We start from the raw sequence: 67144 nt of genomic DNA, 5'->3' as shown, positions 1-67144 counted from the left end.
ATGTTTCAATACCAACCCAAGCTCAGTTCTCATCTGGGCCATCTCTTCACAAATCTCATCTGTGGCTGGGTTGTGAGTGGATTGTACTGTGAAGGTATTTCTCCAGTATTTGACTTCCTAGTACTCCAAGCTTTATTGTTCTGGGAGATTTTCTCTAAATTTTCAGCAATCTCGCCATAAGGACACTCCCCATAGGAACCACCCGCTATAGTGTCCCGCACCGCTTTATTATTATCATCCTGTCCCCGATAAAAGTATTCCTTCAGTGACTCATCATCTATACGGTGATTTGGGACGCTTCTAAAAAAACAGGTGAATCTATCCCAAGAACTACTAACTGACTCTCCTGGTAGTGCCACAAAGTTGTTCACTCTGTCTTTCTTGTTTAGTTTCTTGGAGACCGGGTAGTAACGTGCTAAGAAAATGTTCCTTAGATGGTTCCAACTGAAAATTGAGTTATAAGGGAGCTCAGTGAACCAAATAGAAGCCTCTCCCGTCAGTGAGAGAGGAAAGACTCTTAGCCCTATTACATCCAAATCCAAATCAGGCCTCCCTACACAACTTTTACACACTGCCCTTACCTTAGCTATATGTGCATGTGGATCCTCAGAAAGTAGACCTGAAAACAAACCTCTGGCAGTGAGAATTTTCATCAGGCTACTAGTTACCACAAAGGTGTGGCCTGGTGGTAGAGGGGGAAAGACAAGTGGCCCATCGGAGTCTGCTATATTGTCATAGCCTTTGTAGTATTCTTGAGGACATGGAGCAGGATTTTGTCCCCTCTATTGATTTTCACCCGGAGCATCGGGTAATAACTGACCATGAACATCAACCGGAGCTGGGATGTTCTGGTTTGGATCATCATCATTAATACCCAAGTTTCAATTCATGTTGCATAGTGTACACTCTAATTCGTGATCGTAGGGAAACAAGGGTTCTCTTCCTCTTTGTGTATTTGGCATACAAGGAAGATAGTTTTGCAAGAATCAAAGACATTAAACAGAGTAAAATTAAGAAAATATCGACTAAACTATAGTAATAAGTTTAAGTTAATCTAAAAAATACTTTCCCCGGCAGCGGCGCCAAAACTTGATACGCTCAAACTTACTTCTCAAATAAGAAGTAAAGTAGTTGTATCAAGTAAAGAACCCAACTAATGAGGTTAGGATCGTTCCCACGAGGAAAATAGTTCAGACTTAACTTCAATATATTATTACTATTATTTAGTCAATTATTTCCTTAGAAAACAAAGACAATAAAAAGGCGTTTTTTTATTTCTAAATGAATGAAAATAACTTGCTAAATTAAAGTAGACAACTAGCATATTCAAATGTTGAAGGTTGATCAATTAATAAAAGTAACTATGGTTTACGTGTTCTCTACAGGTTCCTAATTTGATAATTTTAACTATAACAATTCTTTCCTAGTATCTTGCATGCAAAGTGATAAGTTATGTATTTCTAAATCCTTGGTCCGGTATCTAGAAAATTTCACTCGCACCTTGGTCCGGCTACATGTATTGCTATACTAACCCTTACCTTTACCTCATATTAAGCATTGTATTCGATATTTGACTAAGTTATTACCTCGTACCAATCAATACAAGCCTATTAGATAATATACACTAAATCTATGTTGATAATTCTTTTCCTATTATCTACCTCCTTGCTCCGACAAGTAGCATTAAGGCGAGTTCTAACGTTGGCTATCCATTAAAAAGACTTCTAAGCGAAAGAATTATCAATACATGCAAGACACTATGCTAGAATTGGTATTTTAGTTAGATTTTACCTCATTATTCACCCATGGTTCCCACAGCCCTAGTTATGGAGTTTAGTTACCCATAATCATAATCACAATATTCATGTATGTAGTATAAGAATTCATGCACTTACTTCAATGAGAAAGAATAAAATCCAGAAATTTACTTGATTAATCGACAAAATCACCAACAATCAACTTCAGAGAAAAGTGTAACAATCCAAGTCTAATATCCAATATAATTTACTAACAAAGAATCTAACATAAAAGTGTTTAACAACCGAGAGTCTAACCATATGAGAGTTTAACTATGTGAGAGTCTAACAACAATAAGAGAGTCTAACCCCAAAAACGAGGTTTTTACAACTATTTATAAAAAACAAAAACCTAATAAAAGGACTCTAATTGCTGAAAATCTGTCAAACGCGGCTGGGTCGACGAACCTCGTGATGGGCTGTCGTGGTCATGACAGGCCGTCATGGACTTTGTCGTCCCATACTTTGTGAAATCTTTTGCTGCTCTCTTCATTACCCTCGACGGCAGGTATGATGAACCGTTTCAAGCACGATAGTCCGTCGAGGGTCTTCGTTCCATAACACTTAAACTCTTGGAATTTGGGTACGAGGACTACTTCTCTGATCATCATGACGAACCAGCAGGACGGACCGTCATGGATATGTGGTCCGTCATGCACTTCGTAACCCCACACTTGGTCAGACTTCCCCATCTTCCTTCAGCAGCTTCACTACGATGCCACCTACGAACTGTCACAGGCACGACGGACCGTCACAAGCTCCGTAGGTGGTAACTTTTCTGCATTTCTTGCTCAAATACTTCCGCGTTCATCTTTAGACAGATTTCCTACAAATAAAGGGAAACTTACATAAATCAATACACAAAGGCTTTTGGACACACACTAAACTTAAGGAAAAAACATTAAAAATACCATGAAACCACGGTATATCAGCCTCCTCCTTCCACTGCGCCTCCCCCATCTACTTTTACTGTGCCTTCTCCTTCCTATGTACCTTCATCTGATTATCCTATAATTAATAATGATCCAATGTATGATAAAGTGGAAGATGAATCAGGATCTGAAGGGGATACTAGTGAAGATACTGAGGTTGACAGTTATGTTCATCAAGAGTATGTAGATATAAGGGCTACCAAGAGGCATTTCAAAAGGTCAAAAAGGAGAAGTAGGGGAACTACTTCAGATCAGATTAATGTTAACGAGAAAGGTTCAGATATAGGGTATTATGAGACAAATAATGTATTAGGGAAAGCTTAGTTGGTAATCTAGGAGGTGATGAACCTTATTATCTAAGTGATGAAGTTCCTAGCTTTGAAATAGATGATGAAACAGGTTGGGGAGATGGTAAAGAGGTTGATCAAGTGGTGCGTAAACCTGTTAGGAGGAAGAAAACCCAAACAGAGTTGTGTTTGATACAACTGCTGAAAAGATTGTTTGGGAATTAGGACTGGTTTTTGGAACTGTTGAAGAGTTTAGAGTGGCAGTGACAAGATATGCAATCCAAGAACATATTTAGATTGAAAAATATGTAAATGAGCCTGGCAGAGTTAGAGTGAGATGTTGTAAAGAGAGTTGTCCTTGGTTGTTGTGTGCAGGTAAGGATAGAACTACTGGAGATTTCATTGTTAAAACATACAACCCTATCCATATATGTTTGACATCAACTCATAACTACCTATGCAACTCAATGTTTTTGGCCACCAAATACAAAGAAAGACTAACTTAACAGCCAAACATCAACATTGTCTTATTGCAGAACATTATTAGAATGGAGTTGTGTAGTGAAGGTTGGAGAAGATTCTGAAACTGGGCAGAATTTTTTTGAAGGATTTTATGTTTGCTTCAATGCTTTAAAGAAAACAGTTTTTGGAGGTGCTAGGAGGTTGATTGGTTTTGGTGGTTGTTTTCTCAAAGGTGTGTGTAAAGGCCAATTGTTAGTGGCAGTTTGTAGAGATGGAAACAACCAAATGCTCCCTATTGCTTGGGCAGTTGTTGAGGTTGAGAATCAGTATACATGGACATGGTTTCTTGAACTAGTGAAGAATGATCTTGAACTTGGAAAAGGGAATCAACTATCCATCATTAGTGATATGCAAAAGGTAATTACTGTTATCCATCTTACTATTTTATTATTATTGAGTTTTGCATTTTAATTTATTCTTTTTCGTTATGTTGGTTTGTTAGGGACTAGAAATTGACGTGGATACTTATTGCCACTTGTTTAACATAGAAAATGTGCAAGACATATTCTTGCAAATTGGTCAAAAAGTTGGAAAGGAGTTGAAAGAAGAAGAGTGTTTTGGAGGATTGCTAAATCCACATTTGAAGCCGAGTGAAGGACAATATAGAGAAAATGAGGCAATTAGGACAAAAAGGTTTGGATAATCTTTTATGGTACAATTTGAATACATGGTGCAAGAAGGATTTTGAAGAATATAGCAAATGTGATGTTGTGGACAACAATATGGCAGAAAGCTTTAATGTTTGGACAGTTCCTGCAAGGTATAAAACCATCATTACAATGCTTGAGGAGATAAGGGTGAAGATGATGAAAAGAATTAGTGACTTGAGAGAGAGTTCTCAAACACTTGGATCACTAATATATGTCCTATGTATTTGAAGATTTTGCAAGAAAACATTCAAAAGTCTATGTAATATAATTTGACTTGGAATGGAGAAAGAGGTTTTGAGATTAAACACCATGGATTTACACACACTGTGGACATTATTAATAGGAGGTGTAGTTGCAGATCCTGGCAGCTCAGGGAATTCCTTGTCCTCATGGTGTTGCTGCCCTTCATTACAAAAACTTAGAACCAATCCATTATGTGGCTAGCTGTTATAGCAAGGAAACCTACCTCAACACATATGCCCATTTTATTCAGCCAATGAATACCATAAAAATGTGTCCAACCTCAAATAATCCAATTGTAAAGCCACAAAGATCAGAAAGTTTGCTAGAAGACCAGCTAAGGTTAGAAGAAAGGAAGCAAATGAAAGCATTAAAATTGAAAAGTTGGGCAAAAGAGGTGCTGTAATGACTAGTAGCAAATGTGTCACACAAGGACACAATAAAAGAGGATTTCCTACAAGAAACCTAGCTGGTCCAAGTGAATCAACTGAACGATGTTCTCAAGCAAGAAGTACTGGTCCAAGTCAGTCAGTTGAACCATATTCTCAGACACAGGTACTTTAATTTGTTACTCTCAAATGTATGTTATATGTAGATGTATATGTATTGATATATTAATATACATGCTACTGAAAGTGGTAGAGGAAAAGGCACAAGAAGAGCAACAAGAGGAAGAGCAAGTGGCAGAGGTGTTCTAGCTCAATCACATGGAAATGCTACAAACATAGAGGTAATATATCTAATTATTATATCATTGTTAGATAATATAGATATGATTTAATATTTTGATTTCAAAGTACAAATTGTAAATGGTAGAGGGAGAGGTAGAGGTACAGGTAGAGGAGAAGGATCAGGGAGAGAAATGACTCAAGAAAGAAATGTGAATAAAGGACTAAGTAGAGGAAGATGAATGACTCAACATAGTCAAACTAGTTCTGAAACAAACTGAAGTGGAGGAGGCCTAGGAAGAGGGAAGAGACCAGCAGAACATGAGGACACCAGTGGAGGACAAACAAGACCTTTTAAAAGGCCAAGAATGGTAGGTGTTGGCATAAACCAAGCTGAAGATGGATTTACAACTATCATTGTAAGTTTACAACTATCAATGCAAGTTTACAATTGTCATTGCAAACCTAATTGTCTAATATTTGAGTGTGTATTTATTTGACTAAGCAGCTGGGATTTCCAAGTAGAAGAGTCATCAATATACAAGAGTTACAAAAAGGGCTGATGTTGTCACTGGTGATATTGCCTACACACCAGTACGTGGATTCAAATGGAAGGGGAAGACAACTATTACCACTAGCAACCTGGAAAGAATGAGGGATGAAAAGGTTATCCAAACTAGGTCTGTAGCTGCTAATGCTGCTAATAGCCAAGGCCAGACAACTTCAAGTAGGAAGACTTCTGTGCCATGGAAGTAGGGCATTTTGATGTTGTCTTGTTCATTTTTACAAACAAAATTTAACTATGCATATTTTTGTGTTGTTTTTTTGTTGGAAACAAACTCAGTTTTATGCGTAATCAAACAAACTTGAAAGGTTGGAATCAAACTTGGTTATGAAGTCTTCTTTTTAGTCAATTTTGTTATTGCCTTTTTAATTGTAATTGACATATTTGTGAAGTTTCTCAAATGGTTGCCACGATAATATACATAAGAGAACCAAATACATTAAAAAATCATTCAAATCATAACAATTCGACAACAAAGAACAACAATAATTTGAACATTCAACAACTTCTATCCTTCAAGTTACACACACCTACAACTAGCAAGATCAAGATAATAGCTTCTAGGTACACACACCTACAATTTCAAAAATTTGAATGTAACTAAAGATTCTATGGCAATTTTGATTGCACACACCTACAACTTCCATCCTTTACATTCTTGGTTAGACTTAAACATAGAAAACACACAATAATGATCGAGACGATTAGCTTCAAATTACAACATTTGCCCTTCTTTTTCTCCTTCATCATGACTTGGTTACTTTGAACACGACTTTCATAAGATGTCAATACTTCTTCAAACTCCTTAATTCTCTTTGCTAATCTCTGAATAATGTACTTGGATCGTATATCAACTTATTCTCGATCCCTCCATCTAAAGAAGTTACATGCATCCTCCTAAAATATGCAAAACAAAAATTAAAGAAAAATGCATAAAGAAAAGATCTCCATAAAAGAATTAGTAAACATACACGATAGCGTGAACAAGACCAAAATCTTCGAGCTGGGTTATGCTCCGACCATGAAATTTGCATTGATTGTAAGTCAACATGTTTGCATCGCAGTTTCACTCGCAACATCAGATCATTCTCATCATTACAAATACGATTCAACATCGCATTTGACATTTTCAATCAAAAACTAATCAAAAAATTGAGAATAAATTCAACAATAAAAAACTTCAAATTAACGTTTCTACTGGAAATTGAAAGAGAAAAGACGAATTCCTACTTTATTTTCTTGAGGAAGATGATGAAATCGTCAAAAAGAGAGCACCAATATTGTTCTTGCCATGGAAATCAAAATATAAAGGCTACCAACGGCTATTTTTGAGTTTAAATTTGGGAAGATAACAAAAATTGATTAAATAATTAATATTAAAGAAAGAAAATGACATGTGGCTGTTTTAAACTGGTAAATAAAAATGAAAAATGGCCCATGAAAACGCCGCCTAACGTGCGTGTAAACAACCCAAATGAGTTAATGGGTAAAAATAACCAATTTACAACGATATATAGTTGTTTAGTGGGGTGATAGGACACTTTGAAAGTTTAGGTATCTGTATGCAAATATGGGACAACTTCGATGGTGCTTTATGTCTTTTCTCTAATTTATATTATAATTAATAGTGATGATAAAATAGACAGGTCAAAGCTTACATTCTTTGAATATAATTTAATCATGGATGGATTCAGTTGAACTCATAAATAGTTCAAAAAAGAGTAAATCAAAATATTATAAGGATAGCAAATTAATAAAGAAAGAGAAAACAAATGAAATTAGCTTATGTAAAGAATACATACTGGAAAAAAAATCATTAGCATACTCAAGAAAAACATACAAAAAATCTGGAGGTAAAATTACTTAACTATGATTTCCTAATTTTCTTTTAAACTATGCTTGCAGTCTACTATGCTTATAGAATATGATTGCTACAATTTGTTTGTTAATTTTATTTGTGTGATACCTTATATTTCAGTGAACTTTGAACTAACTCAAAAGTGAACACTTGAGATTTTTCAAAAAGAGGAAGAGTACAAAATTTAGAAAGTTTATAGTTCAAAAATGAAATAAAATTCCTCATTTTATAAGCAACAACCTATAGTAGGAACATGTGTATATTTGCCCTATCAAAAAATATACAACCCTTCAATAAATTCACAACTCATAAAAGAAGTCATAAACTTTTAAAAAAGTCGTGTAATGAGCATTTAAGTCATATTTTGAGAACTAGTCATTTCATAAGAAACCTTTCCATAAATTTTTAAATGAGAATTTTGAATTACTCGTTTAACTGTTGCAATTCTTTAATTAGCAAATAAATTTTAAATATTTTATTTTAATTGATTAATGAGTTATTCATACTTTATTCAATACCGTATACAACCTGATTCATAAACAAGAGTAAACTAATAGTAAATTGAGTTTATTATGTTTGAGTCTAAACTCAAAAAGACTTCTACGATGGGATCACAAATATGCAAAGAGAAAACACTAGTGATAGACCTTATTTATAGTTATGTTACATCTCTTGTCATTGTTTATAATAATAAATTATTTGTCACTAGTGTTAATATCATAATTTATCATATATGTAGATATCCATTTAGGACTAGGAGAAAAGAAGATGCGGAATTCATTATTCAATAATGACAAATTATTAAAGAGGGAATATCATGTTTCGCAGCCATTTTTTGGTCAACTTTTTCTATTCAATTGTTACAAACAATTGTTAAAAAGGAATAGTAATTAGAGTTGAAAAAAAAAGATTTGGTGGTTGACAAATTGGTAAGATTTGGAACCATTTTTTGACTTTTCTATATTTTTCTATTTCATTAGTAACATAGACATGGTTTTATTCTTCTATAAATAGAGCATTCTTACTCATTTGTGAAATACACCAAAGCTAGAGAGAAAAACCACTTTGAGCAAAGTGAGGCATTGATACGCTCAAACTTACTTCTCAAATAAAAAGTAAAGCGGTCGTGTCAAGTAAATAACCCAACTAGTGAGGTTGGGATCGTTCCCACGAGAAAAATAGTTTAGAGTTAACTTCAATCTATTATTACTATTGTTCTGTCAATTACTTCCTTGGAAAGTAAAAACAATAAAAGGGGGGTTTCTATTTCTAAATGAATGAAAATAACTAACGAAATTGAAAGAGACACTTAACAGCTTTGAATGTTGGAGTTTAATCAATTAATCAAAGTAACTAGGGTTACTTGTTCCCCACAGGTTCATAACTTGATAATTCTAACTATAACAATTCTTTTCTAGTATCTTGCATGCAAAGTGATAAGTTATGTATTTCTAAATATTTGGTCCGACACCTAGAAAATCTCACTCCGCACCTTGGTCCGGCTACGTGTGTTGCTATACTAACCCTTATCTTTACCTCATATTAAGCATCATATTCGATATTTGACTAAGTTATTACCTCGTACCAATCAATACTAGCCTATTAGATAGTATACACTAAATCTATGTTGATAATTCTTTTCCTATTATCTACCTCCTTGGTCCGGCAAGTAGCATTAAGGCGAGTTCTAACGTTGGCCTTCCGTTAAAAAGACTTCTAAGCAAAAGAATTATTAATACATGCAAGACACTATTCTAGAATTGTTATTTTAGTTAGGTTTTACCTCATTATTTGCCTATGGTTCCCACAACCCTAGTTATGGAGATTAGTTACCCATAGTCATAATCACAATATTAAAATATATTATATAAGAATTCATGTACTTACTTCAATGAGAAAGAGAGTAAAATCCGAAAGTTTGCTTGATTAATCAACAAAAATCACCAACAATCACTTGCAAGAATCTCAAAGTAATTAAGAATCTCACAAAAAGTCTAATGATAATCAAAAGCCTAACCAAATAATCCAGAGTCTAACTAATAATACTGTGTCTAACCCCAAAAATGAGGTTTTTTTCAAACTATTTATAGAAAATAAAAACCTAAATAAACAAGGATTCTATTTGCTGGAAATCTGTCAAAACGCGGCTGGGTCGACGGACCTCGCGACGGATCTTCGTGGTCACGATGGACCGTCAAAGACTCCATCGTCCCATACTTGTTCAATTTCTTCTGCTGCTCTCTTCATTACCCTCGACGGTAAGTATGACGGATCGTCACAGGCACAACGGTCCGTCGAGGGTCTTCGTTCCAAAACACTTAAACTCTTGGAATATGGGTACTGGGACTACTTCTCTGAACTTCATGACGAACCTGCAGGACGGACCATCATAGACACGACAGACCGTCATGGACTCCGTAACCCCACACTTGGTCAGACTTCCCCATCTTCCTTCAGCAGCTGCACTACGCTACCACCTACGGACCGTCACAAGCATGACAGACCGTCACAAGCTCCGTAGGTGGTCTCTTTTGCATTTCTTCGCTAGAAAACCTCTGCATTCATGTTTGGAGAGCTTTCCTGCAAATAAGGAGAAACTTATATAAAAATTAGCGCAAAAAGGATTTTGGATACACTAAACTTAAGGAAAAAGTATTAATAATACCGTGAAACCACGGTATATCAACACCCTCAACTTAAATTCGTTGTTTGTCCTCAAGCGACGCACTATGACTCACTACACAATCTTTGTACAATAGTATCCATGTTTTATCCTTTTCAATAATTTGGCTATCAATCCCGGTTAATCTCATCATATTTATGCATGCTATCACTATTAGGCTTGAATTATGTTGAATCAGACCATGACACAGACTCACTAACACCTATCCTCTTCAATTTCTCACCGAAGAGCTCATATTTCCGGTAATGCAACTAGTGTCCTCACTTCAAAACAAAATCCTCATTTTTCACACAATGATTTCAGTTTGAGTATAAGGATTACTTTTCAAAACTCACTCTCAGAACATATTCACACTCATTCATACCTATTGCCATAAGCTTGCCCTTATTTTCACTGCTTTAAGTTCGCTATACAATCCTTAGGATCACGATAAGACTTTCTTAGGTTGTAACATAGGCTCAGGGTCAGGTAGGGTATATTTAGGTATACTTTAGTGACTTTTTGCCCTGCTTGACATATCGGCTAAACATACCATTTTCTATCATTTTATCTCGCCCAGTTTCTCATATTCTTTCACCTTTCTATTTTATCTTCTTTCTTCATTTGTGTAAGTGACTCTCTTCTTTTCTTGCTTGTATTTGTTGTATATTTTTCTTTTTCTTTACTTTTCTTTCAACTAATTCTTGAGTCACTTTACTTTTGTTCTTTCTCTCTCTTTGTTCTTTTAACCCCACTTTCCAGAGCATTCCTCATAATAGCCACCCTCAACTAATGGCTTTGCCATGAGTCAAAGTACACAATACCCAAAGTTGGGTCAGGGCCATAACGAAGGTTGTTTACTGCATTAGACACCCTCAACTTATGGTTTTTGCATAAGCTGAGGTGCACATGTCCAAGGAGGGACCAGGGCCAACACATTATTCCCTGAAAAGATCAGTTGGGGTGAAAAAGAAAGGTCTAATTTAAGCTCAGATCATTTGGATCAAAGAAGGATAAATTTCATTTGGTTTTCTTTTATTTAGGCTAAAAATGGGCTATATTGAATAACGGCCTATGATCCTTTCCTAATTGTCTATTACAGCTTACTTTTAGCACGACTAACCAGGCAAGTTCTAGCTCATTACAAATAGTGGACAATTCAAATCTTCCTCACATTCACTTGACATCTCATCACTCTACCAGATTATTAGACACCTAGTTCGAATTTTAGACTTAGGGTAATGCAGTGGTGTACCTCTATGTCATGCTTAGAGCCACACATTTATCAATTACTATGCCTAGTCATGCATCATTTTCCAATATATCAGGATATCATTTTAGCCATCATGCTCCAGAATTAAACTATGTACACAAGACATAGACATGCTAGTTTAACTAAAAAAGTAATCAGTCTCTTAGGGAAAAAGAACACAGGAAAGAAAACCCCAAAAGAGGATAATGAATTGGGCTATTCAGACTTCACCCTAGCAATCACTTTCCATTTACCCCACCCCCAACGAAAAGACATGCAACTGTCCCCAATTCATAAAAAAAATTGAAATACAAGAGTGGTAGGTGAAGTGAACCTGGGGCGCAAAGCGCCGATAATCAGTACGAACCGTTGTGATTATGACGGTCCGTCCTCGACGTCTGTTGTGGGACACTTAAAAAAATGGAGACCCTTAAGAGAGGGTCTCCAACCGTCATGACGGTTATGCAGGATGGACCGTCGAGAGTATGACGGTCCGTCGCAGATGTCCGTTGGAGGACACTTAGAAAATATGAGAGACCCTTAGGAATAGGGTCTATGACAACCAGAACGGTTGTGCAGGATGGACCGTCGAGAGAACGATGGTCCGTCGCATGTGTCCGTTGGTGACTGTTGCATAGTGATTTTCTGCAGAATTTCCTAGTGATGTGCCTGTAAATTTAAAACCCATTAGTAGAAAATGCTACCATTACTAGAAAGAAAAAAAACACTATAAGTATTGGGTTGCCTCCCAACAAGCGCCTGATTTAACGTCGCGGCACGACTGAGGACACTTGATTACTCAGCCTTCATCAAGATGGTATGCCTCTATAACTTCATTCACCGATGCAGTATGCCCAAAATAGAGTTTTATTCGTTCTCTATTCACCTTAAACCACACTCCATCCTTGGTTTTTAACTCAACTGCTCCATGAGGGAATACTTGAGTGATCAAGTAAGGGCCAGTCCGTTTGGACTTGAGCTTGTGCGGAAGACAAGGCAACCCAGATCTGTCTAAAAGCACCAAATCCCTAACCATAAACTCTTGTTTTTCACTTTTTTGTTCATTCTCCTTCTTCATCTTTTCTTTGTGGGATATGGCGGATATCGATTGGAGCTCACCACTTTGCCTCATGGTCCTACAAACATTGAAGGTCGCTTCTTCATTGTTCAACCGAAATTTCATCTGCCCCTTTTCCATATAAACTAAGGCTCTACCTGTAGTAAGGAATGGCCTCCCAAGAATAATAGGCACTTGAAAATTGACTTCACAATCAAGAATAACAAAATCTGCCGGAAATATGAATGACTCCACTTTTACTAGCACATCATGGAGTATCCCTATAGGCCTTTTCACTGTCCGATCAGCCATCAGTAGCCGCATCGCAGTGGGTTTTGGATCACCCAAACCCAACTTCTTGTAAATTGAGAGGGGCATGAGATTTATGCTTGCACCCAGATCACATAATGCTTTCGCAAAATGTAATGACCCGACTGTACAAGGAATAGTGAATGTACCCGGATCTTCTTTCTTTTGTATGAGAGATCTTGTAGCAATAGCACTACAATGCTGCAGTCTATCATCATCTTCGAAAGTGACTGATCTTTTCATTGTAACCAGATCTTTCATAAACTTGGCATAACCGGACATTTGTTCAAGAGCTTCTACCAAAGGGACATTGATAGAAAGTTTCTTCAGCATTGTTATAAATTGCCGATATTTACCATCCTCGATCTTTTTCACTAATAACTGAGGGAAGGGTGGTGGTGGTCTAGGCATGGGAATTACCTTCATAGGGACTTCTGCATCTTTTCCAGTGCTCTCTTCTGCTTCAACACTACCCCTTACCACCTTATCATCATCCTTTCTCACTTTTCCCTCATTAGATGGCATAGGTGGGTCAATGGTTTGCTTGCCACCATGAGTGGTGATTTCCATACAGTGTGCATCATTTTTCAGATTTTGGACAGTGTTGCTAGGAAGAGTGCTCGGTTGCCGTGTGTTCACAGTCGCAGATAATTGGGCCATTTGCAACTCGATTTGCTTAATAAATATTGCATGTGTATCGACTTTTTGCACAATACCTGCTAGATCACACCTTAACTCTTTAATGTGCTCATCACTAGCATCGAACCTCCTCATCATTTCGTGCAACATATCCTCTACTTGCGTCATACTTTCTCCACCATCCCTAGGAGTAACTTCACAATTTTGAGGAGGGACATAGGGCCCATTCCTATCATTTCTGTTACCATAGTTACCCCTGTTGAAGTTGTTGTCGCAGTTGTAGTTTCCATCTCAGACATAATGAACCTCACGGTTATAGTTACCATAGATCTGACCTTGGTTCCCTTGACCTTGGTGCCAATTATCCTGATTTGAGCCTTGGGCGCTCGGTCGGAAACCCCCCTTCTACTCATTTACTGCATAGGTGTCCTCTGCATAGTAGCATTCATCATTAGGTGGCGGTGGTTTTGACAAGTAGTTGACTGCATTTATCTTTTCTGCACCCCAGTGACATGTTTTAGTACCAACCCAAGCTCAGCTTAGTTCTCATCTGAGCCATTTCTTCACGAATCTCATCTGTGGCTGGGTTGTGAGTGGACTGTACTGCGAAGGTATTTCTCCCGGTATCTGTTTTCCTATTACTCCAAGCTTTATTGTTCCGGGAGATTTTCTCTAATTTTTCAGCAATCTCAGCATAAGGACACTCCCCATAAGATCCACCTGCTATAGTGTCTAACACAGCTTTATTATTATCATCCTGTCCCTGATAGAAGTATTCCTTCAGTGACTCATCATCTATACGGTGATTTGGGACACTTCTCAAGAACGAGGTGAATCTATCCCAAAAACTACTAACTGACTCTCCTGGTAGTGCCACAAAGTTGTTCACTCTATCTTTGTGGTTTAGTTTTTTCGAGACCGGATAGTAGCGTACTAAGAATACATCCCTTAGTTGGTCCCAAGTGAAAATTGAGTTGTATGGGAGATCAGTGAACCATATAGCAACGTCTCCCGTTAGTGAGAGAGGAAACACTCTAAGCCCTATTACATCTAAGTCCAAGTCAGGCCTCCCTACACAACTTTTACACACTGCCCTTACCTTAGCTATATGGGCATGTGGATCCTCAGAAGGTAGCCCTGAAAACAAACCTCGAGCAGTGAGCATTTGCATCAGGCTACTAGTTACCCCAAAATTATGGCCTGGTGGTAAAGAAGGCAAGACAAGTGGACCATCAGAGTCTGCTATGTTGTCATAGCCTCTGTAGTATGCTTGGGGCCGTGGAGCGAAATTTTGTCCTCTCTGTTGGTGTTCACCCGGAGCATCGGGTAACAACTGACATGAACATCAACCGGAGCTGGGATGTTCTGGTTTGGATCATCATCATTGATTCCCAAGTTTCGATTCATGTTGCATAGTGTATGCTCTAATTCGTGATTGTAGGGAAACAAGGGTTCTCTTCCTCTCCGTGTATTTGGCATACAAGGAGGTAGGTTTTGCACAAATAAAAAACAATAAAACAAAGTAAAATCAAGAAACTATAAACTAAACTATAGTAATAGGTTTAAGTTAATCTAAAAGATACTTTCCCGGAACCGGCGCCAAAATTTGATACGCTCAAACTTACTTCTCAAATAAGAAGTAAAGCGGTCGTGTCATGTAAATAACCCAACTAGTGTGGTTGAGATCGTTCTCACGAGGAAAATAGTTTAGACTTAACTTCAATCCATTATTACTATTGTTCAGTCAATTACTTCCTTGGAAAGTAAAAACAATAAAAGGGGGCTTTCTATTTCTAAATGAATGAAAATAACTAATGAAATTGAAAGAGACACTTAACAACTTTGAATGTTGGAGTTTAATCAATTAATCAAAGTAACTAGGGTTACGTGTTCCCCACAGGTTCATAACTTGTTAATTCTAACTATAACAATTCTTTTCTAGTATCTTGCATGCAAATTGATAAGCTATGTATTTCTAAATCCTTGGTTCGGCATATAGAAAATTTCACTCTGTACCTTGGTCCATCTACGTGTGTTGCTATCCTAACCATTATCTTTACCTCATATTAAGCATTGTATTCGATATTTGACTAAGTTATTACCTCGTACCAATCAATACTAGCCTATTAGATAGTATACACTAAATATATGTTGATAATTCTTTTCCTATTATCTACCTCCTTGGTCCTGAAAGTAGCATTAAGGCGAGTTCTAACGTTGTCCATCCGTTAAAAAGTCTTCTAAGCGAAAGAATTATTAATACATGCAAGACACTATTCTAGAATTGTTATTTTGGTTAGGTTTTACCTCATTATTTGCCTATGGTTCCCACAACCCTAGTTATGGAGTTTATTTACCCATAGTCATAATCACAATATTAAAATATATTATATAAGAATTCATGTACTTACTTCAATGAGAAAGAGTAAAATCTTAAAGTTTGCTTGATTAATCAACAAAAATCACCAACAATCACTTGGAAGAATCTCAAAGTAATCAAGAATCTCACAAAAAGTCTAATGATAATCAAAAGCCTAACCAAATAATCCAGAATCTAACTAATAATACCGTGTCTAACCCTAAAAATGAGGTTTTTTCAAAACTATTTATAAAAAATAAAAACCTAAGTAAAGAAGGATTCTATTTGCTGGAAATCTATCAAACGCGGCTGGGTCAACGGACCTCGCGATGGATCATCGGACCTCGCGATGGATCGTCGTGATCATGATGGACCGTCACAGACTCTGTCGTCCCATACTTGTGCAATTTCTTCCGCTGCTCTCTTCATTACCCTCGACGGCAAGTATGACGGATTGTCACAGGCACAACGGTCCGTCGAGGGTCTTCGTTCCAAAACACTTAAACTCTTGGAATATGGGTACTGGGACTACTTCTCTGAACTTCATGATGAACTTGCAGTACGGACCGTCATAGACACGACGGACCATCATGGACTCCGTAATCCCACACTTTGTCAGACTTCCCCATCTTCCTTCAGCAGCTGCACTACGCTGCCACCTACGCACCGTCACAAGCATGACAGACCATCACAAGCTCTGTAGGTGGTCTCTTCTGCATTTCTTCGCTGAAAAACCTCTGCATTCATCTTTGGACAGATTTCCTGCAAATAAGGAGAAACTTATATAAAAATTAGTGCAAAAAGGCTTTTGGATACACTAAACTTAAGGAAAAAATATTAATAATACCGTGAAACCACGGTATATCAGGTATTCCATAGACTATACAAAACAAATAGTCTGTGAAAAAAAATAGAGTGTGAGATATTTTAGTAAGGTGGAAACCAAAAGAGTGTTGTTCCTTTTGAGTGTATAGTGTCACTTTGAGTATTGTATTCGTGACTACATAGTGTAAAAGTCCTTACTATAGTAATATCAGTTGCTCCTCTTGGCCCTTGGTTTTTTCCCTTATTTAGAAGGGTTTCCACGTAAAATTCTTGGTGTCATTATTTTCCCCTTTTATTTCCATTACTTTTACCATATATATTTTTGTGTTTGTCCGTGTTTTCCCAAAAAACTGGTATCAGAGTCAAGGTTATATCTGAGTATGCTCTGTGGTTGCAGCACAGTCTAAACTTCCATATCATAAAAGACTTACTTTGACTTGCGATAACTATATTTTTTGGGAAAAACAATGAAAGCCAACACAAGTAGAATGGTTACTTTGAATGGTGTTAATTATGCCATTTGGAAGGTAAAAATGGAAGATCAGCTTTTTGTTAAGAATTTTCACAAACCAGTATTTACCATTGTAAATCCTGATAATAAAACAGATGAAGAGTGAAATATGTTGCGCAGACAAGTTTGTGGATTCATTAGGCAATGGGTTGACGATAATGTGTTGAACCATATTTCTAGGGAGACACATGCTCGAACCCTATGGGAGCATCTTGAAAGTTTATGCTCGGAAGACTGGCAAAAACAAAATGTTCTTAATAGAGCAGATGTTGAGTTTAAAGTATCATGATGGTTCTCAGATGACAGACCATCTAAATAATTTTTAGGTGATCATGAATCAGTTTTCTGCTAGGGGCATCAAATTTGATGAAGAAATTCAAGGCTTGATTCTACTTGGTTCCCTACAAGACTCTTGGGAAATATTTAAAACTTTATCGTCAAATTCTACTCTGGATGGTGTGATCTTTATGAATTCCGCCAAGAGTAGTGTCTTGAGCGAAGAGATGAGAAGAAACACTCAAGGTTCTTCTTCATCGGATGTCATGATAATTGACCCCAAGGGAATAAACAAAACTCCTAGTTCTCAGTATATAGAACAAAATAGTATCAAATCTAGAGGCAGACTTAAGGATATTGAGTGCTATAATTGTGGTATGAAAGGGCACACAAAGAAGTTCTATAGGAAGTTGAAGAGGGAGAACAAAAACAAAGAAGAAACTAAAGAAGATGGCAATGAAAATTGTCTAACCACCATCACCACCAAAGATCTTGTTACCGTTCTTGATGCAAACATGATAAATATTGCTTGTGATGAGTCAAGCTGGGTTGTGGACACTGGTGCCGCATCTCATGTGACATCAAGGAAGAATTTTTTCTTTTCCTAAACTCCTGGTGATTTTGGAACCTTAAGTATGGGTAATGAGACTATTTCTAGGGTGGTTGGTATTGGTACAATTTATTTGAAAACTAGCATCGGAACTAAAGTAGTTTTGAACAATGTGAAACATGCTCCTGATGTTCGTCTGTACCTAATTTCTATTGGTGTTTTAGATGATGAAGGATATGTTAGTACCATTCCTTTGTTGTGGCTCGTGGTGACAAACGTCGTGGTCTATGCTGGACTATGGCCTTTGCTTATGTTGATATAGTGAATGCGGTTGAGAGTGATAACTCTTCAACGTTATGACACAAGAGACTTAGCCACATCAGTGAGAAAGGACTTAATGTTCTAGCCTAGAAGAAGTTTTTGTCAAATTTCAAAAGTGCTAAATTAGAATAGTGTGAGCACTGCTTGTCTGGTAAACAAAATAGAGTTTCCTTTAAGTCCTACCCTACTTCGATAAAGACAGAGTTGCTTGAGTTGGTGCACTCTGATTTATGTGGTCCAATGAAGACAAAGACATTGGGTGGTGCACTCTAGTTTGTTACTTTCATTGATTATTGCTCGAGAAAACTTTGGGTCTATGTCTTGAAGACTAAAGACCAAGTGTTAGGTGTCTTCAAGCAGTTTCAGGCTTCAGTTGAAAGAGAAACTGGAAAGAAACTGAAATGTATTCGTACTGATAATGGTGGTGAATATTGTGGACCATTTGACGAATACTGCAAGCATCAAGGTATTAGACACCATAATACTCATCCCAAGACTCCTCAGCTTAATGGTTTGGATGATAGAATGAACAGGACCTTGATGGAAAGAGTTATATATTTGCTTTCTGAAGTAAAGTTGCCGAACTCATTTTGGGGTGAGGCTTTATTGACCGCTGCACATGTTATTAATTTATCTCCTGCTGTTGCTTTGCAAAGTGATGTACCAAATAGTGTTTGGTATGGAAAGGATGTTTCCTACGACCATTTGAGAGTATTTGGTTGCAAAGATTCTGTACATGTGCCAAAAGATGAGAGGTCAAAGTTAGATGCCAAGACAAGGCAATGCATCTTCATTGGATATGGCCTAGATGAATTTGGTTACAGGCTATCTGATCTAATTGAAAAGAAACTTGTGAGAAGCCGTGATATTATTTTCATGGAGAATCAAACAATTGAAGATATTGACAAAGCAGAGAAGGTAGAATCTTCAAGTTTTGATGGTATAGTCCATCATGATGATGTTGCTCACACAAGTGTGCATGATATTGTTGGGATTGATAATCATGGTGATGCCCAAAATCATGTATAGAGTAAACATGTTGATGTTGATAATTACAATGATATTGTTATTGATGATCCTATTGCACATGATGTTGTGGACGAATCAAATATTCCGCTTCAGAGGTCCACAAGACAGCGGTCCTTCCTCCCGTTATTCACCTAATGAGTATGTGTTACTCATAGACGGGGAAGAACCTGAATGTTATGAGGAGTCCATGGAAGATGAGTACAAGGATCAATGGACTGAAGCTATGCAAGATGAGATGAAGTCTCTGCATGAGAACCACACTTATGAGTTGGTTAAATTGCCCAAAAGCATGAGAGATTTGAAGAACAAGTGGGTGTTCAAAGTAAAAGTTGAAGAACACAACTTGAAACCCAGGTACAAAGCTATATTGGGTTTTAAGGGATTTGGTCAAAGGAAGGGTATTGACTTTGACAAAATATTTTCTCCTGTTGTGAAAATGTCCTCGATTCGCACAGTTCTAGGTTTTGCTGATAGTCTTAATTTAGAGATTGAGAAAATAGATGTGAATACGGCTTTCCTTCACGGTGATATAGAAGAAGAGATTTATATGAAACAAACTAAGGGATTCAAAGTAGAAGGTAAAGAAAATTTTGTGTGCAAACTCAAAAAGATTCTATATGGCCTAAAACAAGATCCTAGACAGTGGTACAAGAAGTTTGAATCTATTATGGGGAGCAAGACTATTAGAAGACTTCTTCAGATCATTGAGTATTTGTACAAAAATTTTCTGACAATGATTTTATTATCCTTTATTGTATTGGATGATATGCTGATTGTGGGCAAGAATACTTCCAAGATTGATGAGTTGAAGAAAGAGTTGTGCAAGTCTTTTTCTATGAAAGACTTGGGTCATGCCAAACAAATTTGGGCATAAGAATTACTCGTCTCAGAGATGAAAGGAAGATTTATTTGTCCCTGAAGAAGTACACTGAACGTGTACTGGAGCGCTTTAATATGAAGAATGTTAATCCTATTAGTTCAACTCTTGCTGGCCATATGAAGTTGAGCAAGCAGATGTGTCCTACAACTATACAGGAAAAAGAGAACAATGCCAAAGTTCCATTTTACTCTGTCTTCGGAAGTCTAATGTATGCAATGGTGTGCACTAGACTTGATATTGCTCACGCAGTTGGTGTTGTCAGCAATTTTCTCGATAATCTGGGAGTGAAGCATTGGGATGTTGTGAAGTGGATACTCAGGGTTCTTAGAGGAAGCTCAGATGAATGCTTGTATTTTGGAGTATCAAATTCAATCTTGAAAGGCTATACCGATTCTGATATGGCAGGTGACCTTGATAAAAGAAAATCCACTACTGGATATTTGTTTACTTTTTCAGGGGGAGCTATATCATGGCAGTCAAAGTTGCAGAAGTGTGTTTCACTATCTACAACTGAAGCTGAGTGTTGACACCCAATTTTGACCCGCGTCGGTATAAATTAATTATCGAGCTTCGTGAGTTCTTCAAATTATTTAAAGTTAATTAGTTTTATAAATCTTGCGAAAATAAAATATATGTATATGAGTGTATCTTAAGTATTCCTAATTTCCAGGCCCACTCCACCATCAGCCCACTCTTATTCCCAACCCAATTCCTTTCAACCAAATTACACCTCAGGCCCATCTCCCTTTAACTCAAGCCCAACGTTTCACTCCGCCCCAAGCCCAAACATTCGCTCCAGCCCAAGCCCCTTTCTTTTATTTTCACTTTAACCCGACCCAGCCCAGTTCCTCGATCCAAACCCGACCCAGTACCCCTTTCCTTCTTCCCCTCACCCACGCCATTTTCCCAGAACTCAGAAAAAAGAAACCCAGCGAAAATTCCCAGAAAGAGACGCGACCTCTCCCATTGCGTCTCTCCCCACACTCTCTCACTCTCTCCTCTCCTTCCCTCTTTCCCGCGTCTCTCCCACACGAGCTTCCCCTCTCGACAGTACGCGAACCCAGAAAAATAGATGAATTTCCAGACACAAACCCAGAAAAAAACGCCAACAACCCCACATTCTTCTCCCTTCCCCCTTTATTTCGCATGAACGAGACGGAATGATAGACCCATACCCTGTCGCTGTCATGTAGGTCTGCGAGACGTCGCTGTCACCCTCGCCAACACGCAATTGCCTTGTGGGTTTGACCCAAAGGGGATTTCAAATTTCGAATTCAAAGGGGGGCTAATTCTTCTCCTCTATAAAAACCCCTTTTCTTCTTCAGAAAAGGGGGGGGGGGACATTTTTTCGAAAATTTGGTCAAAAGTTAAGGCTGAATCTTTGGTTGGAACTTTTGTTAGCATTTAGGTTGGAATTTTCGGAGTTGAAAAATCATTAGATATTTGGAGATTTTTATCGAAAATTTAGTTGGAACTTTGTCGAAAACTTTGTTTGTTCGCCTGTTCTGGGTTGAACGTTTTTGGTTGAAAAATTTTGAGGTTTAAAATTCCTTTCGCCTCACTGTTGGTTTCTGAAGAACAGAGGGAACGGATAAAATCGAGATAAACATTCTGTTGCGTCGTAGTGTGCTCGACTACGGATTCTTCTTGAAACGTCTAGCCGTGGTTCGCGTGTGGAAGTCGTCGTCGTCTGCTGCTCGTCAGTTCCATTCGCTGCTCCGAAACAGGTATATTTTCCATTTTTACCAACCTTCTTTATGAAGTTCGAATCGTGGTTCGTGTTGCTGTTGATCGATTCTGCTGGTCTCTCGTCTGTGTTGGCCAATCTGTTAAGTATTTGAGTGTTAAGTATGTGATTTGTTTGTTGTAATGGTAAGATGTCGTATGTGTTGGGTCTAGTTCGAGTTCAGAAGGTATCGTATGGTATGATTCTGCTCTATTATGTTTGCTCGTCTGATGCTGCTCATATGTCGGTTGTGAAGTTTGTCATAGTGTAAATCTTATCGTATTAGTCTTAAGTTGGTTCTGTTCCATGGAGTCGTCGTCAGGCATTGTTATTACTTGCTGAATGTGAATGAAACTTTCCCTCCTCCTCCACTAGCTTTAGGGTAGTTGAGTTTAGATTTTGTTTATGCCAATCTTGACAGATTTTTCTGAAAAATCGACTGAAAGGAATGAGTTGTCTAATTTCTATGGGATTTGATGACCTTGTTGATCGAATCCATTTGAGTTTATGCTGACTAATGACTTTACATATATATTTTGTCGATTTTGCTCAGTTTTCTTTTATGAACCTCTTGTGTTTGAACTTGTTATTCGAATTTGTGAAATTCTGATTAGAGGTTTTCTGTTATTCGTCTTAATAAGGCCTAGGTAATGTTTTGCTATTTTTCTTTGTTCTAAGTTTAGGATTATATGTTGTTCATCTAGATAGGTATTCTTTTCTCTTCCTTCTTTTTGGACTTGTACAGCTTAAGGAAATGCATAGCTCTTTTTTGTGTGGAGCTGTCTTGTTGCTATCCTTTGCGTTGTTATCGCTGTTTCAAATCTTATTTCCTGCATGTCTTTTGTAATGTGAATTCTCCGAAAATGTGTAGAGTAGGACTCGATTAAATACATATGGTGTTTGCTTTTCATGTTTATTGGGCAGGGGCGGCGTGCATCCTTAAGTCGGACGGATGCACTAGTGTATGTACATGCATTCCATGTCACAGTTATCGTTTATTTGTTATAAGTTCTGAAATTGGTTTAAAGTCTTTTGTTTTTCCCAAATTTCGATTTCATGTTATTTTACTATATCTCTGTTTTGGTCAAAATGTTTGTTAGTAGTTCATCTTTTATCTCCGTCTTGTTCAAGACACTTTCTATTAGTTTTTTCGCTTTAAGTGTTAATCTTTTTGTATGTTTTATTGCATGAGAAACCCTTCTCGAGTCCTCATGAATTCTATTCCGTCTCACTGCACTTCCTCATCGAGCCATAAAGGCTCAGAATATCTTCTTCGAGTCATAGACCCTTCTCAAAAGGTGTACAGGTCGGAAGAATAGCAGAAAATGCACTGCTGGAGTTTGATTCTGGTTCATCAGAACTTGGAAAATTGCTGGAAATTATAGTAGCAGATGTTGAGAAGCTGTATACCAACCATATACACAGTTTATACTGTGATATACAGGTCAAAATGTGCACAGGAGGCCTAATCCGAAATCTGGGTCGATGGCAGTGAAAATACGCTGCTGACAATGAATTTTCAACTCTCGAAAGTCGAAAAAAGGCTGATATATAGCCTGTATATACTGATATACAGAAACGTTATACCTTAAATAGGTGTAAAAATATGAATTGGCAGCAGGCGTGCAAAAATTCGAACTCCATGAAGATCGAAGGAGCTCGAGGAAGGAATATTAGAAGATTTTTTTATTTATTAAGTTGTATTTATTTTGGGCATAAGCCCTTGTCATTTTTACTTTCCTTGCATTTATTCTTGTATGTTTAGACTAGGACAGGTACGAAAGAAAGAAATGGGTTAAAAACCCAAAAGCAGGTGGGTCCAAGTTTTGGTCAAGGCGAACAGAACCCGAAAACTTGGACCCAAATCCCTCTCTCTATCTCTCTTTGCTACTTTTTTACCTTTTATTTTGAATGTCGTTAGCTTAGGATCAGATAACTCCAAACCCCGTCGAAACGCCTTTCAATTTTATCAAACTTAAAACTTAAAACTAAATCTTAAAGCGATAGACGTTTCAAATTCACTAGTTTGCTTAGAGTTAAAAGTTTAAGAGGTTTAACTTTAAATGAAATCTTAAAACAACAATATTTTGTAAGCTTATTTGAGAAATCAAACTTCAAAAATCCACAAATAAAAAAATAAAAATAGTCAAATAGTTAATCGCCGGAAAACCGTAAGTTAGCGGAGCGTCTTAGGTGCCTTCAACACCTTCCTAAGACGCTAATATGAATCCCGAACCTTTTAAAATATTTTCAAACAATTTTCTTGTTTTAAGTTGTTTAGAAAATAAGTTTTCTTGATTTTTCTTTAAAAATTAAGTGGCGACTCCTAAAGTCAAAAATACCTTTAAAATAAAACAACTCTTTTCGAAAATCACCTTTTTTCGATAAAACAGAAATGGCGACTCCGCTGGGGACTTGGAGGATTCTAACCTTAAGATTAACGTAGTTGATTATTTGTGATTTATTGTTTAAGTGTTTAAATTATTCAGATTTTAGACTTTTGCATGCATAACATACATACTTCCGTCAAACGACACTTTTTACATTTCCACTAAAGGACAATTATGCGGGTTCGCAGTCGTTCGTTAACCAAAAATCTTCTCGGGGCACCCTGACGAGTGTAGTTGATTACTTGATAGTCAACGATCGTTAATTGTCCCAGCCCAAGTAGTCCACTTGGGTTACCCATTCCACTTTAAATACAACCCACTCTTAGTCAAACTAGGATAGAGCGAAACTGAATCCCGAAAATAGCGCATTCTAAGATGACCCGACACCCAAGGAGTGTCAGGCCCATTAGAAAAGTCCACCTTGAGTCCAAAGAGCCTACGGCTCGATAGGACGCTCATGTTTGTTGTTTAAATTTGAAGGATGTATTGCGTGTTTAACTAGTTGTTGTATCGGGGGGATTGAAAATTAACTAGTTGTATGTTTTTGTAGATGTCAAATCAATTCCTCCACTTCAAAATGGTCACCCAGGCGCCCGACATTCTTCGAGTATGGTGGGGCAACCTTAAGGAGTGTCAGAAGAGAGAAATCTCGATTTACTTGGGTCACCTACCTTCGATAATGGACTTCAAGGTATGTTTATCGAGGTCATCACCCGATTTTGGGACGATGATAAAATGGTCTTTCGATTTGGAGATGTCGAAATAACGCCCACACTAGAAGAGATCAAAGATTGCCTTGACTCGATTGGGACGTGTGGCAAAAGAAAAAAGCGTCCCGATCATCACATTCTCTTACCAGATAGGCCAACCAAGAACGAATTGAGAGACATGTTATTCCTAGTGAATGCAGATTGGTTAGAGACCAACGACATTCCACTAATGAGGTTTTTCGAGAGGTGGGGGCACGACAATTATTTCAGACTGTTCCCGGACGAATTCCATGATTACAGTACTTGGAGGCAAACTCAAGCTATCGCTTTCTCCGCATGCCTCTTGGGAACTATGGTGTTCCCTAAAGACAAAGGTAAAGAGATCGACACCCGGGTAATAATGGTAGTGAATGCCATGTTCAGAGGAGTCGGTAGAAAATCTGAAGAAAAGAAATATTGCTGTTTGGCCCCAGTCATCTTGTCCGACATTTGTTGATCTTTGAGTCTGTGCAAGAATGGTTTCCCGTTTTTCCAAGGTTGCAACATCTTACTCCAATGGTGGTTGACGGAACATCTATGCAAAAGAGACAACCCCCAGCCACAGGAGTTGGCCGAACCAATTCAAACAAGTCCTCTCGATAATTACGAGTTCTACTTGAGTATCCGTAAATTTCCAATTCACACCACCAGGGATGCCTGGGCAAAGGTGTTTTACAATTTGAAAGAAGGAGACATACAATGGGTATTACCGAGCTTCAGGTCTCAGATGATAGCAGCCCAAGGGGCCAAATTGCCATTTTTAGTCCTTCCCGGCATCAGAGGATTGCGTCCTTACAACCCGACGCGAGTAATGCGGCAATTTGGGAAAGTCCAAATCATACCCGCCCAAGGAGATGCCAGCTCTTTCATTGTCAATTACAACGAGAAGGACAAAATACCTTTCGCTAAAATTATCCTCCAGGAATGGGCCGGACGTGTCAACATGAAGTGGGAGGTTACCGAAGACAGGTATGGAGCTGGGTATATTGACGAATACAAGACATGGTTGCATAATGATTTGCATGGTGTAGTGGATCCAACACCACGCACGGGTCGGAAAATCGAAGACGTGGAGACAAGGCTACAGATTCACGCGTACCATTTTCAGCAAGAGTGGGACCGAAGGGAGCAGGAATTCCATAAGAAAGAAAAGGAATTTCAACAAAAGGAGCAAGCGTACCAACTCCGGGAATTAGAAAATCAGAGAGTTTTGGTCGTAATGTCACAAGAATTAGCGGACACAAGGACTTGTCTAATGCGTTTGAACACTATTTTGGACGAGCAGATGAACACCTTACGAGCCGTACCAGCATCTTCCAAAGCTGCGTTCGCTGAGCCATACGTGTTCACCAGCAAGTGCATTATCCGAGAAGAAGTGGAGAAAGCCAGAAGAGGAGCTGGATCGTCGACCCTTAGCTCCCCTGCGTGGGATTGATTTTATATGTGTACTTGCACTACATCCCCTTCCTAAGATGTATCCCGTTTGATTTTAATCATGTAATGAATGCTGTGATATATAGTGAAATTTGTTTCTGGGGTACAATTACTTGTTAAATGGCGCAATACATCCTTCAGATCGCTAGGCCTACCCTTGGCACAAAAGGGTCACATGCATGTTTAGGACACGATATATTTGTTGAAATGTTTATGTGTTATGTTGCTTTGATTAAAAATATCGTAAACCCACTCCTAGCCAAAATCCTAAAGTGTATACAGAAGCCAACATTACAAATGTCCGACCAAAATTCCCGAGTCTCAAGTTTCTCACACAAAAATCCATACCATAAATCCTAAATACCGCTCTATCATCTCAGGAAAGATGAATCACCGCTATGGACAAAGGCAAGAACGTCCAGACGGAGCTCACTGAGGAGGAGTTGCGAAGAAAGATCGAGCGAGTCACTCGAGAGATTCAGAAGGTTAAGAAGGAAGGGCTCAAAGTAGACATGACCACGATGATCTACAAAGCTGCGGTCACGACCTTGGATGAAGATATGGCGTCGCAGATAAAAAGAAAGAAGGAGGTCGAGATGGAAACTGAAAGCCTAAGGAAAAGGTTGAACTTGCTTCGTTTGGAGATACACGAAGGAAAGGCGAGACAAGCAAAGGTAGATGTTGAGACTGCCGTGTTGTTGGCCAGAAGTGCGGCACTCGACGAAAAATTGGCGACCCGCAGCAACTGAAAGGGCGGAAAATACCTCGCCCGTGATCAGGGAACAGGCAACAGTGGCCCCGGCCATGAAGTGATTGAGGAGGATGATGAAGAAGAAATCGTCTACAAGCCTCCATTTCCGACTGTCTGAAAGGAAAGGAATGACGCAGCCACAAGACAAGAAATCGCCAAATGTTGCCTTCTAGAAATTTCAATGTTGTTTTTCAATTCCCTTGTAATCACAATGAAAGAATGAATGAAAGGATTCGAACTACGTTGGGCCTGAATTCTCCTGGCGAGATACGTAGGCAGCCTTCCCGGCCCGGCCCCTATCACAGAAATTTTCATTCTCCTCCATGTTTCGGAGATACGAAGATAAGATCAACGGACGTAGCAAAGAAGCTGCAAGAAGACCATAGCTCAACGTGATTCAGATTTCCCAAGATAGCGCCAAACAAACAAATTCCTGTTTGTTCAAAATATATATCCGTCCTTATTCGTGGGTTAAGATATCCTCAAACAAAGCGACTTGTGTGTTTAATCTGTTTGCTGTGCAATATTATGTATTTTGTACTCAAATATGCGCTAACAAATTTGCCTTTGAGTTGTTTTTCCTCTCAGGTACCTCTTACTGATCTGTGTCTATAAAGCTGGCAGATCACCACTACTTTACCAGATCAAAAGGTCGCGCAGATTCCTTCCCCGGATCAAACGCAAATACAGACATGGGCGACAACAATGAACAAATCAGCCTCACAGATGTCGTGGTGGCTCAGCCCACCGTGGCAGAGCAGAATGAGCTTATTGCGCAGCTGATGCAGCAAATAGCTGACATGAGGGTAGAGATGCAACGGAGGCAAGACACTCCTCCGCCCGGATTCGGCCCCAACTTTCTTGACGCAAGACCTCCTACATACTTCCCCTCGTCCAGCTCGGATCCTACTCAGCAGCGTCCATCGACACCCGTACACAACCCGTCTGGGGTAGACGTGACAACCCAAAACCCCCAATACACGTCAGTCTCCTATCAAACTCCCTCACCACTCCCAAACAATCCACCACAAATACCCCCACACCCCCAAAATACTCAAACAGCCACACTACCCCAAAATCAAGCCCAAAATCCCACCGCCTTCAATTCCCAAACACCGCATCCCCACTTAACCCAAAATACCAATCCCCAAAATTATCCGCAAAATTATCAAACCGCACAGAACGTCCCAAGCCCTTCCATAGCTCCACCCCTCCCCAAAAGAACCACTTTTCAAGTCCCTGTCCCTGCCGAGCATGAGGTGCACGGCTCCGAGTTAGACCATTACGAGGAGCAAGAAAGAGAGTGGAGGGCGAGGGAAGAAGTGAAGGTAGACATAAAGGAGGAGATCAAAAGGGCAATAAAAGAATTGCAATGCACTCCAGATGTCGCCGGGTTAAGCTACGCAGAACTATGCATCCACCCAGACTTGAACCTACCTGAAGGGTTCAAGATCCCGAAGTTTGATACCTTCGGCGAGGTGGGCAACCCCATGGCACACCTCAGAGCGTACTGTGACCAACTCGTGGGAGTTGGTAAAGATGAAGCCTTGCTGATGAGGTTATTCAGCCGGAGCCTGTGCGGTGAAGCCCTGGAGTGGTTCACGTCACATGAGACTCGACAGTGGCCCAGTTGGAGTGCACTGGCTAAGGATTTCATCGACAGATTCGCATATAACGTCGAGATAGTTCCTGATCGGTACTCCTTGGAGAAGATGAAGCAGAAAAAGAGATTGTGGAGGTGTTCGTGCGGGTGCAGGAGCCCGAGTATTATGACAGGATCATCTTGTTAATCGGTGCCAAGTTCGCCGAAATAGTCAAAGTGGGTGAGACTATTGAAGATGGCCTGAAGTCGGGGAAGATAGCCCAAGTGTCTGCATCGCCTGGATCTTCCGGACTGGTAAGGAAGAAAAGAGAGGAGGTTAACGCTATCTCATACGGGGGAAGAAAGGCCCCCAGAAACTTACCACTTCCCCAAGGCCGCTCCAATCCTCCATCAAAGCCTCATCAAGCCTACCGTCCATACTCAGATCATTCTGGCCACTACAATGCTTCCCCCCCTTATTAAGATGCCCATATTTTGTCGTATCAGAATCCACCCCAAATTCCCCAAAATATCCAAACTACCCCCAAGCTTATCAAGTCCCTCCCCATTACCAGAATGTCGCTCCCAGCTGCGCTAATGTACAACCAAGCTACCGAGCACCATCCCCCGCATATCAAATACAAACCCCAGCATATCAAAACCCCCATCCAAATTACCAAGCCCCAATGCCAAACTACCAAACAAATCCCTACCCCAGAACCCAAGCTCCACGACCAAATGCCCGCAATTACCAATAAGTCCCTCCCCCTCAGCAAAGCGGTTATGATCCTCCCCGGCCGAGATTTGAAAAAAGGCCTTCAAGGAAATTTACCACACTTGCTGAAAGCCGGACCAAACTATTTGAGAGGCTAGTCGCAGATGGATACATCCACCCTGTGGGGCCCAAACCCGTGGATGTCAACTCAAAGTTCTATAGGCCGGATCAAAAGTGTGCTTATCATTCCAACAGTGTTGGACATGACACGGAAGATTGCATCAACCTTAAGCACAAAATCCAAGACCTGATCGATCAGGAGGTAGTTTCTCTTCAACCGGCGGCGCCAAACGTCAATACAAATCCATTGCCGAATCATGGAGGTGGCAACCTTAATATGATCGAAATGGATGAAGACGGGTGTGGAACAAAGATGATTATCCCCATTGTGCATGAGGACTTGGAAAGGGCTGTCGCTTCTTTAAGCGTCAAGGAAAAGAGGGAGTTTGTTATTCTGACACTTGCAAAGGCTGTTGCCTTGGTGCCTTCGAAAACTCTCGTTAAGCCCAAATTTGTCATTGAAACCGCCGTGGCCCAGGGCATGACTAGGTCCGGAAGGTGCTACACTCCTGATGAGCTTGCTCTCGGAGGACAGAAGAGGGACCATGCTAAGAGGCCGATAAGCGAGGGGGAAGCAGAAGAGTTCTGGAGAAGGATGCAACCGAAGGACTATTCCATCGTCAAACATTTAGAGAAGACTCCGGCTCAGATATTTGTGTGGGCCCTGGTGATGATCTCTCAGTCCCACAGGCAGGCCTTAATGAAAGCTCTTGATGATACATACGTGCCCTCAGGCACAAGCAGCGACAATGTAGCTGCTATGATTCACTGAGTCATTCAGGGACACCGCATCAGCTTCTGCGATGATGAGTTGCCGTCCGAAGGGAGAGCCTACAACAAAGCTCTACACATCACTGTAGTATGCTGTGGAAAGATCGTCAACCGTGTTTTGGTAGACGATGGATCTGGCCTAAACATATGCCCCTTGTCCACACTGAAGCAGCTGAGGTTTGACCTCGGAAAGTTGGAGAAAAACCAGGTCAATGTGAGAGCATTTGATGGTGTGCAGAGAGAGACGTTAGGAGCGGTGAACTTGACCATCCAAATGGGCCCCGCAGTGTTCGAGCCAAAATTCCAGGTGTTGGATATCGACACCAGCTATAACCTCCTTTTGGGAAGGCCATTCATTCATATGGCTGGAGCCATCCCCTCCACTCTTCACCAAGTGATGAAACTAGTATGGAGAAATGAAGAACTAGTTATTCACGGGGAAAGGAGCAATTCAGGTAAGCAGGTGCCGATCTTGGACGAGACGGTGCAAACTTCGGATTTCTACACAGTGGAGTTGGTAAATGCCATCGATGAGGGCTTGGCGCCACAGACTCCCATGCCGGCCGTGTACAGAATGATTGCCACGGTAATGCTGCACAGCGGATTAGAACCAGGTTCCGGACTAGGAAGGAATGCCCAAGGGATTATCAAGCCAGTTCTCGTCCTTGCTCAGGGATCAAAGTATGGTTTGGGGTACATCCCCACAGATGATGATATGAAGATGAAGAGAAGAAGGGATCAAAAGTTGACTAAGCCGATCCCGCATCTCTATCACTCCTTTCCAGTTCGGGAGCATGCCGAGCCTGAAGATAATGGGGAAGGAATCTGTGGCCTTTTCGAGGAGATTCACGCTGTTATCGAGGAGGAGGTCAACCCAGCTGGCTTTCGTGATGCTGAACCGGGGGAGATGCTGCAAAATTGGACGTCCACGCCGATCCTGATGCCCCGAACTCTGTGGTAGAATGGAGTTATTTTGTGCATGCCAAAATCGGTGGTCGTTCGGAAGATGCCCGAGACCCACCATTTCTGCATTTTCCTGATTTTGAATTTTGTTATGATTGTTTAAAGGGCGACACGACCTTGTACCATGACCCAAATTTGCATTTTTGATTCAATTTAAATAAAAGCCTCCTTATTTTGACTTTGTTTATTCGATTGCTTGTTATATTTTACTTTTCTAATTTTGTCTGTTTATGATTTCAGTAACGTAAGTTACAAACCTGCCAATGTCATGTCATGTCATGAGCTAAACGAGCAAAATGAGGCAAATGACGACGAGGCTGATGACTACGACGAAGAAAGTGGGGAACCAGACTATGTGGTAGAAGAGTTTCGACAGTTCGAGAATCAACATAAATCGAATCTGGAGGAAACAGAGACGGTAAATTTGGGAGATTCAGAATGTGTCAAAGAGGTTAAGATCAGCACTCACCTGAATGAAACTCAGAAGGAGAGCCTGGTTCATTTGCTTGCCGTATACAGCGATGTGTTTGTTTGGGAGGTCGGTGACATGCAGGGGCTGAGTACTGATGTTGTAGCTCATAAGATGCCTATCAACCCAGGGTTCGAGCCGGTGAAGCAAAAGACTCAGAAATTCAAGCCTGAATTGAGTTTGAAGATTAAGGAGGAAATCACCAAGCAGATAGAGTCTCGGTTGGTAGAAGTAACGCAATATCCCACCTGGTTGGCGAATGTTGTTCCGGTCGCTAAGAAAGATGGAAAAATCAGGATTTGTGTTGATTACAGAGATCTCAACAAGGCTAGTCCAAAGGATAATTTCCCGTTGCCAAATATCCATATTCTGATTGACAACTGTGCCAAACATGAGATGCAGTCATTTGTGGATTGCTACGCGGGATATCACCAGATTCTGATGGATGAAGAAGATGCGGAGAAAACAGCCTTCATCACACCTTGGGGGGTATATCACTACAGGGTGATGCCGTTTGGGCTCAAAAACGCCGGTGCCACTAACATGAGAGCCATGACGACTATCTTCCATGACATGATTCACAAGGAAATTGAAGTGTACGTGGACGACGTCATAATTAAATCCCGCGAGAGTTCGGATCATTTGACACACCTGCGAAAATTCTTTGAACGTTTGCGTAGGTACAACTTGAAGCTAAATCCCGCCAAATGTGCTTTTGGAGTCCCAGTTGGGAAGTTGTTGGGATTTATAGTCAGCAGAAGAGGTATTGAGCTCGAACCTTCCAAGATCAAAGCGATTCAAGAGTTACCTCCGCCGAAAACGAGAAGAGAGGTGATGAGTTTCTTAGGGAGGTTGAACTATATCAGCCGGTTTATAGCACAATTGACGGTGGTATGTGAGCCTATCTTCAAGTTGTTGAAGAAAGATGCCCCAACTAAGTGGACTGAGGAGTGCCAGACCGCTTTCGACGCTATCAAGAGCTACTTGTCTAGCCCACCAGTATTGGTTCCTCCGCGAGAAGGGAGTCCTTTGTTGCTATATTTGTCTGTTTCAGATAACGCCTTTGGATATGTACTTGGTCAACACGACGAGACAGGGAAGAAGGAAAGGGCTATCTACTACATCAGCAAGAAATTTACTCTGTACGAGTCTCGCTACACTTTGCTAGAGAGAACATGTTGTGCTCTGACGTGGCTTGCCCAGAAGCTGAGACACTATCTGTCGTCGTATACTACATATCTTATCTCCAGGATGGATCCGTTGAAGTATATTTTCCAGAAAGCGATGCCGACCGGGAAGCTAGCTAAATGGCAAATGCTGTTGAGTGAGTTTGACATCGTGTACGTGACTCAGAAGGCAATAAAGGCACAAGCTTTGGCTGATCATCTTGCGGAAAATCCCATTGATGAAGAGTATGAACCTCTCAAGACATATTTTCACGATGAAGAAGTGTCATTTGTGGGTGAGGATATCTCTGAGGCTTATCCAGGTTGGAGATTATTCTTCGATGGAGCAGTGAATCACCAGGGTAAAGGTGTTGGAGCAGTCCTGGTATCAGAATCTGGTCAGCACTATCCTATGGCGGCTAAGCTACGATTCAACTGCACGAACAACATGGCTGAGTATGAAGCTTGCATTCTCGGTTTGAAAATGGCCGTCGACATGAATGTTTACGAGTTACTGGTTATTGGAGATTCAGACCTCTTGATTCATCAGGTTCAGGGAGAATGGGCTGTGAAGAACCCGAAGATTGTACCTTAAGTACAATATGTGCAAAATCTGCGTAAAAGGTTTCGCAAGATCGAGTTCAGACATACTCCCAGAATACAGAATGAATTAGCTGATGCTCTTGCCACCATCGCTTCAATGATCAAACATCCAGATACTGATTACATCGACCCGTTGGATATAGACTTGAGGGAACATCCAGTGCATTGTTCACATGTTGAATCAGAACCAGATGGTTTGCCTTGGTATTTCGACATAAAGAGGTACCTGGAGTCTGGGACATATCCAGAAGACGCCACATCTAATCAAAAGAAGTCGATACGTCGTATGGCTCTCAATTTCTTTCTAAATGGAGAAGTCTTGTATAGGAGGACTCCAGATTTGGGTCTTTTAAGATGTGTAGATGCTGCTGAAGCTGTGAGGCTTATTGAACAGATACATGCTGGAGTTTGCGGTACACACATGAATGGGCTTACTTTAGCAAGAAAGGTTCTTCAAGCTGGTTATTTCTGGATGACTATGGAGAATGACTGTTGCAAATTCGTGCAAAAATGCCACAAATGTCAAGTGCACGGCGATTTGATACGGGTGCCACCTCACGAACTTAATGCTATGAGTTCACCTTGGCCATTTGTAGCTTGGGGAATGGATGTCATCGGTCCTATAGAGCCAGCCGCTTCTAATGGACACAGATTCATTTTGGTTGCCATCGATTATTTCACCAGTGGGTGGAAGCAACCTCTTACAAATCGGTAACCAAGAAAGTGGTGGCCGACTTTGTCCGCAACAATCTGATATGCCGATTTGGAGTTCCAGAATCCATCATCACTGATAACGGTGCAAATCTCAACAGTCATCTGATGAAAGAGATATGTGAACAATTTAAGATTATTCACCGAAGGTCAACTGCTTATCGCCATCAAATGAACGGAGCTGTAGAGGCCGCCAACAAGAACATCAAGAAGATTCTGAGGAAAATGATTGACAAGCAGCGGGGTTGGCATGAAATGTTGCCATATGCTCTACTGGGTTATCGAACGACGGTCAGAACATCAACTGGGGCTACTCCATACTTGCTAGTATACGAAACAGAAGCAGTCGTACCTGTTGAAGTCGAGATACCGTCACTAAGGATCATCCAAGAAGCTGAGCTAAGTAATGCTGAGTGGGTTAGCAAACGGATTGATCAGTTAGCTTTGATTGATGAGAAGAGGATGGTCGCTGTTTGCCATGGCCAATTGTATAGACAGAGAATGACTCGCGCTTTTCACAAAAGAGTAAGAGCCAGAAATTTTGAAGTTGGTCAGTTGGTTCTTAAGCGTATTTTTCCTCATCAAGACGAATACAAAGGAAAGTTCGCACCAAACTGGCAAGGTCCTTACATGGTTCGCAAAGTACTACCTGGAGGTGCTTTAGTCTTGTCAGAGATGGATGGCGCTGTATGGCCCAAGCCTATCAACTCAGATGCTGTCAAGAGATATTACGCGTGAAGTTCGTTTTGCATTTTCCATCATTTACTTGTAATCTTCTGTTTGCTTGTATTTGTTCGAATTTGAACTCTTATCCCTCTTGTAACGAACTACGTCTGACCTGAATTCTCGAGAACGAGATACGTAGGCGGCCTATGTCGGCTTCGGTCACCCCATTTACCCCCCATTATTATTTCTTTGTATGTGAACTACGTTCGACCTGAATTCTCAAGAATGAGATACGTAGGCGGCCTTTGTCGGCCTCGGTCGGTTTCTTTGTAAATTTTATTCTTGTTAACCTGTAACGGGAACTATGTTTGACCTGATTCCTGCCTCAACGGGATACGTAGGCGCCACAAGGGCTCGGTCATATATCTCGTAGGTTCTATTTCCTCCTTCTACAATAGAAACTGGGACAGAATTTTTGAGAGTGACTCAAAAATTCTCCAGAAGGAACCTTCTCTTCAGCGGATCAAGCTAAAGACATTTTGAATTTGCGACTGGGACAGAATTTTTGAGAAGATCTAAAAAATTCCGCGATCTGTTCGGTTACAATGGAAAGATGAGCAAGATACTAAACTGGGACAGAAATTTTGAGGATGGCCTCAAAATTTCATCATGGGTCTTCCCTACAAGTCCGGAATGCCTGTGAAATTCATTCAACAAGCGTCGGACTCAAAGAAGCTCGTTAAGCCTGACATGACATGACTTGGCAGTGACTTTTTCGAGATACTATTTCTTAAAAATTTCTTGTTTCTCTTAAAAATTTCCCTTTTCTATTTCATCTGTTTTGGAATAAGATATTTTCTTATCTATCAAGAGTCAAGAAATCTGGAAATCAACCGGAGATACCAAGACAAGGAGCAAACAACTGAAGGGATCGACACAGATCAGTATGTTTAAAACTGACAATTTTTCTGTGGATGCAGGTTTATAGCTTTGCTTCGAAATCGGCCGAATTCTTCCGACGGATGAATACGGAGAAGGAGAAAACTATCTCCAAAGCCGGTGATTTTATTGAAAGCAAGAAGCATTTCATATCTTTATGCCAAGATGCTTGTGAATGTGTTTGTTTATTTCAAGCCATTCCCCAATACATGAAATTTACAAAGTGCCTGGCCAGATTCAAAGGTGAATCAAAAAGGAATCTCAGCGAAGATTTCACGATTTCTATAGAAGACGCTATTTGCATTGCGTTATCAAAGCAAGATGATTATTGTCGATCAAGACAATGCATTACCTCTGAAGAGACAACTATGCAATTATTATTTTTATCATTATCGATCAAGTCGATATATTATTTGGAGGTCGTCTTGTCGTTACTATCCACGGGGGCGATATAAATATTCATGTATCGCGAAATTTATACATCGTGAGAAGAATTTATGCCTCGCTGGAATCATGCATAGCGGAATCATGCATCGCGGAATCATGCATCGCGGAAATCATGCATTGCGAGTCAATAATTATGCATGACAAGAAGATTTCATGCCTCGTCAAAATTGATACATCGCGAGAAGAATTTATGCCTCGCTGGAATTCATGCATAGCGAAAATCATGCATCGCGAGTCAATAATTATGCATGACGAGAAGATTTCATGCCTCGTCAAAATTTATACATCGCGAGAAGAATTTATGCCTCGCTGGAATTCATGCATAGCGAAAATCATGCATCGCGGAAATCATGCATCGCGAGTCAATAATTATGCATGACGAGAAAATTTCATGCCTCGTCAAAATTTATACATCGCGAGAAGAATTTATGCCTCGCTGGAATTCATGCATAGCGGAATCATGCATCGCGGAATCATGCATCGCGGAAATCATGCATCGCGAGTCAATAATTATGCATGACGAGAAGATTTCATGCCTCGTCAAAATTTATACATCGCGAGAAGAATTTATGCCTCGCTGGAATTCATGTATAGCGAAAATCATGCATCGCGGAAATCATGCATCGCGAGTCAATAATTATGCATGACGAGAAGATTTCATGCCTCATCGAAATTTATACATCGCGAGAAGAATTTATACCTCGCTGGAATTATGTACGACGAGAAGATTTCATGCCTCGTCAAAATTTATACATCGCGAGAAGAATTCATGCCTCGCTGGAATTCATGCATAGCGAAAATCATGCATCGCGAGTCATTAATTATGCACGACGAGAAGATTTTATGCCTCGTCAAAATTTATGCATCGCGAGAAGACTTTATGCCTCGCTGACAATTATGTACGACGAGAAGATTTCATGCCTCGTCAAAATTTATACATCGCGAGAAGAATTTATGCCTCGCTGGAATTCATGCATAGCGAAAATCATGCATCGCGAAAATCATGCATCGCGAGTCATTAATTGTGCATGACGAAAAGATTTCATGCCTCGTCAAAGTTATGCATTGCGAGAAGATTTTATACCTCATGGGAATTTACGTATCGCAGGAAGGTATTCATGCCCCGCAAGAGGACATACACGGATGAAGAAAGAGCAATATTTATCCATCGGCCTCGACATGCATCTTTTATCTTTTTTGATGAAAAAATAAATATCAGGAAGAGCATCAAAGATAGCAACAAAAGAGACATCAATATCGCATCAGCATTTATTTATTTATTTCGACATCAAGTATGGAATACATTGAAGATGATATTGCAAAACACAAGGCATAAGCTTTATTTGCTGGACGTCAGACCGATCGAGTTGACGTCGAACATGGAGGAGAACAATGAAGTGTCGACATGGTAAAAGACACTGTCTCCCATCCTAATTGCATTTTTTAAGCTGACGAGTTTTATCTCAGTCTTTGTCGAGAGCATCCAAAAGGATGAATTCTCCAAAAACCACAGGTGCGGACGACATCAAAAAGGATGCAGCACAACGTGTAACTTTTTCTTAGCAGCGAACTGGGACATAGTCCAAAGAGGAATGTCAAACTCTTAGGACACGAGCAGAGGAGCGACTTCCACCACAATCGAACCACCCCTCTCGAAGCACGCGGTTTTTTTTTCTTAGTTCTGTCAGTTTCTGTCTCACATCCGAAAGTTTAGTTTTATCGGAAGCAAGTTTCCAATCTGAGTGACAATGCGCCAAGAGCTTTGGAAATTATGTCCGTGTAAGTTCTTACCTATGAATGTGAAGAGCTCCATATTCATGGCTAAGAGGTTACAAGCCTCCTTTTGCATACTCGTTTAATTTGTCACTTGTCCAGAACCGAAGGTTATCTGGCATAATAGATTTCCTTTTTCCACCGACTGAGTCGAACTACACACAGCCTGATTCCGAGGGTTTAGGGATATGTAGGCGGATTCAATGTTGAAAACTCGGCTGTATTCCAACATTCGCTCTCGAATTCTATTCTCGAGCATTTCGATACCTTCTTAATTCAGTGTCGAGGTGGCTTTTGATTCTTTGAAATCGTGCGGTAAATCAAGCTTATCGAACTACAAGTAGCCTGAATTCTCATATAGCCTGAGATATGTAGGAGACCCGTTTGCAAGGGTTCGGCCATAATTCCTAAGCCCTTTATCGGTTCCTTCTTTCAAAATGCGAGTGGAGTTGGTCAAAATTGGTTCGGTCAATTTCATTTTCCTCGAGTTGCTTGCATCAACCCAAGTAAAATGAGGGACAGTTGTTGACACCCAATTTTGACCCCCGTCGGTATAAATTAATTATCGAGCTTCGTGAGTTTTTCAAATTATTTAAAGTTAATAAGTTTTATAAATCTTGCGAAAATAAAATATATGTATATGTGTGTATCTTAAGTATTCCTAATTCCCAGGCCCACTCCACCATCAGCCCACTCTTATTCCCAACCCAATTCCTTTCAACCCAATTACACCTCAGGCCCATCTCCTTTTAACTCCAGCCCAACGTTTCCCTCCGCCCCAAGCCCAAACGTTCGCTCCAGCCCAAGCCCCTTTCTTTTATTTTCACTTTAACCCGACCCAGCCCAGTTCCTCGATCCAAACCCGACCCAGTACCCCTTTCCTTCTTCCCCTCACCCACGCCATTTTCCCAGAACTCAGAAAAAAGAAACCCAGCGAAAATTCCCAGAAAGAGACGCGACCTCTCCCCATTGCGTCTCTCCCCACGCTCTCTCACTCTCTCCTTTCCTTCCCTCTCTCCCGCGTCTCCCCCACACGAGCTTCCCCTCTCGACAGTACGCGAACCCAGAAAAACAGATGAATTTCCAGACGCAAACCCAGAAAAAAACGCCAACAACCCCACGTTCTTCTCCCTTCCCCCTTTATTTCGCATGAACGAGACGGAATGACAGACCCATACCTTGCCGCTGTCAAGCAGGTCTGCGAGACGTCGCTGTCGCCCTCGCCAACACGCAATTGCCTTGTGGGTTTGACCCAAAGGGGATTTCAAATTTCGAATTCAAAGGGGGGCTAATTCTTCTCCTCTATAAAAACCCCTTTTCTTCTTCAGAAAAGGGTGGGACATTTTTTCGAAAATTTGGTCAAAAGTTAAGGCTGAATCTTTGGTTGGAACTTTTGTTAGCATTTAGGTTGGAATTTTCGGAGTTGAAAAATCGTTAGATATTTGGAGATTTTTATCGAAAATTTAGTTGGAACTTTGTCGAAAACTTTGTTTGTTCGCCTGTTCTGGGTTGGACGTTTTTGGTTGAAAAATTTTGAGGTTTAAAATTCCTTTCGCCTCACTGTTGGTTTCTGAAGAACAGAGGGAACGGATAAAATCTAGATAAACATTCTGTTGCGTCGTAGTGTGCTCGACTACGGATTCTTATTGAAACGTCTAGTCGTGGTTCGCGTGTGGAAGTCGTCGTCGTCTGCTGCTCGTCAGTTCCATTCGCTGCTCCGAAACAGGTATATTTTCCATTTTTACCAACCTTCTTTATGAAGTTCGAATCGTGGTTCGTGTTGCTGTTGATCGATTCTGCTGGTCTCTCGTCTGTGTTGGCCAATCTGTTAAGTATTTGAGTGTTAAGTATGTGATTTGTTTGTTGTAATGGTAAGATGTCGTATGTGTTGGGTCTAGTTCGAGTTCAAAAGGTATCGTATGGTATGATTCTGCTCTATTATGTTTGCTCGTCTGATGCTGCTCATATGTCGGTTGTGAAGTTTGTCATAGTGTAAATCTTATCGTATTAGTCTTAAGTTGGTTCTGTTCCATGGAGTCGTTGTCAGGCATTGTTATTGCTTGCTGAATATGAATGAAACTTTCCCTCCTCCTCCACTAGCTTTAGGGTAGTTGAGTTTAGATTTTGTTTATGCCAATCTTGACAGATTTTTCTGAAAAATCGACTGAAAGGAATGAGTTGTCTAATTTCTATGGGATTTGATGACCTTGTTGATCGAATCCATTATGCTGACTAATGACTTTACATATATATTTTGTCGATTTTGCTCAGTTTTCTTTTATGAACCTCTTGTGTTTGAACTTGTTATTCGAATTTGTGAAATTCTGATTAGAGGTTTTCTGTTATTCGTCTTAATAAGGCCTAGGTACTGTTTTGCTATTTTTCTTTGTTCTAAGTTTAGGATTATATGTTGTTCATCTAGATAGGTATTCTTTTCTCTTCCTTCTTTTTGGACTTGTACAGCTTAAGGAAATGCATAGCTCTTTTTTGTGTGGAGCTGTCTTGTTGCTATCCTTTGCGTTGTTATCGCTGTTTCAAATCTTATTTCCTGCATGTCTTTTGTAATGTGAATTCTCCGAAAATGTGTAGAGTAGGACTCGATTAAATACATATGGTGTTTGCTTTTCATGTTTATTGGGCAGGGGCGGCGTGCATCCTTAAGTCGGACGGATGCACTAGTGTATGTACATGCATCCCATGTCACAGTTATCGTTTATTTGTTATAAGTTCTGAAATTGGTTTAAAGTCTTTTGTTTTTCCCAAATTTCGATTTCATGTTATTTTACTATATCTCTGTTTTGGTCAAAATGTTTATTAGTAGTTCATCTTTTATCTCCGTCTTGTTCAAGACACTTTCTATTAGTTTTTTCGCTTTAAGTGCTAATCTTTTTGTATGTTTTATTGCATGAGAAACCCTTCTCGAGTCCTCATGGATTCTATTCCGTCTCACTGCACTTCCTCATCGAGCCATAAAGGCTCAGAATATCTTCTTCGAGTCATAGACCCTTCTCAAAAGGTGTACAGGTCGGAAGAATAGCAGAAAATGCACTGCTGGAGTTTGATTCTGGTTCATCAGAACTTGGAAAATTGCTGGAAATTACAGTTGCAGATGTTGAGAAGCTGTATACCAACCATATACACAGTTTATACCGTGATATACAGGTCAAAATGTGCACAGGAGGTCTAATCCGAAATCTGGGTCGATGGCAGTGAAAATACGCTGCTGACAATGAATTTTCAACTCTCGAAAGTCGAAAACCAGGCTGATATACATTCTGTATACACTGATATACAGAAACGTTATACCTTAAATAGGTGTAAAAATATGAATTGGCAGCAGGCGTGCAAAAATTCGAACTCCATGAAGATCGAAGGAGCTCGAGGAAGGAATATTAGAAGATTTTTTTTATTTATTAAGTTGTATTTATTTTGGGCATAAGCCCTTGTCATTTTTACTTTCCTTGTATTTATTCTTGTATGTTTAGACTAGGACAGGTACGAAAGAAAGAAATGGGTTAAAAACCCAAAAGCAGGTGGGTCCAAGTTTCGGTCAAGGCGAACAGAACCCGAAAACTTGGACCCAAATCCCTCTCTCTCTATCTCTCTTTGCTACTTGTTTACGTTTTATTTTGAATGTCGTTAGCTTAGGATCAGATAACTCCAAACCCCGTCGAAACGCCTTTCAATTTTATCAAACTTAAAACTTAAAACTAAATCTTAAAGCGATAGACGTTTCAAATTCACTAGTTTGCTTAGAGTTAAAAGTTTAAGAGGTTTAACTTTAAATGAAATCTTAAAACAACAATATTTTGTAAGCTTATTTGAGAAATCTAACTTCAAAAATCCACAAATAAAAAAATAAAAATAGTCAAATAGTTAATCGCCGGAAAACCGTAAGTTAGCGGAGCGTCTTAGGTGCCTTCAACACCTTCCTAAGACGCTAATATGAATCCCGAACCCTTTAAAATATTTTCAAACAATTTTCTTGTTTTAAGTTGTTTAGAAAATAAGTTTTCTTGATTTTTCTTTAAAAATTAAGTGGCGACTCCTAAAGTCAAAAATACCTTTAAAATAAAACAACTCTTTTCGAAAATCACCTTTTTTCGATAAAACACTTAGTATATTGCGGTTACTGAAGCCGGCAAGGAGATGATATGGCTAAATCAATTTCTTCAAGAGCTTGTTTTGAATCAGATGGAGTATATTGTCTATTCTGACAGCCAGAGTACAATAGACTTAAGCAAGAACTCCATGTACCATTCAAGAATAAAACATATCAACGTCAGATATTATTGGATTCGTGAGGAAGTGGAGAGTGAATCATTTTACGTCAAAAAGGTTCACACAAGTTAAAATCCTACTGATATGCTAACCAAGATGATACTGAAAGACAAGTTCGAGTTAAGCAGAGAACTTGTAGGTATGAGCTCTCTCTAAAGAAGATGAATATACCTCCTTCCAGTGAATGGGATCGGAGGGGCAGATTTGTTGAATCCATCCCATTTTTTGGTCAACTTTTTCTATTCACTTGCTACAAGTAATTGTTAAAAAGGAATAGTAATTAGAGTTGAAAATAAGAGATTTGGTGGTTGGCAAATTGGTAAGATTTGCAACCATTTTTAGACTTTCCTATATTTACCTATGTCATTAGTGACATAGGCATGGTTTTATTATTCTATAAATAGAGAATTCTTTCTCATTTGTAAAACACACCAAAGCTAGAGAGAAAAACCACTTTGAGAGCAAAGTGAGGTATTCCATAGACTATACAAGAAAAATAGTCTGTGAAGAAAAATAGAGTGTGAGCGATATTTTAGTAAGGTGGAAACTAAAAGAGTATTGTTCCGTTTGAGTGTATAGTAGTCACTTTGAGCATTGTATTCGTGACTACACAGTGTAAAATTCCTTACTATAGTAATATCAGTTTCTCCTCTTGGCCGGTGTTTTTTTCCCTTATTTAGAAGGGTTTCCACGTAAAATTCTTGGTGTCATTATTTTCCCATTTTATTTCCATTACTTTTACCATATATATTTTTGTGTTTGTCTGCATTTTCCTAATAGGAATATCATGTTTCGCAGCCATACAATTGATTTTAAAGAATAAGTTTGCAAAGGACAAATGAGTGTCATGGTATGTTTGGCAGCCATACTTTTCTTCTTTGACATTTAAATAATGTGAAAATTATGCGGATAAGCAAATTTGTACTATTTAATTACTCATCATAGCTATAGTTTGCTATAATTACCACTCATGACTAACATTATACATTAATTACGTGGGTTCATTTCGAGTTTGTATAATTAGTCATGTTTGTATATGTATAATTCGACAGGATATACAAATAAATATGTATAATATACAATTTTTTTAGCTTATATACATATAGAATTCACCTCTCTCCCACTCTATTCCCTTTCTCGCTCGCCTCTCTCCTTCCTCTCTCAATCTCGCTCGCCTCTGTCCTCCCTTTCCCAATCTCACTTTCCATATATAAAAATATAAATCAATTATATACAATTACATACATATACAATTCACCTCTCTCCCACTCTCTGCTCTCTCTCGCTCGCCTCTTTCTATCTCCCTCACCTCTCTCCTCTCTCTCCTAGTTGCGCCCATTTCTCTCCTCCCTCTCCCAATCTCTCTTGCCACATATACAATTACATATGTATAATATACAATTATCTAACCAATATACATATACAATTCGCCTTTCTCCACTCTTTTCTCCCTCTCTCTCGATTCTCTCCTCTCTCTCCTAGTCTCGCTCGCCTCTCTCTTCCAAATAATATGTAGCTACACATTTTAATTATCAAACTATATCTATAGAGAGTAATTAATTATTTTTAAGTGACTATATGTGAAAGTTTCCCTTAAATAATTTAATTTTTATAAAATATTTTAAAAATCAATACTTATCCTTAAAATAAAAGAGGGCAAAAAATATTCTTAAATTATTCGAAAAGGATTAAATATACCCATCATTTTTATATTTGGCTAAAAATACCCACTACACCTTTTTCGCCTATTTTTACCCTTAAATATAAACAAAATTTTTATTAAATTATTTTTATTTTTATTATTTATTATGTGACAAATTTCTATTTGCTGAAATTAAAACTCAATCTTTACCTTTTCATTTAACCCGCTACATGACCCAATTGCCCGTGATATCCCACACCAGAGTCGATTGGTATCACTTTCTCCGGTTTTCTAGAAATCTTTCACTTTGACTCATTTTTTAATCAAATTGGGTTCTCTATTTCTCAGTTCTAAGTGCGTTTTCTTGATTAAAACTTCACGAACATATTTCTAGTTGGAGAGTCGAAGGACTAAAATCTTCAAATAAGATCCTATTACTCTTCTTCTTCTTCATTCTCTACTGCAGTGAAACAAAACTATGCATCAAAGCAAGAAAAAGATGATTTTTTTCTTGCTGAAGAATTTAACATTTCCTGATCAAAATATTTTTATTTCTTACCTTTTAGTGTAAATGTAAAATGTGAGATGGAGTAAAAAAAGAATTTTGTGGATATGATGATAAAGATGAGGAAGAGAAAAAGAAAAGTGTAAGTCTCGAGATGTGATGGACTGGTGGATGTATCAATCCTCAAAATGAAATAGGATAATATAGAGCCTCCCATGTGTCCTAAGAGTTATTAACATGTTAATTAAGTGTTCCAGAACTTGTGATAGCCGTTTTAAAGAGTTTGGAACTCAAATGTCAAGGGAAGACCAAGACGTCCATAAACTAGTCTTTTACCTGCTAGTGTGTCCTTGTATGTTTGCCATATTTTTATGTGTCGTTTGGAGTCTAAAAACAGTAGTGGTGACCTTGATATCTTAACAAACATGTTAAGGGTCAAAACATTCGGATACGGCTCCCCGAGGACCACCCCAAAGGTCCTTGAGGAGGACCCAAAACGTTGGCAAGATGATGTCAAGACAAAGGGCAGAACCAGAATGGGGAATCCAGTCCGCATTACGCGCCTAACACTCAACTTGCCTCCGCGCGACTGTTATGAAGCCCACTGCCTCAAATAATTCGTGAGGAAGAATTGGGAGCTGCCTCCGCGATGCGCAACCATGTCCCAGATCCAGTTACGTCGTTTTAAAGTCAAGTTGGATATACCTAAAAGTCCAAATAAGTATGGGGTATTTTGGGAACTCTGGGAGTCGGTTAGTAATGATTTTAAGTCATATTTATCCCCTTTCCCAAGTCAAAACACAACACCCAATAAGAAATAAAAAATCCCAAAACCCTCTTCTCTTCCAAATTCTCTTAAACCTCAATTCGAGGCCAAAGTCAAGCTCAAGCTAGAACATGAATTTTGAAGTGATTTCTTCTCCAAATATGTGGGATTTTCTTCTATAAGGTATGGTAACACTTGATCCTTAGTTAACCTTTCATCTAAGGAGTTTTTTTTCAAAGCTTTTCCAATGTGATTCTAAGGTCAAATTCCTATCTTCAATCTAGCCATAGGTTCATTGTCAAATTGATTTCAAAGTCATTTTAAGGATGGATTTATGTTTAATTACAGTTTTTAAGATGTATTTCAATACAATTTCATGAAGAACCCATGATCTGCCTAAGCTCTCAATTTAGCCTATAATGTGGGTTTTGTGATCTTGATTAGATAATGATTCAATTGTGATTAGATTGTAGTGTATTGTTCAATGCTAATTCTATATGTATCAATTGATTATGAATTTTTGAGAATTGATCTATGGTGATTATAGCTTGGAGTATTGGTAAGTTGACATAATTCCTAGTCTATAAGAATTGGAATGACATTGTATGGTTTGGTCCAATTATGGTGGCGGTGTTTACATTCTTGTATATATTTACATGTTGTGATCATGACAGTGAGGGAAATATATGTATATTTAATTGATATGATTATTATCATGGGTATGTGTGATTCTAGTATCGTAAACTAGGTGAATTGATAATGTGAAATAGAATGTGTGTGTTGATGTAAGGGTAAGGTATGGTCTAGATGCTTAGTTGTGATAAGTACCATTGTAGAATGACCCCTAACTACATGAACTATATGAATATGTGATCTTATGCATGTTAGGAGTCTTCTATTGTAATGATTGAATATGCTCTTGTCTCCTATGATGTAATATAGATGTGTGGTCTAGATTCCCTAAATATTCTATATGTTAGTTGTTCATGACTTAAGGGATACCTGGTACATGTGTTGTGATCTTTGGAAAGGTGGTTTCCTAAGTAACTAAGGTGTTGCTCTTAAGTGATCATGAACACCAATATGAACACACACACACATTCCATGCATAACTATGGGTATGATATGTTTATGGTGTCAATTGAAAGGGCAGTTCACATATTCACCTTTATATCTTATTATGCATGTGAAGTATGTGATTAATGAAGTATGATCATGTGTTGTATAGAGGTGTTTATGTGAAAGGCTTTCTCACGTATGTATGCACACATGTGAATATATGAATGAATAATGTTATGATAATCTAGTGCAAGTGAGTCTTTTGTAGGGCTTTACCCAATTGTACTCTAAACTAGATTATGTTATGAGTGTTAGGATTATATGAAAGGATATTCTAACATAATGTGTTCTATGATGAAAGTTCATTCTCATCTTAGATTCCTTTTGAGCTATATGATGTATGGGAAAGCAAGTCCCTAAAGCCTATTTTATGAACTAATCATAAATAAAAGGCTTAAAGATATTAAAGAAGGAGTTTAAGCTTAGCACCGAGTGGATATGTACAATGAGGAAAAGACCCCTCCGCTAATGCAATAGGTTGGGTCATTCAAGTGATACTCATAAGATGAAAGCCTCTCCGCTAATGCAGTAGGTCGAAATCTAGAAGTAATTTCACTATCCCTTAACTACGTGCTCCTGTAGGTTATTACTAGTGGATCCACCTAGATAGATATTATGTAGGTTCTACCTTGGCAAGTAGAACACCTTTTTTTTTGTTGTGGGGTTATATGACACTGGATTCGATGTAGCTCACATGGTCTATGTCGGTTATGGCTAAGCATCCTTAAAATTAATCAATGAACTAAGATAAGATTATTAATATTAGTCATGATTCCATGAAGTACTACTTAGTGTAGGTAGGGCTATTTACCCTACTTATAGATCACACAATGGACTCTAAAGGGAGTTATAATGAGGTTCCTTAATGAAATAAGGGTTATGGTTCATGCATGTAAATATAAATGTATGTCAAGGTTGACTTTACTTATGTCAAGACATGAATTGTGATGATGCATGTGAACTACACTATGGCTTTTAAATGAGTTTTCTTGGTATATGTGGGGATGTGGGACTCCATGTGTACATTGCACAAGTAAGCTTGTGAAAGGGTTGTGAGGGTGGTTACTTATGATATGAATTAAATGAGATATGAATAAGATGAAATAAATTAAAGAGTTATTATGTGACCATTAATTACAGTATGTTGGTCTTATATCTAGGGTTAAATGCATATGTGGTATGTTGTTGAACGAAATGTGCCTAAGTCTAGGGTGTCTTCCTAGGATCACTTGGTGTGAGTAGTATTACGGGATGCTACTTGTACATTGCACTAGCGAGATTTGGAGGTTGTCTTAGGTGATGGTTCTTTATGCAGATTATGCCTTAATGAATGTGCCTTAAATGTTATAAAATGACTTTAAGTATTGTTATGAGTGATATTCACATTTATAGGATGTATGTGAACTATATTGTGCTTATTGTACCAATGCTCATGAGGTTTTACTATAAAAACATGATGCATGAATTCTGACTAAGTGTCATCTTTAACTCATGTTTTTGCTTGGTTATCATACTTAGTGCATTCTTATATTAATTCCTTTCTTGTTTATGTTTTTACACAAAGTTTAGGTGGTAATGGCTACATGATATTTCCTAGAATGAAGAGCTTGGATACCTATTCCCAAGTTAAACTGTGTCTTTATGATTCACAGAACTTCATGTTAAGATGTTATTCAAGTTCATGAAATAGTTTAGACAATTCATTGTTGTTGTTAAGGGCCGTGTCCCTATTCTATGCTATTAGTGTTGAGTCTAAGATGACAATAGGAGACTTAGTGTCTAAACTATGTACTCATGATTTTATAAATGAAGTGATATTCTAGCATTATGTTATGCTATGAAAAGTTCTAAATTTTCCCCTAATTTTATGAAAATGTGATGAATGAATGCTAAGAGACTTGTCCAAGACCTCTAAGAGGTAGACGACGCCGGTAACTTCTACGGGGTGCTTCATGGTCGTTACAGTGGAATTAGGGGAAACGACTCCAACGACAATGTCATAGAGAATGAAAAATTAGAGTGTCACATCCGGGTTTACCCCCTAGACATAACCGGCGTCGTCATCCTCTTCAAGGAATAAGAATAGACTCTTAGCTTACAACATTACATTCATAGGTCAAATTTAGCGAAAAATTTAAAACTCTACTTCTACTTGGAGGTTTACATAGACCTCTGCATACACATAACTTATATATATCGAGTATACATAGACCTTTCGTATAGGAAAATCACTTAGTATTCTACTTTTATTGCACATAAGTATATAAAGTATAACATAGACATTACCGTCATAATAGTCATCCCATCTCATAACCATCTAATAAAATTGTAATAACTTGGGAATAACCCATACATCAAGTAAAAATGCCTCACATGGGCTATACAATGTTTCATACTAAATGGAAAGAAAGAACCATAGAAGTCTTTAACTAAAAAGCAAACTCCATAAGCTAGATCGTGGCATCGCCCTCAGAAAATGAGGACCTACCCTACTTGGTTAAATAAGAGATCCAAGCCTTCTTCAAGTAGCCTTCAAAGCACTTCAACGACCAAAACCTAAAGTGTTGGAGAACAGGAAGAAATGGGGTTAGTACGCCACTTGTACTAAGTACGAGACCGTATGCACACATGAAAAACATGCTGAGAAAAAGGGACATTTCATAAAGTATGCATTTTTTATTTAAAACCTTTACAATCAACAAGACCATACCAATATTTCATATTCATTAAGTCATAGTCATTAACATTACAAGACCAACAACATCAAAACTAGTCAAGTCAACCTGGTTATCATATAATTGAATTCATATCCAAGTAACTCTATCATCAAGTCATATTAACAATAAGCATGAACAAGAGTACCTTTCCACATACCCAAAGCAAGTTAATAACCCATGAACTCCTATCAAGTCAACAAGTGCAATGACCAAGCAAAGCCCCACAACCTTACTCAATCAAGTATCCCAACAAGAATCATGACTAACATCCTACTTCACATAACATGGCATTTAGGTATACATATCATCTTACTTTAACAATATAAACCAACACATACTCATAAGTGCACTAATCAACATATAGTATCAACAATGTGCAAGTCATCATACATGTCATATAGATTATGATCATAATCACATATAAGAGCATCCTTCTAAGACTTTCTTCAAGGCTAACTAGTGGAATGATTAGGTAGAGTCCCATACCCCTACCTAGACTAAGTTAGACCCCTTAGATTATCTTAGTTAAAGTTCAATCCTTTAGTTAATTTTACCTTTTGAGGATATCTTGCTCTAACCGACATACCACATGAGCTAGTGTGGGATCCGATGTCATAAAACCCTACATTGAAGGAACGCGTACTACTTTCCAAGGTAGTACCAAAATATGAAACATAGCAACTACATGGATCCACTAGCTAGTATTCCTATGGAGCCAACATAGTTCAAGAACTAGGAGATATAGTTAGGAACGTATTTATGCTACATGCATTGTAGTATCAAATATCAAGATTAGTTTAGTGATCCTACCTTCCCTATGAGGGAAGAGACACTCTCTTTCTATTTCACTCGGTGCTAAGCTAGAGTCCCCTTTTGAAATGTCTTTGAGCCTTTATTATCAATTATAGCTTAATTTAGGTTATAGAGTCTACCCCTTGTATAATCTTGATCATAAATAGCTCTATAAGAATTGTATGAATATAAATCCTTCCATTACAATTCATATAGGTGAGGTTAGCGCATTAACATCTTCATATCATAAGAAGGCACATTGGTAAATCACACCCTTCTTATAACATTTACATCTTAACCCAACACCTCACAATTATAATCAAGACATTTCAATTAAACCTCATAGAACCCTATAAATCCTAATATAAGGCATACTCCAATGCAACATCATGACTTAATCACAATTGACCACAATTTGAAGTAAAGGATAGAGATCATAAGACTTACAAAGTCTCCTTCATAGTTCATTATTAAGGTCTTACCCCTAAATTCAACCCAATTTGGGTATACATCATTATAAGTCAATAATTAAAATTATAACAAGGCTAGAATAATCACTAAATTAAAATTCAACACTAGATCATACCTTAAGACAAGATACTTAGGTCAATTCACAACATACTTCCTAACCTAGAACATCTTCTCAAGAACTAGCATGAAAGATTAAAAATCACTCTAATTTGATTGATGTAAAAACATAATATAACATTAATTCAACCAATAAACAAATCAATTGAACCAGATACAACCTGATTCATATCAAGATCAAACCTAGGGTTAAGGGTCATCTTCTACAAACTAGCCCAAAACATCAACATATATCATAATTAAGTTAAAATACATATAAATATTTTCATATTATCCAATATAAAACATAAAAAAAAATTCATCACATAATTTTCGAGATTTAGAAAGACCCACATGAAAACTCAACTTTTTTAAAATACTTTGAAGGAACCCTTTGAGGAAAGAGGTCTCGAAGGTGAATTAGATCCCATACCTCAAAGTTTGTTGAAGAATTGATGGTGAAATCATACCTTTACATACCCCAAATACCTCCCCTAGCTTATCTTCAATGGTGTCTTCCGATAGAGAGAGAAAGAAGAGAGAAGGAAGAAAGTTTTGTTTTGAGAGTTGTAATTAGACTAATGGGGTTGGGGTCTTTATATGAGAGGTTAATTAACTTAATTAGGATTAACTAATCACCTAATAACCACCAAACACCTTACTTAATTAGCTAAGACTTTACTTAAAATGTGAAGGAAAATTCAGTCTCACAGATGACACCACGATCGACGGATGGTGGGTCAGTCGACCAACCAACCCTCCTCCGTGCTGCACATCCATGGTTTTTGTTAGAGACTTGTTGCAGGCGAGGGATTCAAGAATTTTCTAAGTGTTGGAAGATGGTTGTCAATTATGCCCAATCGATCCACACTCGTACCGTCAATTGCATCTCGTGGGTGCACATTTTCCACGCAATGTTGACTCCAACGTGCAAGGGTCCTCCTCTAGGGCCCTTGGTTGGTCCTTGGGGAGTTGTACCCGTACGTTTCGACCATGAATTAACTTACACACATGTTACCTACCCTTCCACCAATATTTATGGATTTTCAACTCCTAAAATCTAGTCAAATAGGCTAAGGCTCGCTAGTACCTCCTTGAACTACTTTCCGTACGTCATGGATGCTCTTGGATGTTTTGTTTCCTAGACTTCATAAATGACCTATATTCATTGAAATAGACCTTAAAACAGTGTCTATACCTTATGACACTTATGTTAGGCTCTAGAACACGTCTTGGATTTTCAAATTGTTACATTATCCCCCCATAGGAACATTCATCCCTGAATGACACTAAAAATCTTTAGAAGGAAGGAATAGACTCAAGACTAGCAGACCAACCAACAACAATACATAACAACATCAACTGTATCTATTACACGAGGCAATTAAAAACATCAATTACGACACATAAGGCTTAAAATTACATTATGAGGAATATCCTTCTCACAACAACAAGAGCTCAACATAACATTTATGAGTCAATTATGTCAAAGTTCAATTTTACCATTTACTATTCCATAAAGACTCACCATACAAAAATACACGATATAACTCAAAATAAGACAAAGAGCAAAATTCCAAGTTCAAATGCACAACTTCACTTTAAGTCACTGTAAAGCTATTCAAAAATGAACATTTTGCTAGACTACACCAAAATCAAAGCAACTTCAATATTTAGTCATTATTAGTAAGAACTACAAACCTTAGTTATCAAATAGATAAGGGAAAAAGGACTTCATGTCGTCCTCAGCCTCCTATGTTACACCCTCAACTAGGCGATTCTTTCAGAACACCTTTACGGAAGCCACCTCTTTATTTCTTAACTTCTTGACTTGCCTATCAAGAATTTGAACCGAAACTTCCTCATAAGAGAGGTTATCCTTCACACCAAGACCCTCAATAGGAAGAATATACTCGAGATCATCAATACACTTTTTAAGCATCGAAACATGGAAAACCGGATGAACTAAAGCCAATTGACTAGGAAGTTTCAATTCATAAGCCACCTTACAAACCCTTTGCAAGATTTCATAAGGACCCACATAACGAGGACTCAACTTCCCTTCTTGATAAATCTCACCACCCCTTTCATAGGTGAAATTTTCAAATACACCTTATCACCTTCTTCAAACTCCAAATCCCTTCTCCTATGATCGGCATAAGACTTTTGCCGACTATAGGACGTTTGCAACCGGTTCCTTATGATATGAACTTTCTTCAAAGTCTTATAAATCAAATCGGGACCAAGAAGTGAAGGCTCGCCCACTTCAAACCATCCAATAGGAGACCTAAACCTCCTACCATACAAGGCTTCATAGGGAGCCATGGATATGGATGAGTGAAAACTATTATTATAAGCGAACTCCACCAAAGGCAAATGCTTATACCAATTTCCCTTGAAATCACTAATACAATCCCTAAGCATATCCTCAAGGGTTTGAATAGTACGCTTTGCTTGATCATCCGTTTGGGGATGAAAAATGGTACTCAACTTCATCTTAGTATTCAACCTTTCTTGGAATGCCTCCAAAACCTAGATGTGAATTTTGCACCCTAATCCGATATGATTGATAATGGAATATCATGGCAACACACAATCTCATCTATGAAGATCCTAGCATAATCTTCTGCGTAATAAATAGACTTGATGGGAATAAAGTGAGTGGACTTGGTCGACCTATCTACCCCACCCATATAGAGTCATATTGACTTTGAGTCCGAGGCAAACCCACTACAAAATCCATATTGATGTCTTCCCACTTTCAAGTAGGAACTTGGATTTCTTGTAGTAAGCCACCCGACTTTTGATGTTCGTCTTTCACTTATTGGCAATTTGGACACTTAGCAACAAACTCCGCTATGTCCTTCTACAAACCTTCCCGCTAATATATTTCCCTAAGGTCATGCTACATTTTTATCGAAACCAGATGCATGAAGAAGTGGGACTAATGGGCTTCCTCAATGATCCGGTTTCTCAACTCATCTACCTTGGGAATACACAATCTTCCTTGGTACCTCAAAATACCAGCCCGCCTAAGGAGATTGCCTCATTAAGCTTGCCAAGGAACGATTCCTTCAACTCCATCAATGGTTTATCAAGGTGTTATTTGGAATTTACCTCAACTACCAATGATGACTCGCAGTTATGATGGACCATGAAACCACCATTTGAGGAATCTTCCAACCTCACACCCAACATAGCCAACCTATGAACATCCTTCATTAGGTCTTTCTTGGCTTCATCTATGTGAGACATACTACCCATAGTCATATGATTTAGAGCATCCGCAACCACATTGGCCTTGCCGGGGTGATAGAGGACACTCATGACGTATTCTTTCAACAATTCTAACCACCTTCTTTGTTGGAGATTCAACTCTTTTTGGGTAAAAACATATAGGAGACTCTTACAGGTCGGTATACACATCAACATGGACACAATACAAGTAACGCCTCCATATTTTCAAGGCAAATACCACGACCGCTAATTCGTGCGTCACAATATACAACAAAACCCTTTGTACCCTCTGGTAAAGTCAATACTAGAGAGGTAGTTTCTTGCACTTTTGGGTCAAAGTAGTCAAGAGAGATGCAATGAACGCAAAACTATCCACAAACCTTCGATAATAACTCGCTAAACCCAAGAAACTCCTAATGTCGGTTTGAGTCAATGGTCTAGGCCAATTTTTTACCGATTTCATTTTCCTTGGATCAGCCTCAACTCCCTCACTAGAGATGATATGACCAAGAAATGTCACGGACCTCAACCAAAACTCATATTTGCTGTAGTTGGAAAATAATTGATGTTCTTTCAGTACTTGCAACACCACCCTCAAATGGTTCATGCGATCACCCTTATTTTTTGAATATACCAAGATCTCGTCAATGAAGACAATGACAAATGAATCTAGGTAACTTTGAAACACCCTATTCATGAGATTCATAATGCCTCCAGGGCATTTGCGAGACCAAAGGACATTACTAGGAACTCATACTGACCATATCTAGTCTAAAATGCCGTCTTTGGTATATCCTCACCTCTCACCCTAAGTTGGTTATACCCCGACTCAAGTCAATCTTAGAAAAGTAGATTTCCCCTTGAAGTTGATCAAACAAGTTGTCAATCCGAGGGAGAGGATACTTGTTCATAATAGTGACTTCATTGAGTTGGCAGTAATCAATACACATTCTTAATGACTCATCCTTTTTTACAAACAAAAGCGGAGCACTCCATGGAGAAATACTAGGTCTAATGAAGCCTTTGTCTAGTAAATCTTAAATTTGAGCCTTCAACTCTTTCAATACTGACGGAGCTATCCGATAAGGATGAATTGAAATGGGATTCGTATCCCGTAGCAAATTGATACAAAAATCTTTTCCCGTTCGGGAGAAATATCGAGAAGATCATTAGGAAAGACCTCCGGAAATATACTTACTACGGGGACTGACTATATGGGAGAAATTTCGGAGTCTAGATCTTGGACTCTTACAATATGGTATATACAATCTTTAGGGATCATTTGGCATGCTTTCAGACAAGAGATGATACGATCTGTAGGAATAGAATTTCCCCCCTTCTACTCTACGACGGGTTCTTTTAGAAAGTTAAACTTCACCACCCTTGTTCTAAAATCAATAGAGGCAAAGCAAACATGTAACCGATCCATGCACAAAATAATATCAAAATCAAGCATATCAAGTTCTACTAGTTCAACATATGAAACTATATTGGGAAACATTATAGAACAATTTCTATAGACCCTTGCAACAACCGACTCACCCACCCGAGTAGACACTTTTAAATGTTCATGCAAAATATCGGGCAAAATGTCAAACTTCTTGGCTACTAGAGGGGCATAAAATAATAAAGTAGCACCGTCATCAAGTAAGGCATATACATCATTAGAGTAGACTTTCAACATACGGTCACCACATTTGGAGAAGTCTCTTGCTCACCCCTAGATCGGAGAGCATAGAAGTGGTTCTTCTTTGGAGCCTCATTTGAACCACTTGATTGAGCTTGACCACTACCCTTGTCTTGAGCCCTCACATTAGGGAAATCCCTAACCTTGTGCCCACTTTTACCATAACCAAAACAATTGTCCGCCCCCTTAAGGCAATCACCATAGTGATTCTTGCCACACTTTCCACAAGTTGGCTTCTCGGTTAGTGAACTAGCACCTTTTCCCTACTTACGCTTAGGTTTAACCACCCTATAACCACTATCCTTAGGTAACTTTGAATTAACTTTATTAGAATCCCGATTCATAAATCTAGGCTTGTCCTGTATCTCAAGCCTATTCTGTGAAGAACCTCCATCAAAATATCTTGCCTTTTTAGTATCTCTACTCTTCCTCTTAGCCCTTGCCTCTACCACATGTTTGGCATGAACCATAAGACGAGAAATGTTCATGTTGTCATGTATCATAGCTGAATCATACTCCTCTTGCAAATTATCCGACACCCCCGTCACAAAGCAGCTCATTTTATCTCTAGGATCGGAAAGTAAAGAAGGATCATATTTTGACAATTTAGTGAATTTCAAGGAGTATTCATGAACACTCATACCTCCTTGGCGAAGGTTGATGAACTCCACCACTTTAGATTCCCTCATCTCCCTAGGAAAGAACCGATCAAGAAAAGCCTTCTTGAAGATCTCCCAAGTCACCAGACCACCTCTTAATGGTCTATTATCCCTCCATTGGACATACCATGTTTTAGCCACATCCTTGAGTTGATAAGTGGATAACTCGGCTACCTCTCATCAATGAACTCATGGAGGTTTGCATAAAACTTAGACTCATAGAAAGTAGGAGGGCTCATCCTAGTGAAGTCCCTTAAATGGGAGGCCATGGTAGCAACTTGTTGATTTGAACGGGGTACAACCTCCCTGTTAGCTTGGGCCGTCATAGCTTGGGCTTGAGTAGTAACGGCTTGGGATAATTGGATTAGGGAAGCCCTTATGTCTCCATCCGTCAAAGGTGGAGGGTTGACCAAAGCTTGGTCATCATTCTCACCTTTATAAAGAGGAGGAACTTGATCACCACTGGGACGAGCTCCCGCATTGGCAATCTCCTCTTCAAGCCTTCGTGCCGCATTAGTTCGAGTGTTTATTTCCTATAATTAGAACAAGAGGATTATACGAAAAAGCACACCATAACTATACTCTAATGGCACGATATTGGATTTTCAAGAAAGTGAGAGTTTCCTAGGCATCAAGTAGGTTCCTATCCTTAAGTGTGGTGCGCATCACAATTATGAATACAAACTCACATAGACATGGTTGAAAGAGATATCGACTCTAAGATAATTCAACCTCATCTCTGATACCAAGTTTGTCACATCCTAGTTTACCCCCTAGACGTAACCGCCATCGTCGTCCTCTTCGAGGACTAAGACTAGCCTATTAGCTTACATCATTACATTCATAGGTCAAATTTAGCGGAAAATTTAGAACTTTTCGTTACTCCTAATTGGAGGTTTACATAGACCTATAGATACACATAATATATATATATATATATATCTAGTATACATAGACCCTTTGTATAGGAAGATTACTTAGTCTTCTACTTTTATTGCACATAAGTATATAAAGTATAACTTAGACATAATAGTCATAATAGTCGTCTCATCTCATAACAATCTAATAAGATTGTAAGAACTTGGGTATAACCCATACATCAAGTAAAATTGCCTCACATGGGATATAAAATATTTCATACTAAATGGAAAGAAAAAGCCATAGAAGTCTTTAACTAAAAAACAAACTCCATAAGCTAGATAGTGGCATTGCCCTCGGAAAATAAGGACCTACTCTACTTCGTTGAATAAAATATCCAAGCCTTCTTCAAGTCGCCTTCAAAGCACTATAATGACCGAAACCTAAAATGTTGGGGAAAAGGAAGAAAAGGGATTAGTCCACCACTTGTGCTAAGTATGAGACCATATGCACACATACATGAAAAACATGCTAAGAAAAAGGGACATTTCATAAAGCATGCGTTTTTCATTTAAAACCTTTATGCACATTCAACTAGACCATACCAATCAATATTGCATATTCATTAAGTTATAGGCATTTATATTACAAGATCAACAACATCAAAACTAGTCAAGTAAACATTTTTATCATATAATTGAATACATATCCAAGTAAATCTATCATCAATTCATATTAACAATAAGAATGAATAAGAGTACCTTTCCACATACCCAAAACAAGTCAATTACCCATGAACCCCTATCAAGTCAACAAGTGCAATGACCAAGCAAAGCCCCATAACCTTACTCAATCAAGTATCTCAACAAGAATAATGACTAACATCCTACTTCACATAACATGGAATTTAGGTATTATCATCTTACTTTAACAATATAAACCAACATACTTATAAGTGAACTAATAAAAATATAATATCAACAATGTGCAAGTTCATCATATGAATTCCATATAGCATTATAAGCATAATTTTACATAAGAACATCCTCCTAAGGCTCCCTTCAAGGCTAACTAGTGCAATGCGATCATCTTCTCAATAACGAGCATGAAAGATTAAAAATCACTCTAATTTGATTGATGTAACAACATAATCTAATAGTAATTCAACCAATAACCAAGTCAATTGAATCAGATACAACCTAATTCATATCAAGATAGAGCCTAGGGTTAAGGGTTAAGGGTCATCTTCTTTAAACTAGACAAAAACATTAACATATATAATAATTAAGTTAGAATAAAATAAAATATATTCATATTATCCAATATAAAACATAAAAAAACCAATTCATCACATAATTTTCAAGATTGAGAAAGACCAACATGAAAACTCAACTTTTTGAAAATACTTTGAAGGAACCCTTTGAGGAAAGAGGTATTGAAGGTGAACTAAATCACATACCTCAACGTTTGATGAAGAATTTATGGTGAAATCATCCCTTTACATCCACCAAATCCCTCCCCTGCCTTATCTTCAACGGTGTATTCCAATAGAGAGTGAAAGAAGAGAGTTTTGTTTTGAGAGTTGTAATTAGACTTATGGGGTTGGGGTCTTTATATGAGGGGTTAATTAAACTAATTAGGCTACCCTAATCCCATAACTAACCACCAAACACCTTAATTTATTATCTAATACCTAACGTAAAACGTTAGGAAAATAAAGTGTCACAGTTAACACTACGATCGACAGACCGTGGGTCAATCAATGGACCAGCCCTCCTCCGTACTGCACACCCGTGGTTCTTGTCAGATACTTGTGTAGGCGAGGGCTAAAACAATTTTTCTAAGTTTTGTATGACGGTTGGAAACGATGCCTCGTCGATCCACACTCGAACCATCGATTGCATCTCGTGGGTACACACTGCCCAGGCAGTGTTGACTCCAAAGTGCAAGGGTCCTCCTTAAGGGAACTTGGTTTTTATTGGTGAGTATTCCCCAGATGTTTAAACCATAAAATCAATTTAAACACATGTTAGCTACCCTTCCACCAATTTTCATGGATTTCCATCTCCTAAAAGATAGTCAAATAGGCTAAGACACGCTAGTACCTCCTTGAACTACTTTTCGGACTTCATGGATTTCCGTCTCCTTATGACACTTATGTTATTCTCTAGAATACGTCTTGGATTTTTGAAGTGTTACATAAAGAATTTTAAATTTGGTGGTGCAGAAGCAGAGTTCAATGAATTGAACAAGAGAACTGATGATTTCGTTGGGAGGATGAACTATCAAATTGTAGTTGAAGTTACCTGATGATCCACCTTCACCCCTTTATTTAACCCGTCACATGACCCAACTTTCTATCCAAATTATCCATAAAATCTAGATGTTTATACATGCGAGGTGGGGTTTTTATTTCAACAAGTAAAAATTTTCCACGCGTAAAACTATTTTAAGAAAAATCTGTTAGTGGATGAGGTGTATATATAAGCCTTTTCGAATAGCTTTAGGGTATTTTTTTACCCTTTCATATTCATAAAAACCAAAAAAAAAAAGAGTCCCCACCCCACCCCCTTTAAGTCATCTTCTCCAAGAAGACCACTACACTCCATTATTTTTCTTTTCTTTTTGTATTCTATTTCTTTTCAATATTAAAAAATTAAAATTGAATGAACTAATTGAATTTGGAGGAAAAAAGAAGAAAGAACATTGGGTTGAAAAAAGTTAGTCGATCACGTCCATCTTGGTCACCCTCATATATTACCATTAAAATTAAAATGTACACCCACTAAATATGTCAAAAATAAAATCAGATTGATTCGATTAAACTAATTTAGGTCCTCTTGATTTCTCTTTACTATTGATTTCAAGATTATAAACATACTCACTTTCTTCATCACTCTTGTATTAGTTTCTTTGAATATATCTCCATCTAACGTAATAATATAAACAATTATTATATAAGAAATTACCAAAGAAAATGAATTTTGTTGTTTGAGAAAGAAAATTTTGCTAGGAAGAAGATGAAGAAAATGAAGAAGAAAGGGAGTTGGGGTAGGGTTAGCTTCGCATTTATTTTATTTTAGAAACATGTGTTTAATTAGTTGGTCCCAATACCATATCTTATATTCTTATTAGTCATTTTGCCACATCACATCAAGTTTATTACACACACTTTTTTTTGCTTACTGTCGAAAAATGTTTAATAGGAACAAGTTTTGAATAGATAAAAGTGTTCAGTAGGTACTAAACGTAGTTGAGATGTTTAAGTGAATTATGGAGACAAATTTAAGGGGCCGCAGATGACTTAAGACTTTTCAGCTTCAAAATCTGTCCAATTACCACCTTGATCTCTCCAATCTTTCTAGCCATGATCACTTTCCTTGTTCCAACCTTTGTTCTCGAATAGTTCGAATGAGAACCCCCTATTTAGTTCCTCAAGTATTTCACTTTTTCATTGTATAAATCTTTAAACATAGCATCACTCGACACTGTACATTGCTTGTAGAAATTGTGTTTACCAATTTAAGTCCACCTCCCGTAACATGTTTGGATAACAAGTCAAGTTGTCTCATCATATTAGCCATAATCTCATCACTCTCATAATCCTTCGCTGTTTGTTCCTTTCTTGATGAGTCTATGATTTTGACTCATTTAGGGCTTGTTATACATAATGTTAGTGTTCTTGATGCCTATTTTGTGCTCCAAACTTAGATTTTAATGTTAAATTGCAGATAAAAAAGTAAATAACCAAGGCAAGGACCCTGTCAGACAAAATGGAATGAAAAAGCTGAATAAGTTGAAGAAAGGAGGTCCTGGTGATCTCCAAGATCATTTGGTGGTCCACCGAGTGGCTCTTTAGTTCCTCAGAAGTTCTAGCGTGCCATCCCTGCGAAAAACCAACTTGACGATGGGAATGGAGGATTGGCAAGTCGCCAACTAGATTAACGATCTCAATTCTGATTGCCTAAAGTCATAGAACATTAGAACTAAAGAGCAAAGGCAAACCATCAATGTAACAAAGCTATTGGCGTGTCACAACATGGTCGGTGATGCTAGACTGACCTCGCCTAATTGTCCTAAATGCAAAAATCTGAGAAATTATAAATTGACATTTGAAAGGTAGAAAAAGGATTCCTTTAATCGCAGTCTTAATTAAGTCATTTCTACTAAGTAATTTTTTTGATTGTACAATTTTGAGCTTTTGTTTGAAACTTGTTTTGGAGGAGTTTTCCATTGGGTTTTTGAATTGAGTTGATTTGAAGCATTGTAGAGATTTGGAAGCCATTACCAGTTCGTGGATAACATAATTGGTAAGCATTTTTTCCTTTTTATGACGTGTTGCTAAAACTCCAATTCTTGGGGTGTGAGCATGTGATTATTTGCCTTAACTAGCTTATGGGTATTGTTGTTTACTGATTTAAATGTTTATTACAAATCTTAGTGTTCTGGGATTTCTTGAGAAAAAGGTTTTAAAACTAAGGTTTTCAATTGATGATTGTAGTGATTGGATTGTTGTGGGTTTTGCTCAAGATAGTGAATCATTACTCAATCCTACATATCTAGCTCAAGATAGTTGATAATTTGAGGTATTGGGCTGCTTATAGTGTTATGCTAGTCGAGGTTCGAGACAATTCATTTCGTTTGAATTGTAAAAGTTGTTCGAGTGAAAGCTATTGCACCTATAGTCTAGCCTACTCACGAAGGTTCAACAATTGTTAGTAAAAAATAATCACCCATATAGCAAAATTAGCCTATAACTTATCACATCTCCAAGAATTCCTCTCTATTTATTGATTGTCCTATTTTCGTAATTTTTATAGTTGTTAATTGACAAGTTAAATCCACCCATCTAACATTTGTATAAACACGTTTGATTTGTCTAAATAATTTGGACAATTTCTATTGCAATAATCGATAAGATCACATTTATAACATCATAATTGGATTCTAACTTGGACCTATCCCTGTGAGTTCAACCCAACTCTTTGTTGGGTTTTGTACTAAATTACAATCACCTATACCTAGTATTGGATGAGGTGTAGTTGAGATTTTATTAAAAAATGGGCTGCTTACAGAGAGTGGTGTTTAGAATTCTATTATTGAAGTTTAGAGTGTGATCTTTTTATGTTGTAGTTGAATTGACTTACCGTGTTTTGTGTTGTTGTTGGCTATTTGTGAACACGAGATGAGTGTGAATATAAGTAACATTATGCATATTGTCCACCAAGATGACATCGGAAATATGAATAATTAATAACCCAATTCAATTGAATTGCGTATGTGTTATATGTTTACCTGCTATTGAAGGAAATGATGTCTTCAATGCGACTAGCACGATGTTACAACTCTTGTAAATGAAAGGATTATTTGGAGGGTTATCTCATGAGAATCCCATTATCATATTGGAACTTTGTGGACGTATGTGGTGCATTCCCATTTAAGAACATCTTATAAGAGTTAGTCCATCTACGGTACCAAATGGTTAGCTTATCTACCAAGGGAGTCCATTATCAGTTGTGATGAACTTACTAAAATATTCAATGTTAGGTTCTTTCCTCCTTCAAAAATAATGACACTGAGGTACAATATTCAGGGTTTTAAATGTTTAGAAAGTGAAAAATTCCATGACACATGGCTTAGCTTTCAGAAGTTATTACTTCAATATCCGACTCACTGGCTCCCAAACAATGTGTTATTACAACACTTCTACCAGAGTCTAGATTCAATAAAAAAAGGTGTGGCTGATCAATTTATTAACTTGTCCGAGGAGATATAATGTAGCAACCTTTCAAAATAACTTCTAATCTCCTTGATGGTGTAACTAAAATAAATAGAGCCTGGTACATTTCGGAGAACAATTATCTCCTTTGACCTTTAGAATGACGAAGGAGCAGATATGTCAAATCCCGAAACCACACCCTAGATGTTAGGGTTAATCTATGATTGGAACCGGCGTACTTGACCTCTCGGAGGGCTTGTACAAGCCCTTACATATCATTCATCGCATATATATATAAAAAAAGTAATGCGGGATTAAAACTTTTCAACAAAACATCTTATAGTCTTTAAAAACTCTTTCATCTAATGTCATAGGAAATACTAAGTCTCAACTCATAAAACTTAAGACACGAGAATACTTTTGGGACACGACCCATACACAATACTAATATAGAAATACTTAGTCTATTACAATACTTCAATAAGAAACATAAAAGAGATCTATGCCATCTAATTAAATGAGGACATACTTTGACTTCACTTGAATAATGCTACGATACAAGTTTTCCTTCCCAAAATCTCCTCACCTACCAACAACTATAGGGATAGATAAAAAAATGGATTAGTACAACCACATGTACTAAGTATGTCATAATGCATAAAAATCATGAAAACGGACATTTATTACAAAATATGCATCTTTTCATTTTAAAATCATATTATAATCGTAATAACAACATTAAACAACTTAGAAACACATAAGATAACATTTAAACAATTAATCATAATTTTAAGCAAACATTAAAGTAAGCCATATTCATTGTACTTCACTGTTACATTGAAGTGCTTCTTTCTCCTTTTTAACACTTCCTAGCATGTATACTTCTCAGTAAAAGCTATCCTAAGTCCAACTTAAGCAACACAAAGAGAGACCGCCCATACAACCTCCCTAAGCTTATCGAAATGACCCTCAATAATACTTATAATAAGACACATACACACTTACAAGACATCCAACATATCAACATATAGATAATATGACATTCTCTTACCAAAGGATATCAAAAGACTTACATAAGTAAATCAAGAAGATAACATCCATGATTGACCTCTTCAAGACTAACAAAATATTCCATAAGACTACCTTAAGATTATATCATGTCCACATAATAAACATCTTCCCTAACTAGAGACATTCTTAAGACTCATCTAGGTAAGATACGAAGTGACCATTCCTATTCCCCCTTCACACCTTAACTAGACAACCCTTAACTACTCTAGATAAGTACATAATGCAGTTATCCTACTTTCTCACTTAAGTCATTATATTCATTATTTAATTTAGGATACATTCAACACATAAAGGACATTCAAATAATGATCTTGGACAAGACCTAGGAACTCCAACTAACACCTTTAAAGCCGATTGTGTGATGTCTAGATAGCGTCCAATACGACCACCTAAACTTCATAGAACTTCTCTAATGCTAATAGGTATTCCATATGATGATAATAGACAATAACCGACATAGAGAATGATATCAAGACATGGAATCCAAAGTTCTAACCAATGGTAGAACTTAGACACATCCCATGTAGACACATGGTTAAGGAATATGAAGTAAATGCTTTGTAATGTAGTCTCATTCTTTGACTAGAACTACTTCCCTTACCATACTCACTTGGTTCTATCCTTGTTTCTCATAGAATAATTTACACATAAGGTTCATATAAAGGGGTTCCATATCAAGTTCATAGCCCAATCACATTTACCCTTCCAAAGAAAATTTTACTACACTACCTTCCAATGGAAACAAAAAGCTCATCATGACGTTCCGTAGGATTAATATGATTCCGTTCCATCCAATTAACCATAAGTCTATCATTCTTTTACTTTGAAGGATACCATTACGGCTTACGACTTCAACATTCATAACCTTACCAATAGTTACAAGGTTTCACATAAAAGACCCTCTTAACATCATTTAAGGTCACATGCCATTCATACTTTCAAGAATAAGAGACTTTGGAATCCTAAGTGAAGAAATCATACATTCACATTTATAAATTCATCAAGCAAGGGACACAAGTAAACCAAGACAAGACGCCACATACTTCACTTTAACTCATAATACAGGTCACTCTAGAAGCACATAGAAATAACCCTTATCATCTTCAAGTCATCCTATACACTATCATGTAAACATAAACATGACCATCATAGACTCATATAGTCAAGTAGGATTAACATACGTCAACCCTAAGACTATACACACAAAGCCACATTCATAGTCTAACATGATCACCTCCATAACATCAATAGAACACATATACTTTAATATTACTCATCATGTAGGTAGACATTATTATACTTCACATAATCACCACAATACTTCAAGTAGTTTGTCGACAAATCCATGATCATAATATTACTTAAAATAACGCCGACAAGGCCACACAATTGTAAGTAAAGCATATAACACCGCCACCATAAGTGGACCATACCTAATCACAACATAGTTGAAGTCTAATAATAATAAAATAAAGAAAATAGGATAGTTCACCACCACTACCTTCTCAATACCTCAAAACCAGTGCCAAATCACCCAAATCGATATCACAAGGTTTTTACCCATGGCCATAACCAACAATTCAACATAATTATAACAACATTCATCAAACTAGGTCAAAATTACTAGATATTCAACAATCTAATGCAACCTAGATATCAATTTACTACAATTATTACATCAATCAGTACATAAAACTACATTAGAGTTCATCAACATTAGATCAATATCAAGTAACCTATAACTTTGTCAAAAATAAGGGTTCCTCCGATTCATGGGTTCATCGGTTATTTTAGTTTGAAATCATCAAATAATAAAAATTCAATCATTATTCTATGTTTAAAAACCATTAATGCAAGAACCCATGGAATAGATCATAAAATTGGACAATTCAACATTGAAAACTTTAGAAAATATCTTCGAAAGTTGGGCTCCTTGATGAAGAGAGTTTCAAGGATCAAAACACATACCTCAATGAATATAATTCTTAAATTTGATGAAGCATATCCCTTAAGTTCTTCTATCCAAGCCCTTCCTTGTGTTTTGGCTCCAATGGAGTTGTAGGAATTTCTAAGGGATTTGGGTTTTGATTTGGAATATTGAAATCTTCTAAGTGTTAAAGACTTATATACATGTTTAAAATACCCAAAAGAGCCCTTAGGAACCTCTAAACCTCTTATTTGGAAGTGGGTGACATTACAAGTTCACCCCTGACTTGGAAGAAAATTGCGCAAGAAACAGACGCCATCTACGGTTGCCCATCTACGGTCCGTCTCTGACCAACGGACCATCACCTGACCAACGGACCGTCCTGTTGGTCCGTGGTCTGGGACTGAGGCCTGTCTTAGGATTCCTCTCCCCCACTCCTAAGTCTCAATCGGCGATACCCCACCAACGGGCCGTCGAATGACCCACTGGGCGTATAATCTAAACTGTTGGTTGGGCTGTCTTGGACAGTTTTGGCACCAACTTTGGGTCCTTCCTCAAGGACCCTTAGATGGTCCTTGCAGATGTTCATCCAGATGTTTCCAACCCAGATCTGATAGTATATGAGTTTATCACCTTTCACGTGAATTTCACCCAATACAAAAACATAAAACTCGATGAAACATTCCTAGACACACAAGGTCATTTCAAGGCAAACCTTTCAAGCGTCATGGATGTTCTTGGACGTTTGACCTCCAAACTTCACGAAACTTGACAAACTGCCTATATACATCATAATAACTCATTTAAGGACTTCATAACCTCATGAATCACATATAAACATATATAACCACATATGAGGAACATAGGTGACTTATTCATCAAACGTCTTGGTCGTCTCTTGACGTTTGACTTCTAATGCACCTAAAGTCTTAGACACTGCCTCAATCCATCTCATATACCAATTTAGGACCTTAGACCATCATGAAAACCATGTTAGTATATAGTTCACCTAAGTGGTCTTACATTCTCCCGCACTTGGACTATCCTAACACTTCCAATAAAAGAGATTCAACTAGAAGCTCATGATAGGTGATTCACTACCGAAGCGAAGAAAAGGCAGGATCAATCAAAGGGGGTAATACGAGCCCTTTGCCCCACACATCTACCATATAACACATAATCAATAAGAAAACATCAATTTCACATAGTCAAGATATTCACAATAGAACAAGAAACTAGAAGACAATTCTATATCTAATCATGCTACAAAACTCATACGCTTCATTCCAAATAACGAAAACACATTTTATATTTAATATCATAGTCATATACATCAGTTATAACCATATTGCAACAATTTTCGACCAAAGAATCAATTAGTCAGATTTTGAAAATTTTAACACTCAATAGTTTCCAATGCTACAGTTTTGAGCA

At 38.3% G+C, this 67144-nt stretch overlaps 2 protein-coding genes across 2 annotated transcripts; one reads left to right on the top strand and one right to left on the bottom strand.

Annotated features, from left to right (window-relative positions):
- The first annotated feature begins 27930 nt into the window (after positions 1-27930).
- Positions 27931-35076, top strand: LOC138341999 (uncharacterized). The gene is made up of 9 exons (XM_069294179.1): positions 27931-28934; positions 29015-29135; positions 29594-30322; positions 30437-31383; positions 31630-32489; positions 32610-33182; positions 33270-33610; positions 33689-34310; positions 34679-35076. The coding sequence occupies exons 1-9, from the start codon at positions 27931-27933 to the stop codon at positions 35074-35076; spliced, it is 5595 nt and encodes a 1864-aa protein (XP_069150280.1).
- Positions 35077-41159: 6083 nt separating this feature from the next.
- Positions 41160-56036, bottom strand: LOC138341998 (uncharacterized). Its single transcript, XM_069294178.1, has 4 exons — positions 55764-56036; positions 55476-55661; positions 41383-41447; positions 41160-41283 (listed from the first exon to the last, which is right to left on the bottom strand). The coding sequence occupies exons 1-4, from the start codon at positions 56034-56036 to the stop codon at positions 41160-41162; spliced, it is 648 nt and encodes a 215-aa protein (XP_069150279.1).
- Positions 56037-67144: the final 11108 nt, after the last annotated feature.

The sequence above is a fragment of the Solanum lycopersicum genome, chromosome 2 (assembly GCF_036512215.1).
Source record: "Solanum lycopersicum chromosome 2, SLM_r2.1".
Taxonomy (NCBI): domain Eukaryota; kingdom Viridiplantae; phylum Streptophyta; class Magnoliopsida; order Solanales; family Solanaceae; genus Solanum; species Solanum lycopersicum.
The sequence above is the reverse complement of the archived record's forward strand: the minus strand, read 5'-3'. Positions and strand labels throughout refer to the sequence as shown.

What these genes read in the sequence shown, in the direction of transcription:
- LOC138341999 (XM_069294179.1), top strand. Translation starts at nt 27,931, where the DNA reads ATGGGCGACAACAATGAACAAATCAGCCTCACAGATGTCGTGGTGGCT. An exon ending in CGCCTGGATCTTCCGGACTG is followed by an intron (nt 29,136 to 29,593) that starts GTAAGGAAGAAA and finishes CCTCCCCCTCAG; the next exon opens with CAAAGCGGTTATGATCCTCC. An exon ending in CATAATTAAATCCCGCGAGA is followed by an intron (nt 32,490 to 32,609) that starts GTTCGGATCATT and finishes TGGGATTTATAG; the next exon opens with TCAGCAGAAGAGGTATTGAG.
- LOC138341998 (XM_069294178.1), bottom strand. Translation starts at nt 56,036, where the DNA reads ATGAGCTGCTTTGTGACGGGGGTGTCGGATAATTTGCAAGAGGAGTAT. An exon ending in CTTCTCCAAATGTGGTGACC is followed by an intron (nt 41,448 to 55,475) that starts GTATGTTGAAAG and finishes TCTGTATATCAG; the next exon opens with TGTATACAGAATGTATATCA. An exon ending in GAAAATTCATTGTCAGCAGC is followed by an intron (nt 41,284 to 41,382) that starts GTATTTTCACTG and finishes GTTGGTATACAG; the next exon opens with CTTCTCAACATCTGCAACTG.